Genomic DNA, 72089 nt, shown 5'->3' with positions numbered 1-72089 from the left:
GTGTTCAGAAGTGTGAAGCAGAGAGTTCTAAAGCCATTCAAGTCACCACCATAAATCTTGAGTGATTTTCGAAAGATATATAATATTCCTAAATGATGACATTTTTCCGGAAGATCGGTAAGACATTGCTTAGTGATACGTGGTCGGGCGGTTGTTTCTGTGCTGCAAACCTGAGGGACAATATCGAGCTAGCTCAGTATTTTAGGGCTGTTACTGGCCATATGTTTTGTTCATCTGCCAAAAATGCAGCTGAAGGGACTGGCCACACAGAAAATTGGTCTGCTTTATACCAGGTCTGGCTGGGAAAGGCTCCGGGATTTTTGTTTTGTTTTGTTTTGTTTTTGCAGTACGCGGGCCTCTCACTGCTGTAGCCTCTCCCGTTGTGGAGCACAGGCTCCGGACACGCAGGCTCAGCGGCCATGGCTCGCGGGCCCAGCCGCTCCACGGCATGTGGGATCCTCCCGGACCGGGGCACGAACCCGTGTCCCCCGCATCGGCAGGCAGACTCTCAACCACTGCGCCACCCGGGAAGCCCAGGCTCCAGGATTTTTGATTTGCCATCAGAGCAAAAGGCTGGTGTGGGACCTGGTGTGTGGGGTTGGTGGTGAGGGCAAGAAGCCCAGTGTCTGAGAACTGGGTGACAGCACCTGAGAATGGTTCCGAGCATTTAAAACAGTTACTTGGGGGGAGGAGTGGCTGGATTTATTCCCAAAGACGGTTTTGTACATTAACTAAACTTGTGATTTTATTTTTTTAAAGGGGAAGATTGATGGATTGCTTTTTTTTTTTTAACATTTTCTTTTATATTGGAGTAGAGTTGATTTACAATGTCTTCTTAGTTTCAGGTGTACAGCAAAGTGATTCAGTTATACATATACATGCACCTATTCTTCTTCGGGTTGTTTTCCCATATAGGTTATTACAGAATATTGAGTAGAGCTCCCTGTGCTGTACAGTAGGTCATTGTGGATTATCTATTTTATATATAGTAGTTTGTATATGTTAATCCCAAACTCTTACTTTATCCCCTCTCCTGCCCCAAGTTTCCCCTTTTGTAATTTTAATCACTGATAAAAAACAAAACAATGCAAAAACGTACACATACAAAGCTAGGACATACCCAGCCGGGCAGGCCTTTCCTCTGGATCCCCAGAGGCCTTCGCAGGTGAGCGCGGGTTTGGGCAGCAGGTGGACAGGCTCGCTGCAGCTTATAGGCCAACTCGGCAGCCACTGAAACTCCGGTGTGATAGGCGAGCTCGTTAAAATAATGCATGCGTCTGGCTTCCAGGGCTAAGTGTAAAAAGGCTAGGAGAGGGGGCTTCCCTGGTGGCGCAGCGGTTGAGAGTCCGCCTGCCGATGCAGGGGACGGGGGTTCGTGTCCCGGTCCGGGAAGATCCCACATGCCGCGGAGCGGCTGGGCCCGTGAGCCATGGCCGCTGAGCCTGCGCGTCTGGAGCCTGTGCTCCGCAGCGGGAGAGGCCACAACAGAGAGGCCCGCGTACGGCAAAAAAAAAAAAAAAAAAAAAAAAAAAAAAGGCTAGGAGAGGAGGGACAGTCTTCTGGCTGCACCGATGGAGATGAAAAGGAAAGAATGTTTCCTCCCATCCACAGAGCGCTGGCAGGGCGTGCGTTCCTCATCACAGCCTCCCAAGACTGCACCCGGCACAGCACATCTGGAAAAGCTGCTCTGGGGCAGGTTACACCACTCACGACCTCACATGGACCTTCGGATACAGCCTTCTGGAAACCAGGAGCCTTGGAGCTGACGTGCACGTTGTTGAAAGGTTCTGATCAGTGGCAGAGGCCTCCAGAATTAAGGATGGTGTTTATAAAACCACAGTTGTATGGAACGCCTCCAGGCTTTCTTGCGGTGAGTTATCTGCTTTTGCAATTTGGTAACCAGCTCTTCCACTGACGTGGTGGCCCCTGCGTAGACAGGACTCACCCTATGAAACCACTATCCAGAACAAATCCAGGAGGGAACTTGTCAGGAGTAAATGATGTCATACCCCCAAATGGAAAAAGTGATCTTCCGGGAAAGCCACGTAGCACAAGCTTCCCAAATCATCAAGGTATCCTGGTGTACGTCCTGAATTCAGATATCAGTGCAGTTAGAGTTGTTGTATGCAACTTTGTCCTCACTGATTAATTCTCTTCAACAGAGTGATTTGCCAAAGGGAAAAACTGGGTCATTGTAACGACCCACTTCCCCAGAGTATGAAATAACACAAAAGTGCATGTTCTTAAATTACGTGGAACTGCTTGGGGAGTCCAGCTAAGTCTCCAGAGCGGGACCAGAAATGGAGGGGTGGAGGGTGGTGAGGAGGGGTCTCTGAGGAGGTGCATGAAAATACCTCTTTTGTCAGAGATGATCGCCAACTTCTAAAACGTGCTTCTAACTGTGCAAACAAATACATCCACATTTACCTACCCCAAATTGGAATGAATTACGAAAAAAGAAAAAAAAGTTCTATCGTGAGTTTTTGCATGGTAGAAATATGGATGATCGTTTTCTTTTCTACTTTTCTGCTTTTTCCAAACTTTCCTTAATGAATACAGAGTCCTTTTACAGTTAAAAAAACACCTTATATTAAAAAATCAAATTATTCTAGAGCTCAAGACCTGGAAATACATTTCTTATCGTGACCTTGTGTCTTTTAAATATTGAATGAGTTAGCACATGTAAAATGCTTGCAATCGTGCTCAATGATGTTAGCAACTATTGTTACGGTGGTTATTACTATACATAAATGATATGTAACTCATATCCGTAACGGTTAACAAAATAACAGTGTCTCAGAAGTCCTGGCTTAATATTGTCCAATAACAAATGACTTATTAAAAATCTTACATGTAAATGTAGAAATATCAGCCATCAAGATTTTCCCACCAGCTCCCTCCAGCGATGGTTCTACCACACTTTCCAGTGCCAGGCTTGAATCTGCCCTGGGCCACCTCAAGACCCAGAGACTAGCACTGAACCTACGGTGTCTATGACCAGTTAGTCCATATTTTCCCCAAGTTAATTTGCTTTAACTAGACATTAATAATAATAATCGAAGGGGTTCATCCCTTCCATAGGAATCAAGGCAGTGAACTGAAGTGTGATATTGTCTAACTCTTTGAGGCAGAGGGTTGCTTTGTGGTGTCATGTAAATGGTGTATCTACTTTCTATTTCAAAGGTATGAGGAGAAAGAAGGGCATCCTACCTCTTACATCCTATAATCTGGTGAACACAGGTTTAGTTCTTACCATAGAAATTGATAATTGTAGAATTAAATACAGTTCCCAGGAAAATCAAACCCCTACACACATCAAAGGTTCACAGAAGTTTTCCTACAATTTAGCTGTATAGCACATGGGTTTTCTGAATCTCCTTTCAGCTGTTTCAAATGCTGGCTTTAAAGGGTCCCCTGAGTCCTATAGAACACCCGTGATTATAAAAATATTTAAAGCCACAGAAAGAATATATAGCTGTGCAGACACATGTGTTGATTTACTGTGTACCGTGGCTTGATGCACACTGGAAGGTGAGGTTTCAGGCTGACAAAACCTCAAAGTAGCAGGCTTCAATCCATATATTACGGTACCAGCCCCAGAAAGGGAGCAGGGCCTAGAACAAGACGATAATATAGGGTTTCTGAAAACTCCTCTACATAAGCAGGAGACAACATAAAAAGTTACATGACTATTTATGTGACATGAAGTCATATTCATAGTGATATGACCACATAAATAGTACTGTGAATTTTTGGAATATGGAAATTAAAGAAAAATATTTCAAACCTAAACCATATATTATGAAAAGTAACAAATCTTCCCAAATGTCATTATAAAAAAAGATGGCGTGGGAAAAGGGACAAGTTTCTAGAAATATCTATGAATTTTCTTTCTTGATGAAAATTTCATTTTCTTAAAATAGCTCAAGATTTTATATATAGTAAATGTATCAAGAAAAGAGATAGCTTAGGGTTTTGGGGGGATGTTTTCTATAATTTTAGTGCTCATGTTGAAATATTACAAAATACATGTGTTCGTTCACTTGCTGCTTTCTGTATGGAATCCTGGTCTAGAAAGCCCTCCTTGCGTCTCCTCCACCTGTGTCTCACCTTTGCTCACTGATCCCCAGCCACCCTGGGCTTCCTTCCGTTTCCCACGCTTGTCAGTCCTGTCCGGTTGGAACCTTTGCACTTCCTGTCTCTTTATCTGGAATGTTCTGAGCTCAGATCTCCCCAGATCAGACTCTTCTTCTCCTCAGAGCAGTCCAGTCTTTCCCTGTATCACCCTGGACTTTCCTCTTTAAGAGGCAACCAGCAGGAACCTCTTTCTACATGATTGCAAGGTAACCCCAGTGCCTCTTTCAAATCAGTTTTCTTCCAATAAGAAGACACTGAGGTCCATGAGGACAGAGATAAGGACGAAGAGAAAGACAGGAGAAGCTGTGTGATGTTTGAATTAATTTATAATAACCTAAGAACAGCGCTACAGACATAGACGGTACACGGTACGTGCGTGGGTCATGAGTCAACAAATTAATGAAGTTATAAAATAAATGAATGGACATGTTCAGCTGATATGAAATACAAGGATTGCATTGTGGGGAGTCCCTAATAGGTTTTTCTTATGAAAAATCAATCATGAATGGCCAAAACAGAATACGTACAGAATAGAAACTAAAGATCTATTTGATGAGATATAACTGTGTCTTTAACATTCCTATCACCATATTTAAAGCCTTCAGAAAGCTCGAATTTGTAAACACTGATTACAAATGGATATCATACGTATTTACTGGCAGTGTTCAAAAAGTGTAGCAGGTTAATTATCGATACATTACACAGAGTTCGATATTTTCATTACAAGTATCATACCTGGTTGGCTATAAGTGGGAGCAGTATAAAATCAATCCACTCTTAACTATTTGTGAACTAGTGCACTTAAAGATTTGAATATCTGGCTATGCTATACAAAGACTAAGTGATTTTGAAACATTAAAAAAAGTTTTCTTTCCCACAGCCATTGCTGGATTGTTAAAGTTTGTGGAGAAGAGGTTATGAATTGTCACATGTATTTAAACCAGTTTATACCATTTTTCCTTATTATTATAAGTAGATTATTTAATAAAATATCATGTGAATCAAAGTTACTCTTTCTATGAAAAATAAATTGAACTTTTAAAAAAGACAATAAAGTTGAGAAGAAATTGCTGATAACTGAAGTGTGGACAGGAAAGCTACTCATTTTTGGAAAAAGGATCTCAAAAGTACAAGATTCTGCACTTCAGTTGCTCCACAAATTTTCTCATTCTCTTTCCACTTGAAAGTAATGTTAGAAGAAAACAAGGGATGAACTGGGGTGTGGTTCATGCAAAACAAACAAAAACTGATGACGACTCTAACCTCAAAAAGGGTCTTGGCCTCATTGGTGAATAGTTTAGGCTTATAAGGTTTGGTTAAAATAAAGAAATTTAAGTTACATGATACTTTTAACGATTTGCCTTGTCAGTGTCTCTGATAAGAGGACTTCAACTGTACTTCAACGGAAATAGACAATCAAAAAATATTTGAGCATGTCTTCTCACGAATAAATACGCAAAGCTTTTTTGTTGTTAACTAGAGCAGGGAAGAACAATTTACCAGAGCTTTTATATTTTATGCTACTCAGTTATTAAGGCTAACCATTTGTTCAAGTTGTTTTACTTTAATAAAGCCTCCAATGATAAAGATGAAAAAAAAATGAATTGGAACAAGTTTCTTGAAAAAGAATCCAATTGACATCCAATTACCTTATTAGCTTGACAGGATACGAACTGGCAAGGAGAATACCTTCAAAATTCTAAGGAAAGAAAATTTGAACCTAAAATTCCAGCAAAAGCAGTGATTAAGCATGAGAATAAAAAAGAAAAGAAAACAAGCAAACAAAAAAAACTCCCCAGTTATAAAAGGCTTGGAATGTTTACTTTATCTAGAAAAGTCAGTCTGGGAAAACCCCTCCCAAAACTGGATGTGGAGGGGTAGAGGAGAGTTGGATAGTATAGGTGAGCACATCCATTTCCTCATCTTTCATTACAGGGGGAATCAGATAAAATCCACAGATCAGCACTTTATACACTTTTGGACTATTTGGTATTGTAATCATGTCTATGCATTATGTGTATAAAAATATTTAATTTTATTAAAAAAGCGCTTCATAGTATAGTAACATCTTCAAGTCATATGGTGCCTCATGGTTTACAAAGAAATTACACCTACACTGTAAAACTTTCCCATAGCTTTTCCTAATCCATCATTCCAAGAGCTGAATAAAGCAGAAAAAACAGTAAGATTGTTCATAAGAGAACTACAAGCTTTAGGGCCCTATTTTAAAATGTCTCTTTAAGGAAATACTGTTTTGAAAACGTATGTAAAGACATTTAAAATCCTTCAACTTTATATTTCAATTTACTAACAATTTTAAAGCCAACTTTAAGAAAAAGAACACTTTTAAAATTATGAAAGCTTAATTAGGCACCAAAGTCAATCTTTATTTAGGATTAGAAAAGAAATCACAAAACTTTACAGATTTAGGGACTTCCCTGGTGACGCCGTGGTTAAGAATCCGCCTGCCAATGCAGGGGACACGGGTTCCATCCCTGGTCTAAGAAGATCCCACATGCCTCGGAGCAACTAAGCCCGTGCACCACAACTACTGAGCCCGCACGCCACAACTACTGAAGCTCGTGCACCTAGAGCCTGTGCTCCGCAACAAGAGAAGCCACCGCAATGAGAAGCCCACGCACCGCGATGAAGAGTAACCCTCGTTCACTGCAACTAGAGAAAGCCTGCGTGCAGCAACGAAGACCCAACACAGCCAAAAATTAAAAAAAGGATAAGGCTTTTTGATGAAACAATTAAAAAAATTTACAGATTTATAAAAGCTTGCAAATAACACAGAATCCAAAATATGCACTAAAATTACATCGTATTTTACTAATCAGCTGCCTAATTCTTTTTTCCTACTTTTTTACCTACTTAACTCTGGTAGTCTCTTCACTGACAATAAATTTGTGATACCGTTTTCTATGAAAAGAATAGAAAGATATGTCTTTCCTCTATGTGATGGTTTAAAATTTGTTGTTATTGATAGTTTAGAGAAATTTCTTTCAGGTTCACAGCTTGTTATTGATATTTTAATACAAATTACTAGATTTGTTATCGAATTTGGGAAACCTCTATCAAGTTTGTGCTGTATATGAGCTGGAGGATTTGGAAGACTTTTTTGTTGATCAGCTTCTGGCTTCGCAAAGTTAAAAATTTGTTTCTTTTCCACTGTTGGACATGGATCCTCATTTCGCAGGGCTTGAAGACTATATAGCTTTGAGTTCCATCTTTAAGAATATACAATTATGAATACAAAATTAGGTACAGGGTCTGAGAAAGGGCTTATGCAAATGAAGAACTCAAAGATTAAGTTTTATTAACTTCATGGTAAATGCACCTTGCTGTCCTATCCAAATATCATTTGCTGGACCTGTATTAGCAACCAGAAGTAAGTGTATTTCTAGAAGCCCTCCTGACAGTGGGACAGTTCACAATAACTTAACTATTCTTGGAAGTGACTGTGAGCTACATAAACATATCCCACTAATCCCAAAATAAACATATCCTCAGTTCAAATTCCCTTTGTGCAAATCTCCAAAATGCCTATGGCTACTCCATCACCTGATAAGCCTGACATCTGATACGAGGATGTGTCAGAGAGAAAGTAGGAATGGAAAGAGAAAACAGTCTTAATTGGTGGTACACACGCTTTTTTTTGGTTGTTGCAAATTTTACAAATATGATCATATGAACCCAGGTCTTGGGCTCCTCCGAGAGTTTTAGAAGAGGCCCATGCAAGTGAGGGGCCCATTAACTTAACAGTAAATCTGCTTTTATTGAGGACATTAACAAGACATTTAAAAAGTTCTTAAACATAGCTCTATTATTAGAGGTTCTTACCATAGCTCTATTATTAGTGTCTATTTCTACATATATCTACTAAATTTTGATTGAATGTTAGACATTGTGTATAAAAATTGTTGAGATTGAATAAAATCATCTTCCCTTGGAGAGAGTTCACAGGATCCTCCTCTGGGTAGAAAGTCAGGGAAGGCTATTCTAATACAGTTAGGGGTTTCGGTGGAAACGTTGGGATTTTTACTAGGACTCTTCCTCTCTGGCAGGCTCTGAATAGCTATCTTTTCAGAATCTTGAAACTGCTTAAAATTCCCATTTGGTGTTAGCAGCTTTCTGCTTAGCTTCTTAGCTCTTTGCCTTGTGAAGGCTAAGAATTCAGCAACTGAATGGGGATGAAGAGGAAACGATTCTTCTCTGAGTTTACTTTTTTTGCATAGCTCTGACTCTTAGAATCACAATAATGTTTCACATACCACCTCCTCCCATTAAATAAATAAATAAACAAATACATATTATTAACCAGGATAAAGGAGAAACCACAAATGGGATACAAACAGTAACTTATGAACCCAATGGATTATAAATGAAAAAGTAAACCACAGTGAATGGGATGGAGAAGAAAAGAACTAATGTAAATAACTTTGCAATATAATATTTTGACTTTATAATGTTAGGCTAAAGATAAAAAGAACTTCACAGAAACACCCCAGTTAGTAAATTTGCTTCTCCCAGGGGTATTAGTTAGAAACTCTGTAATTACTCTGTGCATCCTAGGTTTGAGCAAATAAGCATATATATTGCAGGTGATGGGAACCAGGTTTTCAACATCCAGCTTTCATCACCTACAGAAAGAAAGAGAGAGGGAAGTGAGAGAAAAAGTTACAATTAAGGAAATAGGAAGACAAAAATGGAATGTCTGGTTTTTGATTTGGAATTCAAGGTATGAACTTGTGGTTTAAAATATATACAGCTAGATAACAGAGAGATCAACTCCATGCTTTGTGACAACCTAGAGGGGTGGGATGGGGACAGTGGGAGGGAGGCTCAAGAGGGAGGGGATATGGGGATGCATGTATACATACAGCTGATTCACTTTGTTGTACAGCAGAAACCAACACGACATTGTAAAGCAATTATACCCCAGTAAAGATGTGACAAAAAGATAATAGATGTTTAACTATAAAATATATACATATATAGCTAGATAGATATAGAAACAAATATAGATGTGTATATATATGTATATGTGTGTTAGTACATACACATATATTTCCTAGCTCTGTCTGCTGAGAGGGCTCAGGAGAAACTACAGCTCACAGCAATGAACTTACAAAGCCCAGATATTGTTTTCTAAATACCATTTGCAATAAAATGTACCATGGCTTGGAAAAGTGAAGGAATCCAGAGGTGGGGCAGGGAAATGCCACATGAGCCTGGGAAAGCTTGTGGATCTGGAAAATAATAAAGATCTTGAAAAATGGTGGCAACATGCCAGTAGGGCACAGTAACTAACATGCAAACACTCCCAATGGCTAAAGCTAGAATAATTTGAGCAACAAAATAAAAAAAATGATGTATTAGATTATAACCCATAGAATAAAATAAATATGGATTAGTCTATGCTGATATAAAAATGAATAAATGGGAGAGAAGTGACAAATCTTCCCTACAGAATAATTCAAATTAATAAATGTAGAAGAAATGAGGAAAATACAAAATCACTGATAGGCGAACCCCACGGTGTTAATTAATGTGGGGAGGACCCATTGATAGACACTGAACTCAGTGGGCAACAGTTGCAAAAAAAAAAACAGAATATTTGCAGATACTCCAAGGCTCTTCCCAAGGTATTGACCAACAACAAAGGAGAAATTGTCATTTTACAGTGGAGAAATATGGTAGACAGCACCCTATACAATGATAAAGGTTAACACCCCAGGTAATACGAGATTCTGGCATGGTATTCCCCCGAAAAGATGCACTGAGAAGGACACTACATCACTTCTGCGGTATTCTTGCCCCAAATCATAACCTCACTCTAATCATAAGCAAACATCAGACAAATGAAATCAAGAGACATTCTACAAATGAACTGACCAGGTCTCATCAAATGAATCAATGGTTTGAGAGACAAAGTCTTCGGAAGCATCACCAAGGGATGTTGTTTAGGGAGAAACAGCAAATAAACACATGTGGATTCCTGGACTGGAATCTGGAACAGAAAATGGACATCTGGGGAAATCTGTATGTATTTTAAATATTTTAAGTATGTATGTATTTTAAATATTTTAAATATTTTAAAATATGTATTTTAGTTAATAGGTATACACCACTGTTAGCTTCCTGGTTTTGACAACAGCAAAATGCTTAAATAAGTTGCTCATGTTGGAGCAGTCCTTTTCAACCAAGGACGATCTTTCCCCCAGGGGACATTTAGCAATGTCTGTGGACATTTTAATTCTCACGACTGGCATCTAGTGGGTAGAGGCCATGGATGCTACTGCAGAGGCTGGGGTCAGGGTATATGGGAACTCTCCACACTATTTTTTCAACTTTTCTGTGAGTCTAAATTATTTAAAAATTAAAAGTTAATGTTTTTAAAAAACAGAATTTAGTAAATGCCTTGAGGGGAAATCCTCCAGATGTTGGGCATTTTACTCTGAATCTTCCTTGGAAGTACCAGGGTCGAATTATTCTCTCTCCAGCATTGCGAGATGACCCAGTAAGACTGTGAGTTTTCTGCTGGATTCTCTGAATTTTAGCTGCAGCCTTCTGCTTGGATTCTCAGCCGCCTGCTTGACACCAATAATTGGTATATGCAGCTTTCACTTCTTTCACTGAGAATCTCTCCTCCCCAGGGTCTTGGCCCCTCAAGTCCTAGTAGCCTTGGTAAGTCCTATAAGCATTAAAAAAAAATTAATCCAGATTTCCTATTTGTTCCCAGTGGGATCATTGGTCTTCCACAAGCTACTCAATCACAGCTGAAGTAGACCTCCCACCACCATCTTATTTAACAACTTTTTTGAGGTATAACTTATGTACCATAAAATTCACTTTTTTAAGTATACAAATCAACAACTTTTGTATATTTACCTAATTATGAAACTATCGCCATGATCCAGTTTTAAAATATTTCTTCACCCCAGTAAATTTTTTCATGCCCTTTTACAGTTACTCTCCATTTCTGCTTCAGCCCCAGAACACCATTAACTTACTTTCAGTCTCTATAGACTTGCCTTTTCTAGACTTTTCACATAAATGCAATCATACGATAAGTGGTCTTTTGTGACTTGGTTCTTTCACTTAGCATGTTTTTGAGGTTCACCCATGTTGCCGCGTGGAACTATGCTGTTTCTTCCTATTTCCAAACAGTGTTTGTTGTATAGATGTATGACATTCTGTTTATCCGTTCATCAGTTGGTGGATGTTTGGATTGCTTCCACTGTTTGCTTATGAATAATAACGCTGTTTTGAACACTTGTGTACAAGTCTTTGCGTGAACATATGTTTTCATTTTCCTTGAGTAGATACCTGAGAATGGGATTATTGTGTCATATGATAAATTGACGTCAAACTTTTTTGGGGACTGCTGAACTGTCTTCCAAAATGGCTGTGCCATTTTGCATTTATACCAGCAATGCATAAATGTACTGATTTCTCCATATTCTCACCAAAATTTAGTGTTGTCTGACATTTTGATTATAGCAATCCTAGTGAGTGTGAAGTGGTAGCTTATTGTAGTTAGAATTTATATTTACCTAATGATTAATAGTATTAAACATCTTTTCATGAGTACTTATTGACCATTTTGTATATCTTCTTTGGGAAAAATTTTATTTGAATAATTTGCCTATTTTCAACTGGGCTATTTATCTTCATAGTATTGAGCTGTAAGAGTTCTTTATATACTCGGAATACAAATCTTTTTTAGGACGTATAATTTGTAAATATTTTCTCCCAATCTGTGTGTTGCCTTTCTACTTTATCAATGGTATATTTTGAAATGAAAAGGTTTTAATTTTGATTAAGATCAGTTTATCAGCTTTCTCTTTTATCATTTATGCTTTTGGTGTTTTATCTAAGAATTCTTAGCCTAACCCAGTGTCACAAAGATTTACTTATATTTTTCAAAAAAAATTTATATCCTCAGGTCTTACATTTAGGCCTTCATCCATTTTGAATTAATTTTTGTGTATGGTGTGAGGGAAGGGTATAGCTAAATCAGTTTTTTTCCCCACGTAGTTATTCAATAGTCCCAGTACCATTTATTGAAAGGTCCATCATTTCCTCCATTGAATTGCCTCCATTGACTTTTCAAGTTGGGTTTTCACTTTCATTTTATTTTCTAATTTGATGTCCCTTGCATAAAAAGGACATCTACTGATTTTTATTTTTAACTTGTATTCAGTCACTCCGCTGAGCCATTTAATTTGATTCCTTTTTTTAACATATAGTAAAAATCATCTGCAACAAATGATAATTTCACGTATTCCTTCCAAATGATTTTCTTCAGAATATGTTTCTATTGCATTGATTCCAAAGTGATATTAAAAAATGAATTTAGTTATTCTTATCATATTCTTACCTTCACCGGAAACCTTCAAGTGTTTCATCATTTAGTATAAAATGTTTGCTGTGAGTTTTGGAAGATATATTCCCCAGCCTGTTTGGGAACTTTCTGTCTTAATTTATGATACATTATTAAAAAACAGGAACAGCTGTTAAATTCTATTCAGTCTCTCTCTGTCTCTCTCTCTCGTTTTTTTTTTTTTTTTGTGCGTCTGATGAAATGCTTATGTGAAATTTCTTCTTTTTAATAATTAATGCACTAAGTCATGTTAACAGACTTCCTAGATTTGAACTGTAGTGTGGAATAAACCCACGTCTTCATAGTGTGTTATCCTCATTTATTTTGCTGGATTCACTATACTTAGAATTTCTTTAACCTACATCAATAAGTGAGGGGAAACTATATTTTTCAGTTTTTCCTATGTTTATCTGGTTTTGTTTTTAGATTTAGTTTCACAAATTTGTCTGGGAAGTTCTCCATAGTTTTCTATGGTATAAGATTAACTGATGGAAGGAATTATGTGTCTCCTGAAAGCCGATAAATAATTCTGTGCCTGAAAACTTTCTATGGTAGAAATGAGAAGCTTTTAAATTCCTTTAAAAATTGTTAGTATAATAGTTTTGTTTGTTTGTTTTGTTCTTTTGTTTTTTTACCATCTCTTCCCTTGGTGGATAATTTCGGTAACACGTTTCCTTAAAAATAATCTGTTTTCTTTGTTCTGTATGCTCAAATGATTGGCATGGTGTTGTGCCTACTTAATTTTCCTATGATTTAAAAAATTATCTTTATTTGTTAACTTTCCTCTTTTTCCATTTCTGTTGCTGGTAATGTATTTTTATATTCTCTATTTTATGGTCGATTTTATTAGTCCTTTCGAAAAACTTCTGTTCTGCTTTCCACTAATTTCTGGTACTAATTATCTCCACTGTCTAACGCATAGTACTTGCTCCAAAGAAGTTCGTTGAAAAGCATGTTTTCAAAATGCAGAAAATAGTAGAAGCAGAAAAGCAGAAAAAGAGACTCTATATTTCTCAGACATTAATCCCTAAGTCACTTTCATGTCTGATCTTTTAATAAACAGTCAATTGTTTCCATTTACTGAGTAGAATGTATTTTTACAATAAAACAAAATGTTGCATCCGTCTAGATGTTCAAATTGCCTTTGTTCTGAAAGATCCAGGGTCAGGTCATCATTTATAAGTAGAGTTACTTGAAAAGCGTTCAGACTTCTGGAGAAACTCGGGAGGACTTCAGAATTTAAAAGCACACGAAGTGTGCTGCCCTCTTGAAGGCCCATCTGAAATGGAGTCGAGCGTGCTAATGGTTGGGGCCGCGTAGAAGAAGCGCCTCGCTTATTTCTTCGCCAAGTGAAAACTTAATTGTTTATTATTTCGTAGTCTCGTCCCCTCTTCATACACTCTTAGAACCCTCCCTTGGCTGCTCTTGGCTTTTCCTGGAAGAATGGCCTTTGCAGCTGTCGCCTGGCTGGGGGGAGGGGCGAGGGGGACCTCACAGCCCCCCTGCCCAGGGACTGGGGACATCGCCGTGTCCTGCGCCCGTAGGACTGAGGTCAGGCCTCGCCTCAGATAGGTTTCGGCTAAATGTCTGCCAGCGAATCGTTTCCCCCGCTTTAGGAGATATTAAGCAGTATTCCTTTGCTTTGTCTGCATTTCCGGGGGGAGAGAAGGTGTATCTGCAAAGGACGGCGTTGTGAGCTGAAGTCTGAAGCTGCTGCTGTAGACTTGAAACCAGGACGGCTTGCCCGGAAGTTAGCAGGGTTCAGAGCCGCCCATCAACCAAACCCACCTCCGTGTTCATGCTCCAGCCACATTCTTTGCTTGGGAAAAAAAAAAAAAAAAAAAAAAGACACCCTGGATCCATCGCTTGAAGTAGCCACAATTAGGGGAATTTCGGGACTGCGTTATTCTGAATCCTTCGCTGTGATAGCGGAGGTGAGTATGGGGAGGGGCAGAGGTAGGGTTGAGTAGACCCTTCAGACGCCCTCTCGTCTCCAGGGCAGGGAGTTCTCTTTAAAACACGTGTGAGGCTCCCCTAGAGCAATTTTCAGGTCCTTCTTTTCAAGGTCACACACATGCAGAAGCGACCCTGGCTCGAAGAACCCAGGCTCTGTGCAACTGGAACTTTCTGAGTCACGGTTTTGTTTTGTTGTGTTTTGCTTTCCTCCTGGGATTAGACAGAAGTTGGACATAAAAGGACTTTTTAAGTCGGCCTGCCTTGGCCTCTCCCTGTGACATTTCTAGCTTAGTCATCGCCCTGCCCTTAGCAACACTTGGTGGTGCAGGCAGAAAGGTGCCTTTCGCTCCCACAAAAGCAAACAATCTTCTCCTAGGCAGGGATGCCATCGCTGGATCATTTTTCCTCCCACCTCGGCCAATACAGAAATAAGGAATGGCACCCAGCGTGCTGCTACCCGGCGGGCGCTGGGCCTGCTGGGTTCCCAGGCCCCGGGGGGTGCTGGCTGGCTGGGTGGTGGCTTCCGCCATGGGGCCTGGCCGCCCACAGCTGTGCGGCCCCGAGTGCAGGCCCAGTCCATCCATCACTGGGGCCCCTCAGCCAGGAGCTTCCTGGCAGACAGGACAACCTCCCAGCCCGGGGCCTGGTTCTAGACAACCCCTCCCGCGCACCCAACGCTATCAGTCAACTTCTGGGTGAACTCCGTTTCACCTCCTGACCTCCCATTCACCCCGGACAGACATGAAAGTGTGAACCGGGCCTCTGAGGGGCGAAGAGGCCTCTTAACCCACCCGGCTCCTCCCATCCACGCATCAAACACCCGGCCTCACCCCTCCTGCTGCCATGTGTCTCGACGCGTGTGCATGAGGCTAGCAGGCAGCTGCCCACCTGAATAAACGGGCCCTGGGCGGGCAGAGGGATGCAGGACAGCCTGAGGGATGCAGGGCGGCCAGTCGGATGCCGAGCAGCTGGCAGGATGCAGGGCAGCCCGGCAGAAGTGGCTCAGAACACATCAAACCAGAACACACAACAGAGCAGAACACGCTTGCCACCTGCCAAGTCTCACAGAGTTTTCGGGAAAGAAAACGGGCCCAAAGTGGCCAGAGCTTCTGGGGAGGAAGCCCATGGGTAGCTCCCCGCCAGGGCTTGGTGGGGCGGGGGGAGAGGCCGGAGGCCCCTTTGGAGGAGAGATCCGTTCTGCCCCAGCGGGTGGTGACCCGGCCTTTGGAGCTGTCCGGCTTGAGAGGTCTGAATGTCAGTGTGCTGAGAGATTAAATGACTTTTCCCTCTCTTCCAAAAGGCAGGTGTTAAAACGGAACAGTTCTTCCGAGACGGCCTCGGTGTCCCCTCCACGCGGAGGCCGTGGCTTCCCCTCCAGCTGGGAGCCCAGCTCGGCTCCGCTGCCTGGCTCTCCTTCCTCGCCCTCCAGAAAGCCAGTCGTTCCCGTGATATCTCTGCCTCAGTCCTGGACTCAGGCACAGGAGTGGCCAGGGGTGTCGTTAGTGGGCGTTGGGGGCCCCTAACCTCTAGTCACTAAAGACCTGCTCCAAAGCCTGGTTTTGCGTGGCCTCCCGGAGTCGGAAACACTAGAGGTGGGTAGTTAGAGCTCGTGCTAAGAAATGCTTTCCTTCAGCGGTAAAGAGAACAAAGGAGAGCTCTTTCAGGCTTCAAGCTCTGCCGGAGGGGAGGGCAAGAAAGGGGAGAGGCCGCAGCTCCAGTGAACCCGGGAGGCTGGGGTCAAGGCCTCGGCGGCTGGCGGGGCTGGTCGGGCCCTGTCTCCAGAGAACCTCCAGGTGGAGGTGGGAGAGGGGTCATGGGTGTGGAGGCCAGGCCGGGGCTACACCTGCAGCAGTTCCGTGGGTGGAGGAAGTGTCCTGAGAGCCCCAGGGCCCAGCCCGAGAGGCCTCAGCCCCGGAAGCACAGGGCCCGCAGGAGAACTCCGTGTCCAATTCCTTATGGCTTCTAGGAAATGACAGTTTTGAATAAAAAGAAAACCATCACTTCGAAGCTTCTTGTTGAGCATTATTCATACGTGCATTGATCATGTTGATCTCTGACAGGCATCTAACCGTGCCTGGATTCTGGACTCTAGAGCCGTTTCTCAATTTACTCACTTCGTACATATGAGTATATTTCCATCCTCTGAAGGTCTCAAGTTACGATCGTATTCCCTGTCACCTTATACTTGTTTGCTCTGTTATATTGGGTATATGGGGGACTCAATTTGTCCCGAGAATGGATAAAAGTGGTGGTATCATTGGACTCTATCTCGGGACTTAAAATAGATTATTTTGATATAGATATAAGATATGGTTTCATATTTCTAGATTCCTGTGTCACACACCAGTTCAAACGATTATAAACTTCATTAACTAGAATAGTGTTGTTTTCAAAATAGTCATTTGTTTGGGGTTGAATTCTGTCCCCCTAGAAAAGATGTGCCGAAATCCCAATCTCTGGCACCTGTGAATGTGACCTTCTTAGGAAACGGGTTATTGTAGGTGTTGTTAGTTAAGATGAGGCTGTACTGGAATAGGGTGGCCCTAATGCAATCTGACTGGTGTCCTTATAAGAAGAGGAGAGAGATACTGAGAGAGACACAGGAAGAGGAAGCCCACGTGATGATGGCGGTGGAGATGGGAGTGATGCAGCTACAAGCCAAAGACTGCAGGACAAACAGCAGATGCTAGAAGAGGCTAGAAGGATCCCCGTATAGATCTCAGAGGGAGCACGGCCGTGCTGACAACTTGATTTCAGCCTCTGGCCTCCAGAACTACGAGAGAAAAAAATTCCTCTTGCTTTAAGCTACCCGGCTTGTGGTACTTTCTGACAGAAGCCACAGGTGACCATACAAACCTCTAAGAAAGGGATAGGATTACCTCACTTTTCCCAGACTTACCTGATCAGAGAGCGTCTTTGTCTTAGATGGTGTATCTTGAGAGCACTTGGCCAGCCCATTGTGGCCATCCCTGCCTGCTGGGATGGCCTTTTTTCTTCGTCTGATTCCTGCATCCCTTAAGAGCAGGGTGGTACCCAGGGTAACGGCCCCCCAAGGATGTCCGTGCTTAATCCTGGAACCTGTGACTATGTAAGTTATGTAGCAAAGGGCACTTAAGGTGGCAGGTGGAACTAAGGCTGCTGATCTGCTGACTTTACAATAGGGAGATTGTCCAGGTGGGCCTAGGGTAGTCATGAGGGTTCTTAAAAGTGAGAGAAAGACTCAGAGAGAGACAGAAACATGGCAGCAGGGGACGGGCTCAGCCCACGATGCTGGCTTTGAGGGTGAAGGAAGGAGCCACAAGCCAAGGAACGTGGGTACCGTCTAGAAGTGTGAAAAGGCAAGGACATGAGTCGTTCCCAAGAGCCCCGGGAAAGGAATGCTGCCCTGCTGACACCTTGATCTTGGCCCAGTGAGGTAGGTTCATGCCGTGCTTCTGACGTGTAGTGCAGTAAGGCGACACGTTTGTGCTGTTTTGAACCACTGAGTTTGAGGCAATTTGTCATATCAGCAATAGAAAACGAACACGAGCTGCTAGTCAAAGAGTTCTTGTTCTTTAGAAAATGTGTCTTTTGATCTGGAAAATCAAATTTAAGATTTTTTAGCATCTGTTCCAGAATATTCTTTATATCTGCGTGAATTTATCTCATCTTAGACTCAAGAAAAGACCATCTACGTGAGTGTTTGTAACAAGACAAGCACAGTATGGTGTAAAACCATTTTTCCCCTGGTGGTTTTGCCCTTTTCCTGGAAAAGATTTTATAGACTAGCAAAGTGCCGCTGTGGTTCTGTTTCAGATGAACTTTCATGTTCATGTTGCTATTTTCAGGAGCTTGAGATCATTTAAATCATCTAATGTGATTGGAAGTGTAATGACGAAAACTTGGTGTAGCCTCCTTCTAATGTGTCATAAATTTGCTGCGTTATCAGGTTAGAACATCAGCTCTGTTTCTTCCCTGTTTCCCAGTTCCCTTGTCTCTGCTCCCAGTTCTGTTATTTGAGCTTCTGAGTTTCCAGGTGTCTGTGAACTTCAGCGTTTCTCTCTACCAATGATAGGACCCATGTGCTTCTTTTCAACAGTCACCGTGTATGGATGTGATACACGGTCAGGATCCCACCTTACCAGTAGGCCCGGATGCACCCTCAAGTCATTGAAATGTATCTCACAGAGCTGAGTTTGACAGGCCAAATAAAAATGTTAGATTTTTCAGGGAAGTGTTGGAAAACTGTAACAACCATCTCCCATCTTCCTGCATGCAGAAGTAGGTCCCCTTGCCCTAAATGCAAAAAGAATTTCTCAGAAAAGTGAAGGGAGTGAGAAAGATGCTTCTTAAGCTTTTTCTCTCCCGCCCTCCCTCCCTCCCTCCTTCCTTCCTTCCTTCCTTCGTTTCCTCCTTCCTTCCCTCCCTCCCTCCCTCCTTCCTTCTCTCCTTCCTTCCTTCCTTCCCTCCTTCCCTCCCTCCCTCCCTCCCTCCCTCCCTCCTTCCTTCCTTCCTTCCTTCCTTCCCTCCCTCCTTCCCTCCTTCCTTCCTTCCTTCCCTCCTTCCTTTCCTCCCTCCCTCCCTCCCTCCCTCCCTCCTTCCTTCCTTCCTCTCTCTTTCATTTTTATGCACTGAGGTACTCCTCATGGCACTAGAGAGGAGTAACTTCTTGGGGTCTGCAGGCCAAGTCCACAGCAGCCCAGCTCCCGAAAATGAGGATTTCCGTTCTCACAAAATTCACGAGACTTTGGCATCAGAGGTCCAATGTATTTTAACAGGAAAGTAAAGATTCAGAGACTCACCAGCGAAGTTGCTTGTCCCCTGGCCCATTGCCATGCTGCTCTTGGTCTTGGCTTTCCTGCCTGGTGTGAAGCTCCCCACAGGGCAGCGTGTTTCCAGATAGACTGTCAGCAAGGGGCCCAACAGGCATGCGGTCAAGGGCACTGAGAAAAGATCGGGGAAACAGACACATGCACGTACATGCACGCATAACATACAACACATGCATGCCCAATACACACAGACACACAACACACACGCATCCTTGTATAACTGCTTGCACACGTGTGCACATATACAGCACACACGATGCGTACACGCATACATACGCACAACACACACACGCTTGGCTCCGCTGGCTGGAGGGGTAGCTACACTGAGTAACTGAAAAGCTGAGGCATAACACTTATTCCACAGACGAGAAGCACAGTGGTTCCCCCCTTATGTGCAGGTTTGCTTTCTGCAGTTTCAGGTACCCGAGGTTAACCTTGGTCTGAACATTTTAAATGGAAATAAATAATTATCAGTTTTAAGTTGCAGAAATAAACAATTCATCAGTTTAGAATTGCAGGCCACTCTGAGGAGTGCGGTGAAGTCTCTCTTTGCCCCGCCCAGGATCCCCAAGCACTGCCCTGGTCTGCGCCTGACCTTCAACCATCAACATCATCACGGCTCAATGATCCAGGGTCACCCAAAGTAGAGCCTCCTGCTGAACTGCCATCAGAAGGTCAACGGCAGCTTAATGCTAGATCACAATGTCTACGTCATCCACCACACCTCATCACAGAAGCGCTATGTCATTTCACGCCAGCGCACGGAAGGTGAGTACAGCACAATCAGATATTCTGACACAGAGAGAGAGAGACAGACCACATAACTTTTATTACAGAATATCGTTATCGCTGTCTTATTATTAGTTATTGGTGTTCATCTCTTACTGCGCCTAATGTATAAATTAAACTTTGTCATAGGTCTGCATGTATAGGAAAAAACAGAGTATCTATAGGGTTTGGTACCCCCCCATGTTTCAGGCATCCATTGGGGGTATTGGAATGTTCCTCCGTGGATAAGGGGGTCGCTGTAGAGTGAATGCAGCTCTCTCCCCAGGGGAATCAGGCAGGTCAGGTGTATAAGACATGTTTACGTAGCAGCCTTGTCTGTGACCTTGGTCCTGGCTTCCCCACCCCCATGGTAGATGTGTGGAGACATCCCTCGGGGAAGCCTGATGTCTGAGGGCAGGGGACCATCTCTTCCCGGGCAGGAGGCTCCGTGGCTGCTGGATTAGCCAATGACTTTGGGGTCTACAGGGTGACAAATTAGGAGGGGTGTGCTCAAAGGTTCAAACATTTCAAATAAAGCATATTTGAGTATGGGAAGGCCAAGGAGTGTTAATCAAATGTCAGCACCAAGACACTGTGTGGGCTGTTTCTGGAGTGTTTGCAGAGTGGGCCTGGCTGGGGCTCTGCAGGACGCATGTGTCCCCGAGGGAGGACACAGGCAGAGCCCTGCGCCCACGGCCTGAGCACGCGGGGCCCCCGGATGTGGTGCAGGGACGGGATACTCTGAAACAGACACAGAGGACACTCTGAAACAGACACAGAGGACACGCACACAGGCCGGGGTCTGTTCCGGTCTGCCCTTCTTGGGAAGTTTGATTAGAAGGAAATATTCTGCATAAGAATGATGGGCACAGAGAAATGACTGACGTGATCACATGCCGGTGATGGGCACCAATCGTGGAAAAGAAACATCCTCCTACAGCCTTCAGGCCACAGACCTCGGCCCCAGAAGCGCCTTCCCTGCCACATCCGCCCTGCGTCCTTCCACATCTCCCTCCCAGCCTCCTTCCCAGGAATCCGAGCCCGGGATGCCACTCTCTCCCCAGCTCTGATCAAAACCGCAGCCCCAGTCACAAACTCAAGAGTCTTTTGACAGCAGCAATTAAGCAACTTAATTAATGAGTGACTAAAAATGATAATATTTACTGAATGGAGCATCTTGTTTTGCTTTTTTATTCAAACTCTGCACCTGAAGAATGCCACCCAGGAAGCTCCCGGCACCCCTGTTGCTGTGGAGGCTTACAGCTCTGTCTCCCTCTGTCTCTGTCTCTGTCTGTCTCTCCTCTCTCTCTCCCTCTTCTCTATCTCCTGCCTCCTTTTGTTTGAGCCCCATCCACACCCCAAGGGAACAGACCGAGTAGAAGATGATCATTCCTGTTTCCTGTTTCCAAGGGGAGTAAACTCCTATCTCGGTCAGAGTCTCTATTCACCCCTAAAAAACCTCATTCAAACGTGAAGGACAATTTCATGATACTTTTCTGAGGCTGAACTTTACATCAAAGTGGTGATTAATTACCGATAAGGGTGTAATAGAACACTAAAGCATTTTGTAATTAACCAGCTTAGGAAGACATCCTCCATCTCTCCATGAGTGACACGCGCACAAGCGCTCGCGCACGCACAGACACACACACACAGAGAACTTTTTGAAAAATTCTTTATTTGGCTATTAATCTCAGCAGTGCCCTCAATGTATTACATTCTTTAAAAGCCACACATATTTTCCTCAATGAAATATATAATCCATCTCGAATGTAAGAAAAGCCCCATACATAATTATTTCATCGTGACAGACAGTGAGCTTTTTAGCTATTATTTTTGACGGTGCTGTCATGGATGCCAGGTGTATACAGCGGTGGGAACCAGCCAGCGCTGGGAAACCCACCTGGAGAGCAGGTTCCTTTCTTCTCTCAGAAAAGGTTCCCCGAGTTTGACAGGTCCACCATTCTGGTTAAGCTTAATTAGTCAAGAGAGAAAAATAACTGACTTCAGAGCGTTAGGTTTGGGGCTCCCCCTCTTTTTCCCCTTTCCACTCAAAATGTGACATTCTTTGGAGAAGACGCAGCTCCAAGTGGGATGTGCGTTTCGCGTTTTTCGACCCTCTCGCCAATTCCCGCGCGGGACACGCTTTTCCTGAGACCCGTCTTGTGTCTCCCTGGCCGCCTAGAATGTTCCAGCTTGTCCGTGGAGCCTCTACATGAGCAGAACTGATGTGTTGGCTCTGAGAGAAAAACGGATTTATTTCAGGAGGAAACTGGCTAAAACGGCAGCCACCAGGATTTGAGTTGGCTGGAAGAGGACGCCATCCCAGTAGTGGGGTCACACGGCCCCCATCTCTCTGTCTCTCTGTGTCCACTCTGTTGCCTGTGCCCTTCCACACCAATGCTGACCGTGGCCATGGAACTTGTCCTGGCCGATGGGACAGAGTCCACACAAGCTGAGCTGAAAAACGTGCCTTCGTGTTTCCACTTTCTTTCTTGGACACTTGCTCCTCTCACGAGGACACCGGCTTGTTGGAGGGTGTGGGACGTACAAAGGGGCTAAGCTGCCCCAGCCAAGGCCATGCCCACCGGCCAGTCCCCAGCGAGCCATCCGCTGGGGGCAGGTGAGTGAGTCCAAGCAGGGTCAACAAAATGGCGCGGTTGAGTCATAAACTTGTGACAAATGATAGGTTAGAATTTAAACATGAAGCCTCTGAGTTTAGGGGTGTCTTCTGATGCCCTAGTAGCTTGCTGGTACCCAGGGCTCTTCAACACAAAGGTTTACACCTCCCATCAGATGGTAACCACTGCTAGGGCTCTCTCTCTCTCCCTGTGGCCCAGCAGATGGTTGACACCTACTCACCAGCAGGTGTTCGCTGTGTGAAGGACAATTATGGAAATTGCAGGATGGGGAGGTGAGGGGCCAGGCTCGCAGGGAGGGGTGAGGAGGGGCAGAGAGGTGCAGACTCTCCCTGGAGACCACTGCAGACGTTTCTCTGTGGCTATAAATTGTAGTCACTGTTCAACTAACCAAACCTCCTGCATTTGTTTCTACTCAACTAGTTAAACTTGACAAGAAGACAGGATGAATCCCGGTGGGGAATCCGTCGTGGTGAGCACTTAAAGAGAGCGGGGCGCCAGGTGAGACCCGGCGGGTGGAAGGCCGCTGGTCTCTCTGCAGAGTCTATGGGGGGCAAAAGACTGGAAGGGGCAGAGGGCTGTTTAGGGCCTGGTTCCCGCCCGTCCCCAACCCCAGGGAGATGGACCAGCATTGTGGCTAAGAGCTTCGGTTTAAAATCAGACCCACCTTAATTCACATTCTGCCTTTGTCAGCTCAGGGGCTGTCCAAGCTCTGCCCCCTTACCTGTCAGAGGGTCCCTGTAAGGATTAAATTGGGAAGCAGTGTGGCTGGTCACACACCACCCCTCGGCACAGCAGCCAAGCACCATTTTTATTATTGACATTGTGCCTGCGTCCAGATAAACTCCTGGGTTCTGGGGTGGGTTAGGGGTCCCAGCCAGGAAAGAAAGATGCATCTCAGGGGCACATTCGTGCTTACAGAAGAGCTCGAAAAGGGACGGTTTGAATTGTTGAGAGATCACCGCAGGGTCAAGACCCCCCGTGGGTTTCCTTGCTGCCATTACCTGGGCTGTCACCACTGAATCAGGCGATCCTAATAGGAAAGCCTTCAGCGCCTTCAGTTAGTGAGTTTATAAATCACGAGATTTTAAAAGGAAAAAGTGACAAGAAGCAGAGTGGGTGCTGACGATTCTGGAAGGGCAGCCTGGGGTATCGACAGAGCCCTGACAGTAGAGTTCCCGGGCCTTGGAGTCCCGGCCTGTTACCACTGGCTACTGTCCTCGGACAAAACACCCAGCTTCTGTGAGGTCACACTCCCTCACCTGAACCTGGGAATAATTACAATCGCTTCTCTCTCTGTCTGTCTCTGGAGTAAGGTGAGCAGCACATATGGCACTGCTCATAAAGATGGTTTGAAATCTGTTCGCTGCTGAGCAAATGTGCGGAACCAGTAATAATAAGGCTTTAGCGACTCCCACTTGCTGAGTGTTTACCACCTGGCGGTCACTGTCTCTCCGCGGTGTGTCATCTCCTCCCTCGGTCTTCACAACCATCCTGTACAATGTGTTCACTTATTATACCAATGTCTCAGTGACTTTTAATGTCGTGATGTTATCCATCATGTGTTGCATTCCATGCCACTGTGTTTGGCTGTCCACGCTCCCCAACACTGGGTCATAAAGACGTTAACCCTGTGACTTGGGCTCTCTCAACAGCTTGGGTTGCTACGTGTCGTGTCTGGGATCAGCTCAGGGCGATGGGCCTTTGCCGAGATTGAAGGGTGCCCACTGGCTGCAAAACTGGTGATGGGATGGTTGGGCATGACCCCCCCCCCCCAAAAAAAAAGCACACTGGCGTAATGAAATCCTCATAGACGGTTCCCTCCTGCAGGTGGAGCACGTGTTACAAGAAGGGCCCAATCCACACCAGCCACTTGGATTTGGCGAGGCCGTAGGCAGACGTCCAGAACTTTCCACCAACTCAGGGGCTGGGCCTCCTTGTCTCTGTGTAGAGTTAGCCTTGCTGGGTCGGGCAGACAGGACTCAAGACGATTTCCTTCTCTTCTGAATGTCCCTTTGATGGCTCTTTGTCATTGTTGCCACCTCAGTTGTCATTTGAGCTGAACGTCAACTAGAGAACTGTGTGATCCATGTCACATTCTTACCCCTGCTGTGATTACACGCAGGTCAGGATTTCCCCCTCTTGTTTCCCTGATACTATAAACCTCTTTTTCGGTCCATCCTAAATACCACAGCTGGACCTCTGACGCTGTTTCAGCTGTGGGACACACTGCTCGTACACCCTGAGCAGTACTGATTCTGTCACTGCTGGCAGCCCCACGTCCCAGGTCCAGACCCGTCCAGACAAGCTTGGATCTCCTCCATGACACCCCTGTCCCGATGTGGACACTGAGACACACGCACACGTGCCGCCCCAGGCGCTCAGCGTCAGGCTTCGAGAGGTCGCAGGCTGAGCCCCTGCTCGGCACCCTCACCTAGTCTGTGCTTCAAGTTGCACAGGAAATGGGAGAATTCAATACAGTTCTCAACTCTCAGCCACCTGCTAGCTAATGAGTGACATCATTTAACACTGTTTTGAAAAGAGAGATTTAAAGTTGTTTTGAAAACTGAAGGAAAAATACAAATGTTTGAGTGTTAAACATTTTGTCCAAACACTAAAATGTTAATGTCTGTTTATTATGACAGTCCTACAGGAACCGAGCTTCAGAATGCCTGGGGTTGTCAATGAAAATCTGAGCACTGAGTTTGGTAAACATTATGGCAGTAGAGACGCAGCTGAAAAATCAAATTTAAAGAAAAGAAATGAGAGGTGCTCGAGTTTCTTCAGATTTCCCCAAATTCACTCAATATTTCACTTTCTTTTTTAGTCTTTTAACTAAAAATTTTTTAAAGGCCTCAAATTCTCTCCATATCCTATAATTGTTATTTATTGTTTTCTCTGATTATAAAATATAGGCTTTCAGGAGGAAATTTGGAAAATACAGAGTTGTGAAGAGTAAAAGAAAAATCACCCCAAATACCAAACCTTAGGAACAATTGTATACATATCCACATTATTTTGAAGCATACATGTTATATTCCAAATGCTTAAAAACAAAATTTGGACAGCATTTTAAACAGAGAGTTGTATTCTGATTTTGTCTCTTAATATTATAGTTTTCAAAATAGGGGTTTTATTACATTTATTTTTCTTTATTACACAAGCTTACAGACTCTTTATAAGAAAAACAAAAATACAGAAAATAAAGGTAAGGAAATAAAAATCAGTAAAACTTCCTTCACTTAGAAATGACTGCTGTTATCTATTTGGTTTTTTTGTTTCTATTTTTATGCACTTTGAGTAAAAATAGTATTATATATGTGTGTAAGTATACGTATATAAATATCATTATATATTTATATAAATTATATATGATAATATATCTTATACAAGATTATTTAGTTTATATATTATAATTATATATAAATATATATTTATGTAAGTTTATGTGATTATATATAATGCATATAAATATATACACATATACACTATATACGTAATTTACATAATGATTTAATTTTACAATAAATAATATTATATAACTATAGTGAATAATATTCCATATGATCATTTTTATTAGCTGCATGGTGTTCTGTTAAGTAACCTAACAAACGATCTATTATCAGACAGTTAGATTGTCGTTAGTCTTCTATGATTTTTAATGAAGCTACAAACATAACTTGTGGCTAAATATCCATGGAGACTCCCTAATAATTCATTTCTGAAATAATACATAGAAGTCGAATTTTAGGATCCAAGAATGAAAACATGATTTTGCTATGTTCAGCTGATATTCCGTTATATGGCTCTACCATAATTTACTTAATAGTTTTCCCATCTTTTGACATTTCATACATGACAATGAACATCCTTGAAATTTTTGTTCTGATTATAGGTTGTTAGGATAGCTTTCCTGAAGAGGATATAGGGTCAAAGGACATGAAGTAATTAAAGGTTAAAATGGAAATCGCCAGAATGCTTATCTCTAGAATCGGGGTCTGAAGAAATAGAAATACACTATTTTGGTATTTTTCCTTTTTTTTTTTTTCCGTCTTAGTGAGACATACTAGCTACCAAAGTAACCTAATACGAATCCTAATAATTGTATGGGATGGAATGAATGGTTTGGAAAGTACACGATAAAACAGTGTGCGTGTGCGCTGGTGATACGAAGCCTTGCTAGAAGGGAGAAGAGAAATAAACATGCGAGTACAATGGAAGAGGGTGAGGTGATAAAAGTAGCATTGCACACAGACACTCCAGTCGGTTATAATGGGGATCGACCTGTATTTGGACTGCAGACCACCGGGATTAGCATCTTTAGATGATACTCCCTGGGAACCACACACAAACTGACGTGAGCAATTTCACGTGAAAATTTGGGTGCAAAAGAAGCAGAAGCAGAATGAAAGTTTCTCTCTTGGCACAGAGTATCTGAACTGTTAGTAACGGAGCTTAGGAATCTTGTTTACTTCCGGACTTTAGATCATCCACGTACGTAGCTTACTTGCATTGAGAGTGTGAACAGTCAGAGGAATGATCTAGAGATTCTGCATGATAGTCAAGTTATCAGTAGTAAAAGTTTAGAATTTTAATGAAAGAAAAGGTCTCACAGAGGTAACAGGCTAATGAAAACCAAACTGATAATCCCGTAATGCAGAAATTTCTTCTTCTCGTCCCAGAGGTAGCTTCCTCAACACCGGTCAGCCAATTGCAGGAACAATGCACGTGGCGGCCACTGTTCTAGGACGTGGGCTAGATTTTGGAAATACTGAGAATGGAAGGCGAGGTGCTTGCCCTCATGCTCACGGTTTAGTAGGCAGATGGACGTGTACATTGATGATTGCGTTACCATATAGCAGGTGTAGTGGAGGCTATACATAGGCTTTCAGTTCCTTTTTTTTTTTTTTTTTTTTGCGGTACGCAGGCCTCTCACTGTTGTGGCCTCTCCCGTTGCGGAGCACAGGCTCCAGACGCGCAGGCTCAGCGGCCATGGCTCACGGGCCCAGCCGCTCCGCGGCACGTGGGATCTTCCCGGACCGGGGCACGAACCCGTGTCCTCTGCATCGGCAGGCGGACTCTCAACCACTGCGCCACCAGGGAAGCCCTAGTTCCTTTTTTTATGCCATTCCCTCACAGTAACTTTGACACCTGGAAAAATCTTATGCAAACAATGCAGCTCGTTGAAGGCATTTGGAATTTGCCAAGGTTCCTTCTGTGGGCTGTGACTGAGGAGACATTACAGTCCTGCAACCCCAGCAAGGACCTATACCATGGCTTTCAGAAGAAAGTGCTTAGGGAAAATGAGAGAACTCAGGAGCTTGGCATAGCCTTTCAGACTCTCAAGGGAAAGGACAGACACTGTCCTTGCCTCTCTCTACGGCATGGGCTGGGTGGGGCTGGCAGTCACGGTACAAGGCAAAGGAGCTCCGTCCTTCGCCCAGGTGGCCTCACCATGGCAGAAACGTCACATCCTGCCCTTGTCATCACACCTCGCCGTCCACAATTGCTCATCATCTCTACACAGACAGCCCTGGAGGAGATCATCAATTGTTATTGCAATTCAGCAGATACACTTCATCAATTTTAATTACATCCCCCTGAAAATGAATGGTCAGAAAACATAAAACATCTGCCGTCCGGATCAGTTACATTTTTCATACAATAAATCAACAGCAGCATCCAAAACCATGGCTTAAATCACGGGAGCACGTTAGGTCGTGAAGAAGGAACGCCATCCATCGTGAAATAGCTGCTTGGATCCCAGCCCTTCTTCAGGGTGTGGGAAGCAGGGCAAAAGGACTGGGGTGCACCCAACAACTTATAGGTGCGGTGGAGAGCATTTTGGCCTAAGTCCCCTTAGCTGTGAGTTCCCAGGTCTTATCTAGAAACTGCTAATTGATCTCTTTACTATATTGTGTCCATAGTTATACAGGAGCTCGTTTAAGTGAAAGAATATTTGGCCAATTATGACTAGGAAAACCAGGCATTTATCACTCAAGTGGCTTGTTTATTTGCCTGCAGGTAGTATAAAGAGGCAGCTTCATTTTCAAAGATCAATTTTTATTAACATTATATTCATAAAACTCCCATTTGCCTCTAAGCATTTTCCACGTTGTAAAGCATGAGGTGGGAGCATTCCATAGAGATGGGCCTCCTTGGCAAAGCTTGGCAGGCACAGGCCCTACTGCTAAGGAGAAATAGCGGCTCGGCTAAGGTGTCCTGAATTACCCAGGCCACAGCCACAAAGCAACCTGTAATGGACCCCCAGGAAGCAGATGAAATGTCCTAAGGGAAGGTCTATACAGCTGCTTGATATGTCACCAAACGCTTTTTTTTTTCCAATTCATTTGTGAGGTTTTCTTTCTCTGTCTCTTTTCCAAACATCTGCACCTCTATAGAATGAGAACAGCGATTGGGAGTAATCCCACTTCTTTTAGTAGAGAAGCCTCTTTTCCTGGATTTGGTGGAACTGCTCCCTGATATGCAACGTCAGTGACATTGCGTTCAATAAAGAAAATGCCCACCAAGCAAGGGGCTCAGAGGTAGATTCAGAGGTGCGCGTGGTGGGAAGCCACTGGTTCTGTGATTCCTGTCATTACATACGACAGGAGAAACGAATGACTGTTACCTTTTTAAAAGTCAGAGAGACATTGGGGTATTAATTCTAGGTCTTTATGGTGCAGGACACTGGGGCCCACAGAGGCCAAATGACCCGCTCAGTCACCAGTGCTCTGTCTTCACAAGCTGGGTCTCCTGAGAGCTGGTCGAGCACTTATCTGCTCATATTCTCTTCTGGGTTTATCGAGCATGGCTGTAGACTCTTCTGACCCAAATGTGTGCCTTTAAGACAAAGTATTCACTTGTGTGGTACAGAGTTGAACTGGGAAATATAAAAAGGGTGGTGTAAGACATGGTCCACCTCTCAATAAGACAAGCCCCCAAACCGAGTGTCTGTGGAACAGTATGTGAGCGTGTGATGGGAAGAGTGAAATGGAAAGTGAGATAAGATCAGTAAGTGTTATTTTGAGCTTCGAGGCTCCTTCTCTCCCTGCCTAAGGTGCCCCTTTGGCCTCGATTCAACACGAGGATGTCACAAGCATCCTTCACTGTCTCTTTGACCACTTTGGACCACACATTCCAAAAGTTAACAGACAATTCTCTTCCTGTCTCCCCAAATTCTGACTCTGCTTAAAGATTCTGGTTGGTGTTTCTTCCTCTCCAGGGCATGTCTCCTTTGACGTGGTCTCAGGACACCCACAGGTGTACAGGTCTTTCTCAGGCTCTGACAAGGTGTGCCTGGGACCCACTTATAAACATACTGGACCCAGCCCCTTCCCACAGGGTGTACTTGGAACTCACAGCTGATTTTGACATGATCTTTTACAAGTTGCTTTTGTATCTCCCCCTAGAGGGAACTGAGATGCCTAGTAATTTCAAACAATACAAATGACTTAATATACCTGTAAACTTGATAAAATCATTAGAAGACATCATTCAAAGTTAATGGACATTTAAGAGAATCTCTAGTAGAGGTCATTCTTTTTGTAGGCATTTTTCAAAAATAAAATCTTAAAGTTTACTGAACAATTTTTTTTTTTTTTTGCTCTATTCTATTTTGAGTGAGGATGTCCTGACGGCCTAACATTCTCTTCACAGATTCAATTGGATATGGTTCTCCAGTGTGTCTTGGCTCTAATTATAGTAGAATGTGCCTGTGAGGTGTCCAACAGCTGCCACGTTGTCGTGAAAGGTAGCTGCTTTTGAAAGTTAGTCTGGGGCTAGATCTCCTCAGCAAAAGTGAACTAGAAGTTGCCATATTTGTCTAGATAATTAAGAATACGATGTGGTAAAAGTGGGTCTGAATTTCAGATGGGCACTTTCTTTCCTGCTTGGATGTAATTGGGAAAAAATGCAATTGGTTTGACATTAGCATATTTCCACCTCCCAGAAAAAAAAATGTTTTTCATTGTAACCATATCTGACAGGTCTAGAATTCTCTAGAAGACTGAGGGTCCTATTTGCCTAACAGGGAAATATTCAACACACCTGTAGAATTTAATATTGAAGGTGGATAATATTTTTCTTCCCATTGAGTTTGGTAGATGTTTCTGACAGTGTGGGATTATGAATCTTGATTTTTCTCATAATTTTCTAAAATCATAAGAAAAGAAAAAAACTAAAGAAATTTTTTCGGATAAATTTTTCCGTATTTTTCATCTTCTCCCAAGGCATCGTTTTCGGGAAATCCTAAAGAAAATTTATTTAACTTTAATAGTATGAGAAGCTAAACTGTTAAAACTCTCTAAGCAAATTAGATATATTTTGGCTAAATGAAAAACATTAATATTTCGACTTTTTCTGGTCTCGACTTTAATGAAAAGAGGTCTTCTCAGAAATTTGAAGGAAAAAATAATAAAGAAGATGAATGACAGGTGCACAGTGAGACTGGTCTCGCCATGGGGACTAGTGACCCTTCTTTTCCTCTCCCGTAAACACAGAGCATCCAGTTGGATAGGTAGTTCTGAGATTGTTGCTTTGTTTATAGTTTATAAAAACAAACAAAGCCACCAAAACACATTCACTCATGAGCACTCAGCCAGTGCCACATCACCTTCACGTCAAAAAAGAATGTTCCCCAAGTGCCTCTGAGAAACTCTTCCGTAGTGGGAAGTGGTCTGGGAGCCCTGTCGCCCTATAAGTAAGCTCATCTGAGGACCGAGAGCTGGATCAGAAAAGAGTAAGACAAACATTTAGGTGGTTCTTTTAACACATTTTAAAAACCCATTATGAGATTGTTGACAAATGCCCATAGTAAAATGGAAAAAGAAGAAAAATGAATGAATCAGGTGCGATTTACTTATATTTTAATATCAGTAATGATTTGCATTACTTTTGATGAGTAAAATTATCAATACAGATGCTCCTAATTCCATAGCCCACCGAGCCTTCGTAAAGGACAGGTAAGAACAACAGGGGCCCCATAGGTTCATGGAGTACTCCCTGTGTCAGGCTCAGCTGTGCTAACGCTTCAATGTTGTTCCATTTAACCTCCTCTGAAGCTTGGCTTGACTATCAGATCAGGAAACAAGTGTCAAAGGCTTAAAGAACCTACGAATGGGGTCATCGGGGCACATCACTCTTCTGTTTACAACCTACGTTGGAGTTCTAATGGCTTCAAGTAAAACATAACTATGTGAACATGTTATAAGCAATTTATACCTATGATGATGTCCTCTTCCGTGTGTCCATGATAATGAAAAATCAAGCTTACTCGTTTGTCTTCCTACCAGGTACCTCTGTGTTTATTACTTCCCCAATTCCTTGATGATTACTTTTCTTAAAACTATGAAACTGATCAAATTGGTGACCGCTGTGTTATCCTTTGGTTAGCCTACTTTATCATGATGATAAGGATTTGGTCTGATTTTGCAAAAACCCGTGCTGCCACAAACAGAGCCACTGATGTTTTGGTTCGATGACTCAGCTCCTTTCACTTTCAGAATCTTTCTCAGTCACTGTCCTAAAACTATCTTCCCACCGTGAGAGTCAGCCAGCCTTGTTACACCGTCTTACAGATCCAGTTCAACTTTTATTGGTCATAATTTGTTTCACTGAATTTATATGGCTTTCAAGCCTTCAAAGTTAGCGACGCTTTCAGCCAGGAGGCATCTGTTTACAGAGCAGAGTGGGTGGTTTTCGGAAGCCTTGCCATGTTAGAACCAGGCTGGGGAGACACAGGCAAATGCTCATTGAATCCGCATTTCCTACTGAGAATGCAGTCCTTAAGACTTTGAGCCCTTTGCCAATAGGAAAAATTAACACCCCTTAATGTTGAACCTGCCCCAGTAGTGTGATCTCTGTCCTGATGGCTTCCAATTATTGTCAGTTTGTTTTTTCCTGACGTCATGAGCTATGTGCTTCTGACACATTCCTGCCTTGGCCAGAAAATACACTGCCCTTTCTGGTTGTTGCTTTAAGCCATAATGAAGACAATAGTTGTGTATTAACGCTCAGCCACGATGTGGTGAGCTGAATTCATCCTCTGAGCCCAACGACGTGGGGAAAAATGTTTCTCGCGTTCAGGAAACAAGTTTTGTGTGTCCCCTTGGTCTCATCTCTAAATGCCCTTGAACATACCATTTTGGACAAATAAGTCAGAAATAGACATCTTCCCTCTCCCTACCTCTGCCCCTACTTTGTCCACCTTCATGGTGCTTCCAAATCTAGATTACACAAGCAAACGTCACAAACCCAAAAAACCAAAGACAAAAAAAAAGAACAGAAAACAAACCACTGCTACCCACAAAAATTAATTGTGTTTTCCATGAATGATGCCTTTAGAATTGATTAATTTTATATTCTCCAACAAATTTGTGAAGGTAATACACAAATATACAAACACACTGATATTCCTGAGTTTGAGGAAGTATCATAGCTAGCTAAAGTACTGATTTAAAGCTCTAAAATAATCCTGGTACCCCAAGCTGCAGGATACCTCAGTCAATGATTTGCTACATCCCTTGAAATTTTGACGAGATGTGTGCATGAGTACGTGATGTCTGTGTTTGGAGCACTTCTCACCTACCTTTTCTCCCTCTTGGTTCCCCTGAATCCCGAGTACAGAGAAGTAGCTGGCTGTGCGCATCCATGGTTCATCTTGTTTGGAGGCCGTGCTCGCTAAAGCAAGATGAGCCAGTGTTGGTCAACCTCAGCATCTTTTGGGTCTGATGAAACAGGCTAATCATGGATCCACAGAGGAAATGTTAATTTCGACTGGGAGCCCTGCCATTCTGTGACTTTATTAGAAATAAAGAGACGTACGGTTAGCCTGAGGATGTCTCTTTTCTTTAAGAAAACAAAAATGCCATTGATAGGACGTCTCTAAGAGGTTACTTCTTATTCACTTCATGTCCTTCCAATGTTCCTCCACTATTCCATGTCAGGGGGAACGAATTGGGATATGTTGCTACAGGGCCGTGGGTAGGGATGATCCAGGATTTTAGAACACTTTTCGCACTGCATTTATTACCAGTTATGTAAAGCATTGATACTACAGAAGTCAAGCATTGATGCAAAAGATTGCACCTAGAGTCCTGCTGCCCCTGCCTGCACAGGTGCCCCTGCCTGTCTTCCCTGGACCAAGGAATCCTGTCTTCTCTAGCTGCCCCCTTCTCTACTATTCTTCTTCTCCTTCAAGCTTATCAAAAGCATTTCTACCAAGCTTTTTTCTTCTAATTTTGATTTGATAAAGTCAAATACTTGTTATCATTTTGCTTGCAACATTCTTTTTCTTAGACTCTTTGCCTTTTGTATTCCTGTCGTTTTGTTGTCTGGATTGACACTTCTTATACCAGGACCCTGTTCTCATTCTACACTGGACTGGCCCTTTCAGGGGTCAAGGCTCAGTCAAACACAGCTATCTCACATGGTCGGGGTTCATTACAAGGACTCAAAGGGATAGAGTGACTGCATAATACACTGTCCGAATCGGAGCTCTTTGAGAATGAAGAAAGGCACTCTTAACTAGCTGTCATGAAGCAGATGTACTGAGACCGTCCTGGCCACACCGACACAGGTCCTTCCTCTTTCTTCCTTCCCCTCTTCAGCCTCTTTTGGGTCTGCCTCCATCTCCTTTTTTTTCCTGCCCTGCTACCTCCTACTCATAGGGGAAGTATATATACCACCTCTCTGTCTTTTGTCTATCATCTATCAATCAATCTATCTACCTGTCTATCTATCTATCTATCTATCCATCCATCTATCTATCTAATCATTTATCTATCCATCCATCCATCTATCGATCTTATCATCTATCTATCCATCTTCTAAATCACCAGTCAATAAGTTTCTTTATAAATTTTGGGTACTAGACCAATCCAATTTTGGGCTCACTTGCTAAACTTTTAGATAATTTCACAATGGAGAGGAATAGGTTCTAGGTTGTTTAGGCTATGGATTAAACTGTGGAGACAGAAACACAAAATAAGGGTGGCCTAAACAACTTAGAGACGTGTTCCTCCTTTCCATAAAGGTATAAGCTCGTTCTGGTTCACAAAGTTGTAAGGAGGTCAAGCTTCTCCTATGTCACTGCTTCCCTCTCTGGGATGTTGTTCTCTGCACATGGCTCGGGGGTGCAGGGAGAGCAGGGGTCTGAGGGTGTTCTCTTCTCTGATGCGGTCTACTACCATTCACATCCCTTCCGTACAATCGCTTCACTTCCATTCATATCCCACTGGCCAGTACATGGCCATCTAACTTCCACTAGCTGCAAGGAAGTCTGGGGACTGTAGTTTTTCCTCTGCAAAGCCATATGTATAACTAAAAATTGGTCATTCTATTAATAAGAGAGAGCAGGAGGAAACAAGTACTTGGGGTGATCCACGGTTTCTGCCACACTTAGCAATATGACACTGGAGGATTTACGCACATTGAAACATAAAATTCTTGCCGCGGTTGTCTTTTAGTAATGACACAGTGCATTTTGTAGTCTTCAATTTACTGTATCACGATATATGTTATAGCATCTATAAAAGCATTGTTACTTTAACTCAAAAGGCCCAATTAAGAATTATGACAATCTCCATCTAATTGTGGAAGTATTATTTTAGTAGATTACATGAAAAGCTTACCAGATATACGATTCATTTCCTTACCTTTTTATTTAACTTAACTACAGAATCTCAAGTTTTTCAAGTCTAATACTTTTTGAAGCTCTTTTCATTTTGTACCTCCTGCATTATAATTTATAGTATGAAGCCACCTTTCTCAAAGTCTACAATTTCCTTAGTCTGAATTTTTCTTCTTTCTAATCTTTCTAAACCTTCCTTCATATCAAGGAGATGACAAAGCTCATTATGACCATTAAGATTCAGATGCAGTTAAGTTTTATTCTGCTTTATGTGATAGGTGCATGGTTCCTTCTTGGAATGGGATCATTTTCTACAGGCCCACAACTTGTATACCCTCATTGATTTGCAAGGCTGTTTTAGAAAAAATATGTTCTCGACTCTGAATGAGGCAACTCTCCAACTTTGGCCAAATCATTGCATTAATGTTCTTCAGATTATAACATCCCTTTAAAAACATCCCTTGCCATTGTCCCCAGAGGAGCCCATAAAAATGCTTGCGTGCTTTGTTTGTGGCCACTTAAGTAATAGGAGAGCTCCCCCTACTGATTGGCATCGGGGAATTAAGGAGGAGGGGCCCCTCCCAGGGTCTGGGCTCCAGGTAACTTCGCGAAAGCTCACGCGCAGACCAAGAAGACATGGCTTGTTTGACACTGGCTTTTGAAATCCTTAAAAACATCAGCATTTGTCAGGTAGAAAGATTTTCATTTCCAAGTTCTAACAGGTTATTATTATTCCAAGCAATGGAGAGTTAAAAAAGGTTGGACAACTGTAGTAATGGTGGTGTCTGGATGTGGGCAGTGATTAGGTTCTACTGATTGTATAAAACTCTCTCACCTAACTTTGTTTTGGATTTGTTTAAGAGATGTGTGCTAATTAGACCACGCAAATCACTTTGTTTTCTGAAAATGAATTAAGCTTTCGGGCCTTCCCATGTTACAGGGGCAGGTCACCACCCACACGGTTCCTCTGGGTTACCTGGGAGGCGAGCCTGTCTCACACTGAACTGTCAGAAGATTCCATCATGGGAAGCGTGGAGTTTAGTAATGTGGCGTTTGAAAGTTTGTTCAAGTTGTAAAATGTTGGATTCTATTTTTATGAAAAATCACTTAAACTTTCAACATTGTGAAAAAGATTTATTTAACATACAATTCACAAGCCCTTTTGAATGCATATTGTAGGGGAAGAATACAGCAGACGATGTTTCTAAAACTTAAGTTATTGTCCTGAAGGGACGAAACAGATGAGTTAACTGTTGAAATCCTATTGTTTCATTAGACGGTCCGTAAGAACATTTAACATTTTATATTTGTAGTGTTATGAGGAAGCTATATATCCATCTCCTTCAAATATACAGATATAAATACCTTTATTATTTGGGAAAATTGTATAGAATCTACATAAAGCTGTAGAGGCGGCCGAGAAACGTTTTATTGGAAGAACCCCCAAGTAGAGAAGCTAAACTCAGCAGCTGGAGAAGCATACTGTGCAGTAAGCTTGATAAAAACACCACATCTGTGGGGGGAGGGCCATTTTTTAGACAATCTTTTTTTGTATCTGAATGGGTTTTTTTAAAAACTGCTTCACTGAGATATAATTTACGTACAATAAAATTCTCCCACTTAAAATGTACAGCTCAGTGTGTTTAGCTTATTTACAGGGCTGTGTAGCAATCACCACAACCTAATTTTTAAAAATTATGTAATAATTAATTTATTTTTGGCTGCGTTGGGTCTTCGTTGCTGAGCGCGGGCTTTCTCTATTTGTGGCGAGCAGGGGCTACTCTTTGTTGCGGTGCGCGGACTTCTCATTGCGGTGGCTTCTCTTGTTGCCGAGCAAGGGCTCTAGGCGTGCGGGCTTCAGTAGTTGTGGCTCGTGGGCTCTAGAATGCAGACTCAGTAGTTGTGGCGCACGGGCTTAGTTGCTCCGCGGCATGTGGGATCTTCGCAGACCAGGGCTCGAACCCGTGTGCCCTGCATTGGCATGCGGATTCTTAACCACTGCGCCACCAGGGAAGCCCACTACAACCTAATTTTTAGAACATTTTCCATCATCTCCAGAGGAAACCCTGTATCCATTAGGGGTCACTCCCTGTTACCTTCCAATCCTCTCAAACCCCGACCCAGCCCCAGACAGACACTGATCTACTTCTGTCTCTATGGATTTGCCTATCCTGGATATTTCATATAAGTGGAGTCATATAATATTTGATCTTTTGTGACTGGCTTCTTTCATAGTGTAATGTTTGAGGTTTATTCTTGTGGTAGTATATATAGGTACTCCATTCCTTTTTTTTTTTTTTTTTTGTATTGCCATTACATGGGCATACCGCAGTTTGTTTATGCCTTTAACAGTTGATGGACATTTGGGTTGCTTCCATCATTTGGCCATGATGAATAACAGCTGTTATAAACATTCGTGTATGAGTCTTTGTATGGACACACATTCTCATTTTACAGGTAGTTACTAGGTATAGAATTTCTGGGATACATGGTATCTTTATATTTCACAATTTGAGGTACTGCCAAACTGTTTTCCAACGTGAATATACCATTTTACATTCCCATCAGCAAAGTGCGTTTCAATTTCTCCACATCCTTGCCAACAGTTGTTATTGGCTGTTGTTTTGACTTTAACCATTCTAATGGATGTGTAAGGGTCTCTTATTGTGGTTTTGACTTGTGTTTCCCTAATAAGTAATGACAGTGAATATGTTTTTCATGTGCCTTTTCCATCATTTGTATATCTTCTTTGGAGAAATGTCTGTGCAAATCCTTTGCTCATTTTATAGTTGGGTTATTATTGTTATTATTATGTTGTACGGGTTTTTTGTTTTTGCTTTTTAGTATGGTCTGGATGCAATGAAATTGAAAAGAGGAAATCAACAGAGGAAATTTTAATGAAAACCTCAAACCTGGTTTTTTGAAAAGATCAATGAAATTGCTAAACCTTTAGCTAGGCTTACTAAGAAAAAAAGAGAGAGGACAAAAGTTACTAATAACAGAAATGAAAGAAGATACATCACTTCATATCCCACAGGCATTAGAAAGACAAAGAATACTAAGAGCAACCCTATGCTTACAAGTTGATAACCTGGATGAAACGGACCAATTCCTTGAGAGGCAAATACTGCCAAAACTTGCAGAAGGAGAGATAGACTATCTGAACAGGCCTATATCTATTAAAGTCATTAATTCAATAATTAATAACCTTCCAAAAGAAAAATTGCCAAGCCTAGATGGGTTCACTGGTAATTTCTACCAATTCTCTGCAGTCTCTTTCAGAAGATGCCAGCAGAGGAAATACTTCCTAACTCATCTGATAAGGCCAATTGAGGCCAACATTACCCTAATACCGAAACCAGACAAAGACATTACAAGAAAACAACAGACCTGTATCTCTCATGAACATAGATGCAGACACCCTGTAAAAGTTATTAGCAAATTGGACGCAACAGCGTATAAAAAGATTTATACACAATGACCAAGTGGGATTATTTTAGGATTGAATTATTCAACATTTAAAAATCAATTAATGCAATCAATCTCATCGATAGGCTAAAGAAGAAATATTGCATGATCATATCCATTAGGGACAGAGAAGAATTTGACAAAGTCTAGCGCTCATTCGTGATAAAAAACTCTGCAAACTAGAAATACAAGGGAACTTCCTTAACTTGGTAAAGAACATCCACAGAAAACTTGCAGCTAACTTCATATATAATAATTAACTAGAAGCTTTCCTGCTAAGACCGGGGATAAGGCTTAACATTGTACTGGAAGTCCTAGCTGAAGCAATATATATATGTGAGAATAAAACTATCTTTGTTTATAGATGACATGATCATCTACGTAGTAAATTTGAAGGAATCAACAAGAAAACTCCAGGAACGAATAAATCATTATAGCATGGTTGCATAGTACCATGTTAATATACAAAAGTCAGTTGCTTTCCTATTTCCAGCAATGAACAAGTGAAATTTGACATTTAAAACACGATGTCATTTACATCAGCAACCCCCAACATGATATTTAGGTGCAAATCTAATCCAATACATACAAGATCTACGTGAGGAAAACTACAAAACTCTGGTGAAAAAAGTAAAAAAGAACAAAATAAATGGAGAAATATTCTATGTTCATGGATAGGAAAGTTCAATATTGTCAAGTTGTCAGTTCTTCCCAAATTGATCTATAGAGTCAATGCAATCACAATCAAAATCCCAGCAAGTTATTTTGTGAATATTGACAAACTGATTCTAAAGTTTGTATGGAGAGGCAAAAGACACAGAATAACCAGCTCAGTATTGAAGGAGAAGAACAAAGTTGGAAGACTAATGCTACCTGACTTTAATATTTACTATGAAGCTACAGTAATCAAAACAGTGTGGTACTCGTGAAAGAGTAGACAATAGGTCAATAGAATAGAATAGCGAGCCCAGAAATATACCCACTTAAATATAGTCAACTGATATTTGACAGAGCAACAAAGATAACCCAATGAATACAGGATAGTTGTTTCAACACATGGTGCTAGACAATTGGATATCAACATGCAAACCAATAAATCGAGACCCAGACCTTGCATCCTTCAGAAAAAATAACTCAAAATTGATCATAGACTTAACTGTACAATGAAAAGCTATCAAACTCCTAAAAGATAACACAGGAGAAAACCTAGATGAGCTTGGGTGCGGTCATGATTTTTTAGATACAGTACCAAAGGCACAATCTGTGAAAGAAAGAGTTGATAAACTGGGGTTCACTGAAATTAAAAACTTGGAGAAAAAGTTTGTAAATGATAATCTAAGTTCCTGTTATTCAAAATATACCAAGAACTCTTAAAACTCTACAGTATGAAGATGAACACCTCAATTAAAAATGGGCAAAAGATCTAAACAGTCACCTCACCAAAGATATATACATGGCCAACAAGCATATGAAAAGATGTTCTACATCATATGTCATTAGGGAATCGCAAATTAAAACAATAATAAGATGCCACTACACATCTCCTAAAATGGCCAAAATCCAAGATACTAACACCACCAAATGCTGGGAAGGATGTAGGCACCTGGAACTCTCATTCCTTGCTGGAAAGAATACAGAATGTTACAGCCACCTTGTACCGCAGTTCAGCAGTTTCTTACAAAACTAAACATACTCTTGCCATACGACCCAGCAATCATGCTCGTTGGTATTTACTTAAAGGCGTTGAAAACTTATGCTCACACAAAAACCTTCACAGAGATATTTATAGCAGTTTCATTCCTAATTGCCAAAACTTGGAAGCAACCAAGATGTCCTTCAGTAGGTGAATGAATAGATATACTGTGGTCCATCCAGACAGTGGAATATTATTCACCATTAAAAAGAAGTGAGCTAGGAAGCCATGAAAAGACATGGAGGAACCTTAAATACATAGTACGAAGATGAAAAGATCCAATGTGAAGAGGCTACATATGATATAATTTCAATACATGACATTCTGGAAAAGACAAAACTACAGAGACAGTAAAAGGATCAATGGTGCCAGGGGTCAGCAGGCACTGAGAGGTGAATGGGTGGAGCCCAGAGGATTTTCAGGGCAGTGAAGCTTCTCTGTCTGATGCTGCAATGATGGATACGTGCCATTTTACCTTTGTCCAAACCCATAGAAGGTACAACACCAAGAGTGAATCCCAACATGAACTCTGAACTTTGGGTGAGTTTGATAGGTCAGTGTAGGTTCATTGACGGTAATGAGTGTCCCACTGTGGCGGGCGGTGCTGATAATGGGGGCAGGGTGCGTGTGTGGGGATGGGGGATCTATAGACATCTCTGTTCCTTCCTCTCAATTCTGTTGTGAACCTAACACTGCTCTAAAAAAACTCTATTAAAAGGAATTAAAGCCAATATATGATAGTTGAAAAAATGTGATTTTGTATGTAAAGTACTTAGAACAGCGACAAGCACCCAATAAACGCTAGCTATTCTTGTTACATCAGTCTCCCCTCAGAGTTCTAACGAACCTGGGAGTTGAGTCCATCTTCTCCCCAACCCTGGGCAGAGAGAATTTGAACAAAGAATTAAGGCGAAAACTCAGATTTTGTAGCGATAAACCTATTCTTTCGTCCTACATCTCCCCTCCACATCCTTTTCCACAATATGTCAACTTAGACATATTGTTTCTTCTGTTATCTCTCCTACTTAATCAACCATTTCCCTGGATTCAGCCCACTGGAAATCATTCCCATCAAAATTAGTGACAATATGTTTTAGCCATTTGAATGAGCTCACATTTTCGTGAGTTTTTTTCCTTTTGTCTGAGGACGTTAAAATCTTACTAGCTCTTTAACAGTGGACTAACTTATCAGAAGTGAATCTGCATTCATAAGGGCCCAGTGACAGAGTTTAAGTAGGGGTTGTTGACATTCACAAAACCCACAGGAACTTCTGTTCCTGTCATTACGAACAGCAATAGTACAGACATCTTGGTGAACATTCCCAGGATTCAGCTTCTACAACCGATAATAACCTCCAAGTAGTTAATAAGACTATCTAAAGGGCCCACTGGCATTGATAGTTCCAGCCTTGGGATTCCAAACTCATCCTGTCCTGAGATGCGATAGGTACAGAATAGGCAAAGAGACCGAATTTTATCATTTATAAGGAATATTTGGTTTACATGTAGTTGAAATGTAGAATCTGGTTAAAATGACAATACACAACAACTAGAACAATAATGAATATTAACTTAAAAAGGGGGACGATGCCAGCCAGATGTTCCTTTTTGTGCTGCATGTTATGTAATTCCAACAACCTTTTAAAAAGAAACAACCTTACCCTCATTTTACTGATAAATAAACGGAAGCAAAGGAAGTGACAGCTTGACCAGGTCGTCCTGCTGCTGTTTAAGTGGGTTGGGTCCAGACGCCAACCCGGGACTTCTTGAGTCCGCAGCATCGTGGCATGGCTGGGCTGCAGAAAGACAGATGTTCAGGGACTGCGGTCATGGGGATGCCAAAATTTCCTTGGATGGAGATCCGGAGGAATGTGGGATCCTAGCCCTTACCTGAGAGTGAGGTAGGGGAGAGCCCACAGCAAGGGCAGAGAGCTGAGAGGTGCTGGCTGCACACAGGGAGGACCCAGGGCTGCCAGCCCTTCTCTTCCAAGGTTAGGATGCTGACCTGCACATCCCACTCTCCAAGGTCCACATCCAGGCAGGAACAAACATGGCAGGTCTCCCTTCACGCCCGGGGACCAGGAACCCCTGCCGGCAGCAGCATCTTGCACAGCGATAGACCTTTGGGGGAGGCGGACTGATCCATCATTTTGGTATAGTCTAAATTATCGATCCTCCTCGATCTTTATCTCAGCTTTTATTTTATGTCACTATTGGTTTCCATCACTACCCTGTTGATGGTTTCACACTTGGAGTCTTCATGGAGTTTACATTCTTGTGGGGCAAGAAAGACAAATATGTGAACAAATCCACGAGATGCTTTCAGTTAATGACAAGAATGACATTTCAGTCCTACGTACGTCCACACCACCTGTTCCGTGTTCTCACTTCTACTTCTGTGTTGGAGTTAGCTGGGCAAAAGAGGGTCCCCCTTTTCGGAAGATTTTCCTTCAATGTTATATGGGTTGTAATTTCCTTTGCTCCCCCAGCCTTTCTGTTGCTGTCGTTGTTGTTGGTTATGTGACAAATTATTTTTGCGTAAGAGTTTGACGAGTCTCTGGGAAATGTGTCACAATTCCTAGTTTGCTATTCCTAGTAATATGCCCTTTCTAAAATCCCAACCTCGGCTATAGGTAAGGAGGTTTTAATTGCTGGTTACTTCATTATTGTCATAATGACCCAGAAGATAGTCTCAATAAGCATAAGGATTTAGTGCTGTCACCTTTTGCACGTGGTACCTTGCTTTCTTGGCCAGGTAAAAATGTATTTGAAATGCTTTTGTATAAACCATTGGTTAAAATAAAACACTTTAATAATTTGTTAAGATAAATTCAACATTATATTTCTTAAACTTTCTAAGGAAGTTTTTTTTGAATCAACATCAAGTTCGATGTACCTGAAACCAAACGGATCCCTTTCTATAATGTATCGATAGGTTATAAATTCTTCGAGGACAAAGGTCACATCTGAATCATGTCTTTGTCCCTAATATTTAGCATAATGCTAAATGTTTAATAGCATTTGCTTAGTAATTTCTGAGTGGCTGAATTATTTTAGCTGTAAACATGCTGGTATGAATTGTATAATGCTGGTGTATGCCTTAGTTTCCCTATTAATCAAGGTAGCAAGGATATAAACTGGTTTAAGAAAAGTCAATTTGGAATCTAATCATTAAAAAATACATATTTATCTAAAATTAAATTGACAAATTCTTTAACAAAACGGTCCTTAGATCTCTTTAGAATAAATGGTCTTTAACTTGACATGGAGTGGATCTCACTGTCGTCTAGCATATCAAATTTACTTTCCCGACTTTAAATGACTCATTGTCTATCATGTTGCTTATCATTCTCTCTCTCTCTGTCTCTATTGTCTACATCTATCATTTATCTATCTATCTATCTATCTAACTGTCTATCTATCCATCATCTATCTAATCAAACTATGACTTCAATATTATTTTGGTAGAGAAATCTTCCAGAATACTATCTTGGAAGATTTTAGAATCATGAAATTTTGAAATGAGCATTCTATAATCTCATTTTAAACAAAAGCAATATGATGAAGCATATATTCCAAATAAAAACAGACTGGAATTTCCAAACCAGATATTAAAATATTTTTTAACATGCACTCTGTGTCTGCCTACATGTCGAGAGGAATTATGTTATCATTAGACTCTGCTCTTAGTTCTTTGCTCAATTCTTTTTGACGTGGGTCCAAAGGGGTTCACGCAGTCATCACTGGGGAAAATGGACCGAGAGAGAGGAAGAAGATTTCATTATTTGGAGATTTTGTGGATCTAAATAGTGAGGGATAGTTCTAGTGGGGAGAGAAGCAGTAAATGGAGTGAAATTTACAATGGCTTAATTTCTTTACTCCCTTATTTATTTATGCCAAATAAATAACTATTTATGTGGAAAAATGGGGACAGGGTCAAGACTATGCTCTATTAGCTCCTTTTTTAATTATTATGTTAAGCACAAGGGTCATTATAGAGACTAGCATTTACCGGAGTATTGTTTTGGAACATTGGTCCTGCAAGTACCACATCACATTAATAATAAACTTGTCTAAGTTTGTTCAAGTCAGCACTTCTCAAACCTGTTTGACCAGAGGCCACATTTTTTTCACCGCACCCCTGACATCCTACAGATCTAGTGTTCCAGGAACACACTGTGAAAAGCAGGGATGCAGCTGTTGTGTGCCAGGCTCAGATTCTCTTCCTCGACAATGCACAGTTTCCCTTGTGTGTGTACAACACACGCAGATGTACACACGTCCATCATACGAGGATAGATTTGAGTCATATTTTAAATATTACTTGCTCAACAATTTTCTCTAGCTCTTATTTCTGAAGCCCTCCTACAAATGTCCTCAATTTTGCACAGTTGTACCCTACTGACACCTTTGCCCCCGTCTGCTTAACTCCTATTTACCCCATTAGGGAAGAAGGGATCTGCCACCTTAAAGAGAAAGATGGCCAAATACATAACACCCGAGACAGAACAGATGAAATAAAGCAGACGTTTATTCAGTAAACATACATGCAGCCCCAGAAGAGGACATTGCATGGCATGCAGGCCTACAAGGGTGGTGCACTAGGGAGCAAAGAGAACCAGCGGGGGCAGTAAGAAGCAGGTCTGTGGTAACCAAAGGGAGAGGTGGCCCTGGCCCCTGTGGGAGGACGTGATTGGCTTGTTTGAATAGTTCTGTGGACTGGCAGGGAAGGGAAGCCTGTTAGCTGAGGAGCAGTAGGGGCACAGCTGGTTCATCTGATAGGGGGACCGGCTGGTGGAAGGCCTTTCCTGCTGTGGGAGGTGCTTCATCTCTGGTAAGGGAGGCTCCTGGTTGAGTTGTGGGGCCCTATGAGATGCAAAGATGTCAAGGCAGCACCTGAGATGTCAGGCCTTACATACAGCCTCCCCCATGTGGCTCCAGGGATGTGCTCGGTGTGCTCCGGCTGTGGTACAAGCAACTCGCCTCTCCTTCCTGCTCCAGGGCAGAATGGCCTCAGGCTGTGTCAGCTTTCTGGGTCCCAGATCACAGCGTTGATTCACTTGGTGTTCAGAGGCAGCCACACTTCTACCCAGCACCGTGTTCTTGTGATCCCCCTGGTGCTGTGCCCCGCTACCCCAATTGATGGAGGCTATTATGCTTGATTCATTACATGCCATTGATCTTTGAAATTTTGATTAATGACAGGGAAACCGGAAAAGTTCAGAGTTTGGCTTTGGTTCAAATGAGCACCCAGAAGTTCAGATGCATAATTCAAACTGTCTAAACCTCTTGGATAAGCAAACGTGGTTATGCAAAATGAGTCTGAAAAATCTCCTGGAAACACCCCTCTGTTGGAAATGTGTGGTATTTCCTGCCTCTACTTAGACCACAGACTCTAAACCCTATGAAGACATTACTTCTTTCTTTCATTTGTTCTGCTCATTTACTTCTGGCCAGAGCCCAGGTTTCTAGGTTTTTGGGGGACAGGTAGCAAATCATGGTGGGAAAGTTCAGGATGGCATCGTTTGACTGTCGTAGTTCCACCAGGCGTAGGTACATTTTTCATGTACCTGGGCACACAGAGAGAGGCAAACACATCCACTCCCAGGGTCACAGTAGAGAGTTATCTATTTATCCCTGGCAAACTGACTGTTTTTTTTTTTTTTTCAGAGTCACGAGAATGTGCTAGTACAGTGTGAATATGCAGGTGTCATCAAGACAAAGCAAGAGGTTGATAAATGACAGTGGGAGAAATTCCCTCCAAAATGCGCAGTTAACTCTTCTCAGGTCTCCTTTGCTTAATTCAGGCAGGCAAGCCTGAGAAACAGATTGTGGCTGTGCTCTAAAGGTCAAAAAGGATGCACTCTCTCAGGTTCAGAGGAAAAATCATTAGAAAAAAAAGGCTCCTGAATGAGAACACTCCAGAACCTTCTCTACCCCTAAACACTCCCTGCGGCCCTGACGTTCAAACCAAGGGGTCATTAGCCAGAGTTCACTAGTTTATCCAGGTTTTTGAGTTTCGCATGTTGACCGTTTTAGAGTAGATGTGGCAAAGTATCCTTCCACAGGTTTGTTTGCACTAAGTGACCTATTTCAATTCCTTTGAGACCAAACAATAGTAATAATGTCTGCATTATAATGAGAGATTCTAATAAGATTCAGAATATCCTGAATTATTTAGAAAATAAATAAAAATTTCTGACCTTGGATATTTGCATGTGTTTCAGGTATGTTGCAAATCCCGGGAGGCATTAGAACAAGCATTGACCGTGAGCCTGCAACTCAGAATTCTGGGTGAGTATTCACCCTGCTCTTCACTCTTTGCCATAGACTGTTCGCCCAGACGTAAATAATGCCTTCTTTATACCCGGAGGAGGATAGGAGAACTGGTAATAATTCATACTTTCCCAAATTGCAAAACTGTCAATTTTGAGTGAAACAAAACCCAAAGTCTCCAGCTTCTGCTGGGTAAAAAAGGAGAACCCACTTGAACACCAAATATTATCACAGTATTTATAATATTGCTACATTGTGCCCATGTCGTGCTTCTAATTTGTTATCTGAGCAATAAAACATATAGTAGCTTTGGACTTAAGCTACATGTTCCCTTAGAAGGGAATACACAGACTGATTACTGGACAACCAATTAGCAAATTCTCAATGATTCTAGAGAGTTACGGACAATCAACAGAAGATTTTATTAAGTGGTTTTATGTGATAATTTAATTTTGAAATTAAAGTTAATGCTTAAGGGCTATATATTTCCATTTTATTATTTTTATAAACACAAAAATTTGAAATTTTATTTTCCTATTTTATATTAAAGTATAATAATAATTTTTTAGTTATAAATGCTTAGAAGGCTAATACACTAGCAAACATGTAGAGACATTTCTGTGCCACATGTTCAGTGGGTACTGTTCTATTACACTGATATTGTATTTGATTTATTTATTAGACTTTTACAATTTCTTTTTTTCCCAGGGTCTTTCTAAGGAGAAATTTATGAAAGTAAATGGACTCTTACTGGATTGGCACATGGCCATCTTCTCGACAAAATCCTACCCTATTAGGGTACGATTATAGCCTATGAATGGTAAACATTGATATTCTCTAAAACTCTTAACTTTCTCTTTCTGGACTTGAGTCCTTAAGATCAATTGGTGGCACTTGAGGAATTGTGACCTTTCTCCCCTTCTCTTAGAACCATTGTTTCCTTACATAACATGACCTGAAGGTGACCTCCTGGCCGCCCTTGTAGGTCTGGCCACATGAGTTCAGGAGGTCCCCAGGTGGCCACAAAAATCTTGTTTTGTCTTGTACAAACGCAGGAATCTTTGTTCAGTCAGTTGCCCTTTGGCATGCACTCGCCTGCTTACCGTTCTGGGTACTGACCCTGCAAGCGGCAGATACTGAGGCAGGAAAAGGGGAGACTAGAGAAGCACATGGGAGAATGACTTTCTGGTTTAAGGAAATGTTACCAAATGCCGACAGCTTTTTTTAATTGACCGCGGTTCTCTTCAACCATGACTGCAGGAGGGAGTTTGGCAGAAAAGGCTTCCGGAGCAGAAAGATGGTACAAATGAGCTGTTCCTCCAACCCCCGTCTTGCTCTTCTTTCCTCCTCCACCTTCCACCTCCCACTTCCCATCCTACCTCCCACCATTTAAATTTGTCTTTTTTTTTTTTTTAACACTTCCAGAGTCTTTGCTAAAACTTTAATCCTGACTGTAATCCCAAGGCTCAGACAGTGTGTTTAATCAATCACTGGTTCTATGATTGAGACTGAGTGTGGATTAAGAGCAGTAGGAGATGACTGAGCAGCTCTATAAGCCTCATGGCACTTGGAGACCCGCCAAGTACGCATTCCTCTGATTATGTAGGTCTATGTCTGTTCCTCAACTTACCTGTACTGCTTCCCAAAAGGCGTGCTAGGAATGAAAACAAGGGAGCTCTTCCTGGTGGACGGCTGGCCCCGGGTGGGGCAGCCACTGGATAGCTTTGTGTCCCCGCGTGGTGGATCCCCATGAGCTGTCATCTGTGAATCCAATGAAGAATGTGGTCTATGCTGTGCATTTCTTACCTGACATTCGTCACACCTACCTTCCACAATGAGTCCGTTCCACATAATTTAATATTAGAAGATTTGGGGCAGTGGAAGAAGGCCTTGTCTTGATGTGCTCCCCTAATCTTCATACATCCTCCCAGAATTTGCCCTTTCTTTGAACAAATCTATGGAAGTTCCTTTCTCCAGCATCAGTGTGACAGTGAACTCTGCCACAGAATGATTTGCATAGGAATTAATACACTCAAACCTTAAACAAAGCTGAGGGAGCTTAAAATATCACCTCCAGTACCTGCTGAATATCACATGTATATAATTAAAAACCAAACATTTCTTTTTTCATATCACTGATAGAACAAAACAGCACCGTGTAGATTTAGTTTGTTAGAAACCAAAAAAAAAAAAAAAAAAGGTCATACACCATCACCATGTTCCATGTGTTCTATTCTGCTATGAAAACTTTATATATAGTAAATATAGAATACAACCTGGTTAAAAATAGAAGCTATTCCCCAAAACCATCTGGGCCACATCCCAGCAACCAGGAATGTTTCCCTCCCAAGCTGATGACTCTCCACCTTCAAGGAAGAAACGTCATTAACATATTTGAGAGTATATTTTAATGTACGATGATCTCGACCAGGCAGCTCTTGGATAAAGGATAATAAGATTGCTTTGGAGGATCAGATTCAGAAAAATGAACTCATGTAATTTTAAATAAGAAATAAAGTAGAGGGGGTGAAGAAAAGGGAACCCTCCTGCAGTGTTGGTGGGAATGTAAATTGATACAGCCACTATGGAGAACAGTATGGAGGTTCCTTAAAAAACTACAAATAGAACTACCATATGACCCAGCAATCCCACTACTGGGCATATACCCGGAGAAAACCATAATTCAAAAAGAGTCATGTAGCACAATGTTCATGGCAGCTCTATTTACAATAGCCAGGACATGGAAGCAACCTAAGTGTCCATCGACAGATGAATGGATAAAGACAATGTGGCACATATATACAATGGAATATTACTCAGCCATAAAAAGAAACGAAATTGAGTTATTTGTAGTGAGGTGGATGGACCTAGAGTCTGTCGTACAGAGTGAAGTAAGTCAGAAAGAGAAAAACAAATACCATATGCTAACATATATATATATATATATATATATATATATATATATATATATATGGAATCTAAAAAAAAAAAAGATCATGAAGAACCTAGGGGCAAGACGGGAATAAAGACGCTGACTTACTAGAGAATGGACTCGAGGATACAGGGAGGGGGAATGGTAAGCTGGGACAAAGTGAGAGAGTGGCATGGACATATATACACTACCAAGTGTAAAATAGATAGCTAGTGGGAAGCAGCCGCATAGCACAGGGAGATCAGCTCGGTGCTTTGTGACTGCCTGGAGGGGTGGGATAGGGAGGGTGGGAGGGAGGGAGACGCAAAGAGAAGAGATATGGAGATATACGTATATGTATAACTGACTCACTTTGTTATAAAGCAGAAACTAACACACCATTGTAAAGTAATTATACTCCAATAAAGAAGTTTAAAAAAAAGTGACTGTAGGTTGTGTTTTATCATACAAATGCAATAAAAATATATCATAAAAATTGTGCAATTTTCTGGTTTCTCTGAGTGTAAGGTTTTCTCTTGGTATGAAGGCCGTTTCAGATACTGCATTTGACCCTTTCAGGCTGCCAGCAGGCCCTTCTGTATGCACTTGGAGCATCTTCTTAACGAATCAGAGCGTCTCAGGGCTGAAAGGGATTGTAAAAGCCGTCAGTCCACCCAGTTCAGTGTCCAAACCCACAGAGTGATTTGCCAAGTTTAGATAATGTAGCTGAGATTGTTTATATGTTACAAGTTGTCTGAATTAATAGCTTATAAAAAGAATTAATAAGACATAAATACTTCACTCAGATCCTCCCTTACCTAATAAATAGTGAAGCTTGAATAGTTGTAAATTCTCTCAAAAATAAATTACATTACAAATGTGAATTTGAATGGCATGACTGATTTATGGGTACTGCTGATTTAGAGTTTTTTCTCTATTGCTTTGTTGGTCCATCTAGCTATTTTTCAGATTCAAAGTTTTATCTTACTTTGGTCTGTGTGAGCTACTTTATTCCTGGAAAATCAAATATAACATTTTAATCAAAAAGAAAGGAAAACTGTATCATGTGACTTCTATACAAATAAAGGAGAAAAGCATATTCATCAACATAAAAGTCAATACTGAGATAAAATTGGAACTTCCTGGCATTCATGCATTTTAAAATGAAAAGAGAAGCCTTTTAGAAAAAAAAAAGCTTTACGAAATAAATACGTTTGTGGATATTAAAGAAATAATGAAACTTTACCAGTGAGTTGGGGAAAATTTAGGATTACAAATAAAAATATTTTTTTGTTAAACTAAGATTAAGAAAGAAGAGTGTGACATTATTTACCTTTCCAGGTCTTTCAAACAGTAACCAAATTTTATATCAATACTCATTTGCATAAGTTCAATATTATGTTATATCCTATTTTAACTTAATTTGCGCGTGTGTGTTTTGTGAGTAAAATGTGGATACTGCCAAAATTGAACTAACATTGATTCATCTAGTGGCTTTGGAAGTTTGAGGTTTACAAAGCTGTTTGCTACTTTAAAATCAAATGTAAATCTGCCCTTGTTGGGTGCAGCCTGTTCCTTTGGAGATGGTTCTCCAAGTAAGGTTGTAGTCATTCAGAAAAGGAGGTATGAAATGTCAGAGCTGAGCGTTTGCAGCTACAGAATTTCATAAAATGTTGGTCTGAAGTTTTGAATTGATAAGATCAGTGAACACATTTTTAACCAAATGATTTGTCTGCTCTTGGATAACCGATTCCTAAACACTTGGCCTTGATGTTAAGTTGCTTTATAGTCAGGGGAATAGAAGAAAAAGGTTACCATTTATAATTCTCTATGAAAATTCAATGCAAGTCATTTTGAAACAAAAATGTGGAGGAAAGAGTTAAGATGAAATGAGAAGATGTTGTATAACAGTTCATAAACGTCCCAGGTGTTTACTCTCACAAGTGGCTTTCTAGTAAATGGATTTACAGTCTGACCGATTTATAGATTTCAGATGTCTCTTTTGGGAGCTTCGTGAAGCGATGCTGCTGTCCGTTCTTTAAGAGAAGGTCACAGTGCCTGAGGGGGACTCCGTTTGCATCTACACGCAGGGCTGTGGGCTGCTGCTCTGCTTACGTGCTCAGGACAGCGCAGTACCCTGCCAATTATATGGAGTAATTTACATGCTGACACCTCTTGAAAACGTACTGTCAGGGGTTTTCAATTAAAACCTACTTCCTCCCTGAAAAAGGCATAAGAAGAAGGAGGAGGAAGAGAAAGGAGAGGAGGGGGAGAAGCAGAAGCATTTTTGCTGGGAGCATAAAAATAGCTTTGATTCCGAGTCTTTTCATGCAGATCTAGAATGCCAACTCTCTGGAAGGTGAAGGGGTGCCTAAGAAACCTCATGGAATTGAGGTCCCCGGAATTGAGCAAACATCGCAAAACCACGTGATTACAAAATGTGCTTATCTTGCTTTCTTGAAGCCGTGCTTCCTTGAATATACTCCGCAGATCTCTTTGGATATCATATTCTTTATGCAGTTATAGTAGCTCTCTCTTGTCTTGTATTTGAATCACTCCATCAAGGATTTAGTTGGGGATAAGACCTTCAGGAGCATCGAGAAGTCCAATGTTCTGTGACTCAGAATGTGGTCCATGAACTACAGCACCAGCATCTCCTGGGAGCCTGTTAACCACCGAGATTGGCAGTCCCGCTTCAGCCCTACAGAATCAGAACGTGTATTTTAATAGGATTCCTGGGTGATTCACGAGCACAGTAATGTTTGGGAAGCACCGATCTCTCTTCCCGTCTCTTCCCAATCAGATTGGCTCATAGATTGGCATTAATGGGCGAGTTTAATAGAGAAACCAAGTTGTCTGACTGGAGCATTTAAGACGCGCAAGTCCGATTTCCAAGCCATGAGGTTGTTTTGTTATTTATGTGGAGCCATAAAACACAATCGGATTTTTAAAGTCTATTTATATGCATAAAGCTGGCATACATATTCACAAATCAAGGCATTTGTTTTCATTATCCTTGCATGATAGCCAGTAACCCATAAATTTTCAATCCTGTCATTGTAACCTCTGAAAATCCTAAAATTGGGCATAATGAAGTTTTTGGGTGATTGAAATGATTACCCTAATAACTTATAATAATTACTTTTATCTCTGGCTCTTGGATTATAACTGATCGGCTTGTACCCATAATTGGTAAGAACATCATGTCTGTACCTCTACACCTCAGGATCAAATCAGAGCCTGTACCATCCGCTGGATTATTTCAACTCTCTTGACAATAAATCCCAGTTTCTGTGTCTGTGTCACGTAGCAATTTGTATGATTCATAAAGGTGATTTGACTGAGACCTAGCCAAGAAGATGAGCAATTCACTGGTGGGAATGTAGACGCTTTGTTATTGAAAAGGTTACGTTTGGCAATTTAAATCTTATTTAAGGAAAGAGAGAAGATATTTACTGAATTGCAAGACCAACCAAGGTTCCTACTGATGGATGACTTGAAAGAAAGGATGAACTGAGTTGCGGGATTAGGAATTCAAAGCTGTGAGCACCTGCTTACGTTAAATAAAATGTCTACATGTTCCCAGAAATTACGTACCTCCCCTCGGATGTAGACGCTAGCGGGAGCTCCGTGGTTTCTGCGACGGCCATTTGTCTTTCCACTTGCCAAGTTTTTGTTCTCTGAGGTAGTTTAGACCGAAGTCTAAATACAATTTTAAAAAGGCTATCTAATTAAAAATGTAAACTATTTCTATACTTTTCTTTCTCTTTGCTAAATTTCATCAATAGGGTACCAAAATAATTGGATGATAATTTCTTGCAGAGTGGAGAAAGAGTAACTGGGCCTGACTGTTTTCTTTCCTGCTGTTAGCCGAGCGACCCTTTTAGGAAGCGAAGGTTGTAGGTTCAGAGGGCAAAAGATGAACTAGGTTTGTCTTCGTATTGCTTTTTCAGTGTTGACCACATAGCTGGCATTCAATAATTACTTGTTAACTGGATTACGCCTCTTAGCCTAATTCCTGCTGTTGATAAACAGCCACGAGCGTCCCCTGGAGGGAGAAGGGGATGCTACGCAACGCCTGATTGTGTACAATGTTCCCCTACCTGAGTCCAAATGCTGACATTGTTGTGGGAAAAGGGAGCAGGTTTTTATAACCTATAGGTTTTTATAACCTATTAATTCAGACAACTTGTAATATAATAACTAATTATAAGTTATTAGGGTAATAATTTCCATCACCCAAAAAGTTCATTATGCCCAATTTTAGGATTTTCCAAAGTTGCAGTGACAGGATTGATCATTTATGGGTTACTGGCTATCGTGCAAGTGTTGTGGGAACAGGGGCGGCTCCTTACATTCTCTAAAATACATTTTCCCTCATCTATTAAAGGGAGTTACCCCTATATCACAGGGTGATTCTAAGCCTTCAAAATTATATCTCAAAGTGCTTAATACTTTGCCCAGGCTGCAGCAAGACTCAATATGCAGCCGTCACTTCATCATTTCAGAGCTTTGCAAAGGGAAAGTACCGTCTTTGTCTTTCCCTTTTCAGCCCTTGACGTGGTGGGAAGGGAGAGGAGGGGCAGGGTTGAGAAAACCCGAGGGGGAGTGTGTCAGCACCATTGCTCTGAGGGTGGACCCCCGCCTTGACCTCTTGTGTGTTCCTGGTAAGCGTGGACCAGCAAGGGAACCTGTTTGTGAACATGTGACTCTCCTTTTTCAACCCCAGGAGCCACCTTCCAACAAGGCTGACTTTCCATAGTCAAATCCTGGCATCCTATTGATGCAATGAAGAGTAAAGTGTGTCTTCACAAGGTTGCTGGGTATTCAAAAATCTCAGGAATGCTCACTTTGCTGTACAGCAGAGATTGGGACAACGTTGTCAATCAACTATACTTTGATAAAAAGCTAAAATAAAATTTAAAACATCTCAGGAATGGACCAGTAATGCTGCTCCACAATTCAATCTCATCTTTTGGCATAGTAAAGAAAACTGGTACATTCTCAAGTCCTTCAATTTTCTCAGTTGGCTAAAATGAAGACATTCATTTCAAAGGAAATAATTAGATGGATTTTTTTTTTTTAAAGCAAGCTTTGAGGAAAGAGAGGGAAAGGAAAGGGAACATGTTTACTGTAGTTGGAAGAGCATATGACTTTTGTTTCATCACCCTGAAAGGCAGAAGTCATCTATCAACTATTGGAAATGTCATTTGGTGTGCAGTCCTGTTCTCTCGCTTATTTTAGGAGTTGGCCCTGTGAGGCACAATTACGTGTACCTTGAACTTCAGGGATTAGATGTGCGATTCTTAGAATGGCCTATGGTATATCAGGAAACGTTTATGTATCACCCATCATCAAACTTTTTCGAATTGTTAGATAATTTCAGCCCCATGTTTGTTAGCTGCACTTGGGAAACCATGCCTGTATTCTCGCGGACCTTGAGGAATGGAAACAAAGCTGCTTGAGATGATTATGTTGACGTATGTCTGTTAGCGTGTGGCTCCATTGACATATGACTCTTTTAAAGCCACCTGGTAATATTCCAGCAAAATCATTACAATTCATCCTAGGTTGTCTTATTTCTCTTACTATTTCAAGATGAAAGTTTTCAATACTAATGCTGCAAAGTGGGTATTATGTTGACTTATGCTAATCTGTTTCATGGATGCTGTCATATTACATTGTTCAGCAAAGACACTGGTGAGGTTGTCTTGTGTCTACCGTTATCTCGCAAACAGCCCAGTGGTGTCAGAACACAACATCCAGGGACCCTCTGCCTTGTTGTGCGATAGCTTCTGTCCAGAGAGGTTTGCTAGGAATAGTGGGGAAGGAAGCAGAGAGGGCTGTGTCTGTGCTGGTATATGTCCTCTTAAAGAGAAAACAGTGTAAAAAAGGGCCGATGTATTGTGTGCGGGATCATGTGTGGATTTATAGTGGCTTCATTGCCACGTATTATTTTCATGGCAGCACTTCTGTAAACGGTGTGTCAGTCCCTCCTTGAGGAGCTTCTGGCTTTAGGATTTTACCACCAGCCCATAAACCAGGGAAACTCCACTGTTAAAGCTAAGGGTTCCAGAGGCAGTTTTCAAAGGTAAGTTTATTTGAAAAGTCTGCAAGGGAGATTGATTTGGCGATTTTCAATGCTGCTTCTGCAAACCTTCTGGGCGGTGTTCCCACCGTTCCCACCCCTGCCCTGAACAACTGAAGCCACTTTATAGGGAGCTCAAGAATTGTTGGACAGAGGTGGTCTTCCCTGTAATAAAGGCGCTGCCAATGGGATCGGTGCACAGGAACGGGGTGGGCAGGCAAGGTGGGTCTTTACGGCCCTCCTGCTGGTGGGCAAACCGACTTCATGGTCAGCATCTCCATGAAGGGCTCAGTGTCCCAGGGTCCCTGGGTGCTCCTTGCTCTTCTGGGACACCCCCCTCCCCGGGGCAATGCACTCTGTTCCTACTCGCTCTGCCTGTGTGCCCCGAGCTGGGATCTCTTTGGGTCTTTGGCTGTCTAATCTAATACGGTCATGCAAAAGAAGACTGATGATGGCTGAGAACTTGACATGTTGTCACTCCGAGATTTCAGGGGTCTCTCGAGTGCTTGCAGATGCCCTTAGAGCTGTGGTGAGATCTAGGAGACAGGAGCTATGGCACAGCTCTTTGTGAAGCCGCAGTACCCTTCCCCTGGATCATGTGGGTGGCTGACGACCGAATCCTCCCTGCCTGTCACAGTGAACTTGAAACTTGATCACCTCAACAGCCACGGAAGAGCCATACTATGCACGGCCTTGTAGCAGGAACTGAGAACCCAGGGAGAAAGAGGAACAGCCCTTGTCTCCCAGGAGCTAAGATCCAGAAGCTCACTACATTTGATTGTAATTTTACTGGTTAACGTGTGTGCGTGTGTGTTGTGTGAAGGCTCGAGTTGGCTTGTATGTATCTCCGTGTCACAGAAACCTCTATCCAGAGCTTTCGGAAAAGTAGATACTCCGTATGAGTTTAAAAAAAACCAATAATCGTGTAAAGAAGACTGTGGTAAGTGTGAAGCTTAAGTCATAAGTTTCTTGCATCTGCAAAACATGCAACAGTATCTAAGAGGAGGGACTTTTGTAATAATGGCTGAATAGATATCAAAGGGCAAAATGATGTTATTTCATGGGAAACTCAGGTCCATGATAATTAAGAACCAATCACCAAGAAGGAGCTCTTCTTGGGACCCTGTTTTCCATGTTAATACTTAAAAATCATTTTCACACAAGATCTGTTAAAGTAGACGAGTAATGCTTTGGTCTGCCCATGTGTTGTGAAGTGTCCCCTCCGAGTCGAGATTTCAGCTCTGTCACTTCTCACCTGAAGGAACCGGAGATTAATCATCTGCTCCTCACTTGCTCCTGGGGCTCTCTTTCTGGTCACCCCATTAATTCAACAGGAGAGTTTCTACCCAAAGCCAAAGGGACCCTGGTTCCCTGGGTGTGGAGAATGCACAGACGCCAAGATCCATGACCGCCGAGATGGTATAGACCCAGGGATCTCCACCTTCTGCCCATGGAAGGGAGAGCAGCGCTTGGCCATTCCTCTGACTCCTGTTTGTTGAAAAGGTGAACTGAGTTTAATCAAAAAATGCATTGGGGCTTCCCTGGTGGCGCAGGGGTTGAGAGTCCGCCTGCCGATGCAGGGGACACGGGTTCGTGCCCCGGTTCGGGAAGATCCCACGTGCCGCAGAGCGGCTGGGCCCGTCAGTCATGGCTGCTGAGCCTGCGCTTCCGGAACCTGTGCTCCACGACAGAAGAGGCCACAACAGTGAGAGGCCCGCGTACCGCAAAAAAAAAAAAAAAAAGAATGCATTGGCCATTTACTAGCTTTGCCAAAAAAAAAAGTAACTGCCATGTCACTGCTGGTGATCCATGAGACAAAAACAAAGGATGGATAGTGAGGGGCCCTCCCCCCGACCCCTGCATCCCCCCCTCCCCTCCATTGTGTTGGCCCCTCCCGTGTTTGGACTCTAAGCTAGAATAATCACCATGTGAGGTACCAACTGAAAATTAAACACACACCTTTTCTTTTGACATCCATGATTTATTTTCCTAAAGAGCTTATATATGTAGGGATTCAGGAGGGGAAGATGGAGGGGGAGGTCTGGTATTTACTTCACGAATAGTGTTATTCAAAGACCAGGAAAGAAATCCAATGTTTGCTGCGGCTTAAATGACAGTATTTATTATGTACTCACAAAAGGGTAGAAAAAGCGACTGTTGATTATTTTGACATTAAATTGCTTGCAATACATGAGGGATTAATTATGACATGGCACACTTCATCCTGCCACCTGAATTAGCTGGAGTTTTAGAGAAGGGTCTGTATTTACATCGTTTGTCACATGGGGAGAATACGGATGTCTCTGTGCTCTTTTCTTTATCAGGTTTGATCAGGAATCCAGTGGCCTCACTGAACGCAGGCACTTCTCAATCAGATCAAACAAAAATCTATCGCTGGTCTTTATGGAGAATCCTATCGTATGGAACCAGCGTTTCCAAACTCTGACCAAGCTTTCCCTGTTAACTGACAGTCCCATGGAGAGAAGTTTCCATCACTTGGGAGCAAGGCGATGAAGGTTCCTTCTCAGGAACCCGTCTCCCCAAACACATGTTGGGGTATAGAATGCGATGCACCGTTGGTCCCCAAGTAGATGACTGATGAATTTTGTTGGTAGAGGGGCTGACGTTTAGGTAAAAGCACCTTTGGGAGAGGAATGGAGGAGAGGGCACTGGGTCTTAGTAGCGGGAGGTCAAAGCCAACGCCCAGGGTGCCCGCGTGCTGTTGGCGACCAGAACAACTCTCGCTTTCACCTTGTTGCTTTAACAGACTAGCGCTGTTCTAGCCCACAGGCAATGAATGCAGCTCTTAGCCTCAAATCCCTGGACTTATTACCCACAGTTCTCAAGCTTGAAAGAAGAGCAACCTCAAAGACCTGGCACATCCTTTTAAGCGTAGAGAGCCAGAACACCCAAATCATACCAGAAAGAGGAAAGAACCGCCATGAGTAATGGAGCAAACATGTTGGTGTTCCCTTTTCCATCCTTGAATCTACATCTCCCGCAGGAATGAAAATACCCAGAAAGCTAAGGGCACGGGCACCACAGCCCCAAGAGTGGTCGAGAGAGGAGAAGGGGGATGGTCTCGGGACTTGCTTTGTTATGGTCAGGACCCGATGCTTTCCGATCACAGGGCTCTGTGGGTTATTCTAACTGGAGTCCTGGTGGCTACCCCCTTAGTTATCTGAAAGGGCATCGTTATCTAAAAAGAAAACCCCAAACCGTCAAATTCCTACACTGCTGACTATAAAGAATCAATGTGATGAGGGGCTCAGTTTGTAGCTGTGGTTTGAAATATGTCTTTACAGCTGTGTGAGCACTTTATGTTTGAAAAATGCTTTCCCGGGCTTCCCTGGTGGCGCAGTGGTTGAGAGTCCGCCTGCCGATGCAGGGGACACGGGTTCATGCCCCGGTCCGGGAGGATCCCACATGCCGTGGAGCGGCTGGGCCCGTAGGCCATGGCCACTGGGCCTGCGCGTCCGGAGCCTGTGCTCCGCAATGGGAGAGGCTACAACAGTGAGAGGCCCGCGTACCGCAAAAAAAAAAAAAGAAAAATGCTTTCCCATCACTCTGAGTAGGTTTTCTTTGTGACAGTTCAGCAAGGTCACCTGGGATGGCCTCTGACGGATAGATGACGACACCTGGGTGAAGGTCACGTGATGGGCACACAGCGAGACCTGGGGACGGTTCTACAGTGTCTGTGACCCCAAGTGTGTGGGGCGCCATCGAGCCCAGGTCACCTCTGACAGGGCTCGGGACGAGGTGCTTGGAAAGGCTGAGTGTGCTTCCCATTGACTCCGTGTTCATTTCTATAACAGAGCGCACAGCATCTCTAAGAGTCAGGTTACGGCGTGTTCTGCTCTCAGAAGTCAAGGTGTGAGGGAGGAGAAGGCTGGAGGCACCCGTGTGGAGAAATCCGGCTCAGAGAAGGAATTACAGCTCGAGGATCAGACAAGTCACAGGATCCTGCCCAGGGCAAACGTCCTTTGTAACAGAGGAGCTGAGGCTCAAAGTAACACCGGGGGGATCCAATGTGATTTGTCCGCTTCACCCGCGGGAACGTTACATTTTGTGAAAAACGTACTTACTGCGAATGTGTGATGTCATTTACTGAACAAGAAAGAAAGTTCATCTTTTGTTGATGAACTCTTACTGCTTGGAGGGAAACACTAGAATATCTTACCCTGGGCTCCAAAATAGCTGTGATCCTTGAAAGAATTTCCCTCCCCTGTTTCTGTTCCTCTGTGATATTTCCACATCTAGCATAAAAGAAAAATCCAATAGCATTGAAGTTAAATAACACATTTTTCCCTCCCAGAACCAATAAATCTGTTTAAAGATGCATTGCTACTTTTCTTGAGGGATAATTTAGACTATGTATCAAAAAAGGAAAATCAATAGTTTTTTTTCTATTACAAATAATTGCATGTTTGACTCTTCTCCACTTTTTCTTTTTTATTTATTTTGGTTTCAAAATATTTCTACTGAGCCTGCCTCACGTTTTAAGTCTAGACCAGCATGAGTTTCTATGAGACAATGTCTGCCAGCAGATCAGACCCTGCTCTCTCCTGGGCTTGGTGAGGTTCCCACACATAGTGTCAGGGGAAAGGCGAGCAGACCCAGGGGCTCGTGGGAAGAGCTTTGAGTTTAGTTGTAAAGGAACAGAGCGTGCTCTTGGGGGCGCACACACCCCCATGGGCACGCAGCACAGAGCCCCACCCACCTGGCTGATTACCTGTGGCCCCATGGGCATATGAGCAGTGTTTATCCTTTGGACCCAGGTTTGAAATTGTCAACTGGAAAATTGCTCCCTGTGTAAACTTTGGCCTGGCCGGCACAATCCAGGGTCCGTCTTTAAGTAACTAGACATGACAAGATGTTACCTGAGAATATCCAGTGCGCGATCCCAGTACCCAGAAGAATATCTGGTTTGCAGTACCTCCTGGTGTTCTTCATTTTCAGACATTTTTATTAGAGAAAAGGGATGACTTGCCAGGAGCCCACAACACACGGGTTGAATGAGAGAGGGGTTTATTAGACTGACTTCAGCTATTCACCATTGAGCCACAGCAATAATGTCTAAGGATCTGATGTCAGGCACAGAAGGGAGGAGACAAACCTCGACCACAAATCTGTGATGCTCAGGTGAATAGGAGAGTTCAGAGGAGACCGAGGCCAGATCTACGGGGGCAGATGGAAAGGCTTTCTTGAGGAGGTGACAGCTGAGCTGAGCCCTACAAGGCTGATGCACGTTGGTTAAGTGGAAGAAAGTTGAGGGGGGCATGGTGAGGCCACCTCACAAAAGAGCTGAATGGCAAAGGCAAGGAGCGTAAAGCAGCAGGGCTCCTGGGGAGGTGGGGGGCAGCAACCCAATGCTGCAGGCTGGGTTACTGTTGGCAACCATCCCCCCCTTCCCTCCCCCATTGCGGGCACAGTGTACTTCCCCACATCATGGACGCTGGGTTTGGTCCTGTGACTTGCTCTGGTCGGTAAGTATCAGCCATGAAAGGGGCAGGCACCGAGTGGCGACTGTGCCTTCAGTCTGGGCCCCAGAACACACACAAATGGAGCAGACTTAAACTCATGCTACGGTCTGCAGCCCACATGCCGGCTAAGCCCATCTTAACCCACTGGAGCCAAATCAGACTCATCCTGCAGACCCAGGCACATGGGGACGGTTGTTACGTGACATTATTAAGGCAATAGCTGACCCTTACATTCAGCAAGGCTGAAACATGGGGTGAAGATCAGGAGACACAGGGCCAGAGGCGTAAGCAGGGCTCCTCGTGGACAGTCTTGTGTTATGTTAAGGTGTTTAGCCTTTACCACTGACGTATTCAGGGAGACAGGGATCTGGTTTGCATTTTAGGAAGAGAATTATGGCAGCAATGTGGCAATCGGCCTTGTGGATGTGTGACTCAGAAGCTGTGTGATAATTAATTATAAGAGCTGACATCTACTGGACCCTTCCTATCTACCAGGAACCACGCTAAGTACTTTACCTCTTTCATCTTATTTAATCCTCAAAGCAACATACAAGCGCTCAGATCACTTCTGTTCTACAAATGACGTATCTGTTTGCTAGACACCCTGAACTCTTAACTGTGAAATCGATCTGTTTATTGCAAAGTTAAGGTAAAAACAGGTCTTGTTTTTACCTTAACTTTGTGTGTGAATTATGTGTGAATTATGCCAGTGTGGTGGGAGGGGAGGGGAGTATGATCTAAGAAATTACAAGAAGAATCAGCAAGATATGCTCAGGGATTACATGTGGGATGTGAAGGAAGACTCTAGCATTTCCAGTTTAGGGAATGGAGCAGAAGACGAGGATTTGTCCCAAAGAAGAGAATGAGGAAGAGAAATAGGGTGTGTGAGGATGGCTTTGGGACATCTTCCTGAAGGGACACAGTGAGCAGCTGACAGTACAGGTGTGGAGGCCAAGAGAGGGGCTGAACTGAAGGTGTGGTGCTGAAAGCACCAGCGCGTCACTCCTGGGAGGGGCACGTGCCCTGAGAGAGGCGGCAGGATGGGGAGAGAAGACAACCAAAACCAGACCCCAGGGACACCGGTGTGAGAGGCAAGGGCAGACACAGAGAAGGCAGACAAAGACGATCTGACCATGACGCCTCAGTGCGGCTCCCTCGACATTGATAATGACATTGATAGTGAAGGTTGTGCCTGCGTGGGGGGCAGGGAGGCATGGGAAATCTCTGCGCCTTTCTCGTAATTTTGCCGAGAACCTAAAACCTCTGTTACCTATTAAAAACAAAGAAACACATATGTAAATAAACTTTTAAAAATACGATCTGAGATGCAGGGGGAAACCCAAGAAAACACAGTTCCTCAGTCAGACAACAGGCAAAGAGCAGCAAAGATGCTTTTTAGGGGGCACAGCTGGGGTTGCCGGCTGCTGTTGGCTTGGAGAAGAGTCTAGCAACGTGTAGGGAGAGAAGATTGAGTGCAGGCGGTAGGGGAACGACTGGGGGAAGGGGAAGGCCAAAAGAAGCAGAAAAAATATTGATAGGTTTGATTCTATCCATATATTTTTTTTTTTTTTTTGCGGTACGCGGGCCTCTCACTATTGTGGCCTCTCCCGTTGCAGAGCACAGGCTTTGGACGCACAGGCTCAGCGGCCATGGCTCACGGGCCCAGCCGCTCCGGGGCATGTGGGATCTTCCCGGACCGGGGCACGAACCTGTGTCCCCTGCATCAGCAGGTGGGCTCCCAACCACTGCACCACCAGCGAAGCCCTCCATCCATATTTTTAAAAATCACTTCCACAAACAAGAAATGCAAAGACAAATGAGAAGCTGGCAAAGGTATTCCTGACGAACTAGAATTAATAGCAATGATGCATAAAGAGTTTTTTCTTTTAATGAGCAAATAAGGACACTAGAAACAGGTTAGACGGAAAGTGAGAAAACACAACAGGACAGACTGTCTTCGTAAAGGGAGATGCAGCAATGGCAAAGGCAAATGCAGTAACATAGTTGACCTCAAACTAAAATGCAAACATTTTCGCTCATTGGGTTGGCTATGAATTAGCAAGAATAGGGGCACACGGATCCTCTCCCACACTGCTCTTTGTAGTACATGTTGATTCAACCATCTTTTGAAAACAATTCAGCAGTTATGCTTCAAGAGCCTCCAAATATGTGCGCGTCACTTGGTGCAGTATTTTGAATCTGTGTTAGTTCCACATCAGTAAAGAACGTACATGAGAGCTGGTGGTCCAAGAAGCTCTCACAGAACAAGAAAATCTAAACCCCTGGACTAAGCACCAGTGAGGATATGACCACGTACCTTTTGGCATGTCCAGAAAGTGGGATACCAAAAGGCCATTTAAAAATCATGTTTTTGACATGGGAAGAGGTTCATGATTTACCGTTAAGGAGAAACAACAGAATAGAAAAATGTGATCGTAGTTTTACTTTTTAAAGTGCACATATGAAAAAAATGCACATATGAATGATGAGTTCTTGCCAAGTTGTAGGATTACATGCGATTTTTATTTCCTCTGTAAGCTCGCCTAGATCTTCCAAATATTCTGCAGTGAATGTGTATTATTTTTGTATTTAGAAAAAGGAAAACAATAAATTATTTTCCAAAAGAAATAAAAATGAACAGTTGATGGGGAAGGATTCCAAGTCGCTTGGTTTTGTGAAGGGAAGGGTTAAGATGAATCCGAGCAAAGATGACAAGGCAGAGGGAGGGTTTTAAAGAATGGCTGAATGTCCCATGTTCAAAGACTTTAAGAAAACAGGCAGTAGGGAGGAAAAAATGAAGAGTCCAGGAAATAATTCATGGCACAACATCTAAGATGGATAAAGAGAGTATAGAATCAGGAGCACAGCAAACGGTTAGCCTGAACAGGAGAAAGGGTGGCTCCTCCTCTGAGAGGACAAAGGTGTGGGAAGTGCAAACAGACATTTGTTCGATTGTTCGTTTGTAGACAAGTGGCAACTGGGGTGTGTTCTGGGTGGTGGCAGAAGTGACTACCGGATGAGGGTGGTCCAGTTTGACCCACTGTTGTCATCACAGAACCGGAAGCCCAGGGGTTCATACTACATCTGCCTACGTTGAGGTGGCCACGGCCGGCTGCAAGGCAGGTTGGGAGATGTAATCGTCACGTGCCCAGAAATGTTCCCTGTTCCATGACCGAGGGAAGTGCAGAGAATGGAGGCTGAGGGCCAATGAGCAGATTTGAAAAATGTTTCAGCTGGGAAGCCCACAGGATTTGCTGGTGGGTTTGATACTGGAGTTTGAATGACAAAGAGGATGAAGAACAAAGTAGGTGTTTTAGGGGATGTGGAAAGAAATACGGTCAGGGATCCAGAAAGAGATCTGAGTATATATTTTCCCAGCAGAGAATCAACTCTTTAGAAGGAATGACATTGATGTGCTCATGACTGTCGCCATAACAGGGTAGCAACACTAGATCCCTAGGGTCACAACCCGTGACACACCTGTTGCTTTCAGTCCAGCCTACAACCAGGGCTGTGCCCACAGGCATGGGTCTGGGGGACCCTGCTGACAGGTCAGCCACAAAGCCACAATCATGACCTCCACTGTTGTTCTAATGAATCCCCGAATTGGTCCAATTTCTCGAAACAAAGGTCACATCACTTCACAGGTGTGGACACAGTTCATACCTGAGTTCTAAAAACTCCTTGTCTGATGGTTCTTTTTTTAAAATTTAGTTTAACTCAATTTAATTTTATTCTATTCTATTTTATTTTTATTGAAATATAGTTGATTTACAATGTTTAAGGTGTACAGCAAAGTGATTCTATATATACTTATTCTTTTTCAGATTCTTTTCCATTATAGGTTATTACAAGATATTGAATATAGTGCTGTGGGGTAGGACTTTGCTGTTTATCTATTTTGTATGTAGTAGTGTGTATCTGTCAATCCCAAACTCCTAACTTATTCCTCCCCACACTTACCCCTTTGGTAACCACAAGTTTGTTTTCTTTTTCTTTTCTTTTTTTTTTTGGCCACGCTGCACAGCATGTGGGATCCCAGGTCCCCGACCAGGGATTGAACCCAGCCCATGGCAGTTAAAGCACGGAATCCTAACAACTAGACCAGCAGGGAACTCCCGTAAGTTTGTTTTCTATGTCTGCGAATCTGTTTCTTTTTATAAGTAAGTTCATTTGTATCATATTTTAAATTCCACATGTAAGTGACATCATATGCTATTTGTCTTTCTCTGTCTGGCTTACTTCACTTAGTATGATAATCTCTAGGTCCATCCATGTTGCTGCAGATGGCATCATTTCAATTTTTTTATGGCTGAGTAATATTCCATTGTATATATGGACCACATCTTCTTTATCCATTCATCTGCAGATGGACATTTAAGTTGCTTCCTGGTTACTGTACTGAGGGTTCTTTTCTACTGGAAGACTTAGAGGGAGGAGCTACAGGAGTGCTATCGTTTGCCCACAGCCCTTTCCGCTCTGGTTAAAAATGAGTCACACACTCACATGTCCTTGGGTGCTTTCCTTTCTCAGAATTACCTGGTGATGGATGGGGGCTCAGGTTTGGTTTTGGCAGCTCCGGGGCAAAGACTGTGCACCCAGGTGCCATGACTACAGAGGAAGGAGCTCCCCCAAGGCCGTGCCAACACATTCAGGATGAAACTGGGGCCACTTAGGGGGGTGACGGGCTGTGTGTGTCCCTCCCCTCACAACGCAGAGGGTTGCCCCAATTCCATCCCTGTCCTCTCTTTCAGGACCACAGTGACCTGCTAACAGGATGAGTGACATGAGGGACATTCATTCTGAGATGCGCTGAGACATAAAGGCAAATCCTGGACCCTCCTCGGAAACATGACCACCATCTCATTTTCCCCAAACGTTCACTTTTAAAAAGTGACATCTCATGACTAACTTTAGCATTTGGGAATGAACGCTGAGATTTTAAAAGTTTTCCTAGAAAAGCAATGGATTTGTATGGTAGCACAAGCTCCATCCATATGAGAAATCAGGTTTAGATATCTCAGTAGGCAAGTGGGAGGACTTGTAAACATTCCTTGTTTTGGGGGGAGGTGAAACTGAATACCTAATTCTGTGCTGTGGGACATTCCAAGAAGGAGCCCAATGACGTGGAGACGTGTCCTTGCCCCAGTCACGGAACGAGGGTGATAATCCCCAGAATTATCACGTGAGCAGGTCACAAACACTAAAGGACACAGATACTCATTTTCAGGGGTCTGCACAAAAGTCCTGATGAGAAAAGCCTCCTGGAAATGGAATACACTTTATTCTGGCCGAAACACCTAATACTTTCCATCTACCTCATGGGAATATATGTTTTACAAGAGAGATGAATATTATCTCATAATCTGCCACAATACCTAATATCTATCACATTTCAAAATGAATACGATTAGCGCCTAAATCTCAGCCTTGGCAATTTTCCTCTCTCTCTGGAAAAGTTTTTTAATTGAAAGCATTTGAAGGGTTGAGAGAAAACGCACCATTTATTTCTGTTAGACACTTTAAGTGTATCTGGTTACTTGGGAATAAAGTAGTTCCCCCTTCAAAGGAAAAAAAAAATCCTTTAGGCTTATGTGACAATTGTATTTGGTAGAACGATGAACTGGAGTTTCAGTGGCTAGAATTTACAGAATGAATGATAGCACCATCTATAAAAGAAGATACAGAATCAAATTCTCCAGTGACAGGAATTTCTTTTACAATTTTGAGAACAAAAGCATGCATGTAGAAGAAAATCTACATGGATGTGCTTTGCTATTCATATTGTTATAGCCTTTCGGTGCTAGAAATCTTGAAATACTAATAAGATAAATTTCACCGTTAGCCATTAACTTCCTATATGAGAGCAACATTTCTGTTAAAGATTTAACTCCTGTTTTCTTTGATAAGGTTGGGCTGTTAGTACAGAATTACCCTAGATGCAAGTGACAAATGACGACAAGATCTGCAACAAACGTGAAACTAACGTCCTGAGCACGTGGACGCTCGGACGCCCCGTGACTGCCAGCCTTTTGCCCCGCTCGCTTGGCGCCGCCCGTGGGCCCCGCGGCCAACGAAGGACCCCGCTGTACGGTTGCCGCGGCTGCACGCCGGGACCTGCGCTCCGGGACCGCCGCGGCCCGCGCACGCAGCCAGCCCAGTCTGAACTTCCGCTGCCTCAACCAGACCCTGAATGTCAAAAAGCAGAGTGTCTGCTGGATGAACTTGAGGATAACGGGAGCTTTGGGTGACGCTGGCCCTCAGGACAATACCACCTATGAAAGACTGGCCGAGGAGACGCTGGACTCCTTAGCAGAGTTTTTTGAAGACCTTGCAGACAAACCTTACACATTTGAAGGCGATGATGTCTCCTTTGGGAGTGGTGTTTTAGCAATTAAACTGCGTGGAGATCTAGGAACCTAAGTGATCAACAAGCAAACCCCAAACAAGCAAATCTGGTTATCTTCACCATCCGGTGGCCCCAAGTGTTACAACTGGCCTGGGAGAAACTGGGTGTCCTCCCACAATGGTGTGTCCCTCCACGAGCCGCTGGCCACAGAGCTGACTCAAGCCTTAAAACCCGAACTGGGGACTTCCCTGGTGGCGCAGTAGTTAAGAATCCACCTGCCAATGCAGGGCACACGGGTTCGAGCCCTGGTCCGGGAAGATCCCACATGCCGCGGAGCAGCTAAGCCCATGTGCATAACTACTGAACCTGCGCTCTAGAGCCCATGAGCCACAACTACTGAAGCCCGTGAGCCACAACTACTGAAGCATCTAGAACCCATGTTCCACAACAAGGGAAGCCACCGCAATGAGAAGTCAGCGCACCACAATGAAGAGTAGCCCCTGCTTGATGCAACTAGAGAAAGCCCACGCACAGCAAGGAAGACCCAACACAGTCAAAAATAAATAAAATTAAATCTTAAAAAAAAAAAAACAACCCACAGAAATCCCAAACTGGACTTATCTTCTCTGGCCTACCCTGGAAAAGGCACTTGCTGCCCAGCCTCATGCTAAAGACATTAAACAAAGACCCCAGCTTTGTTCTGCAGCTGAATGGCTAGCTTTTTCCATTCATGCTTTTGAGGACAGTTGCGTGGTGTGTAACGGCTCTGTGAAAAGACCGTGTCACCTCCCGCCCTGCCGCTGGGTTCAGATTTTTAATTTCCATAGCTTTCTTTGGATTTATTGTCTGATTTCCTCCCTCACGTGATAGCCCTTATCTTTCGTAATGTCTGTACGCCCATACCTTTATATATAACCTCACGACAAAGAAAAAGAAGAAGGACAAATTCCAGGAGGAGAAATGAATTGGCTTCACTCTTCATTCTTTGAAAGACTTACTACAAAAACTGCATGAAGAGCGTCTGGCCAACCTTGCCATCCTGTCTCAAAATGAGACTCATTAAAGGGAAACCTAAAACGTTCCTACTCCCCTTGAAAGTGTAAACACTTCTAAGCGCTTTGGTATTGAAGCATCAGGGGCAACTCGGGAATTCTCAAACCGAAGACCATTTTCTCTTTGTGCTTTGTGACTGCCAGGGTGTGGCCCACATGGGGTGACACAGGGAGATGTGGTGCCGTGTCTTCCATATGTGCATATAGATGTACACACAGAGTTACACGTGTGTGTATATATATATTTTTAAAATTTAAGAATAAGCTATTACAACACTGGTCTGAGGATGCAAAAAATCCCCCAAAAGCCACCTCTGTAAGCTCATGGATATAGTACAATAAATGAGGTCACGGAGCTCAGGAGGTGCTTGGCAAACTGTGAAAGGCCACATAAATGAAAAGATGTTGGTGTTAATGAAAGGAACCCCGCTCTTACACTTGGCCCAGCCCAAAAGTAGTTGTCTGTCTCTGGGCAAGTTTCTCCAACTCCCTAGACCTCTGTTTTCCCCTGTTAACAGAGAGGGTTAACCTAGATAGAATATAGTCGATTCCCAATTTAGACATTTAGTGTTCCTGCCAGGCAACTTAACAGGCCCACTTTAATTCCCTCCAGTAGAGGAGATGACAGTGAACAGTTTTTTTTAAGCTATAGAGTAAGTATATGGTTTTGGGGTTTGCTTTACTTGAATTTCAGATGAATTCATGTTCAAATAATCATCCTTTATTGTGCCACTACCGTGCTAAGCTGGGGCTGTAGGCTGAACGTTAAGGTATTAATCCTAACCCCGAATCACAGCCCTCATAAATGAGATTAGTGCCCTTAGAAGAGAGACCCCAGAGAGCTCGCTCATCCCTTTCACCATGTGAGGACACAGCTAGGAGACGGCTGTCTATGAACGAGGGAGCAGGCCTTCACCAGACAGCCAGTCTGCTGGGGCCTCGATCTTAGACTTCCCAGTCTCCAGAACGATGAGCAATAAATTTCTGTTTATAAGTCAAAAAAAAAGAAAGAGTTAACATCCTAACTCTGTAGATAGCAGTCCGCAGAGAAAACATTTTTATTCCTTTTTTTTAAAAAGAGACATAAACAGATATTTAACTGAGGAAGAAAATAGAAATTTATCAATATGTAAAAAAATCCACTTTTTTGGTATACAAAAATGAAAATTAATAGGACATGCTGTTTAAACTCATCAAATTAGCAAAGATAAGTTCTCAGCGTGCTTGCAGGGGGGATGGGCACTGTCCCACTTTGCTGCGAGGGGCAGGTAGCTGCTGCCCACCTGGAGATCTCGCTTGCTTGTGTGGTCAGAGCCCTGATAACTGCACACCTGTGGATCCAGTAATCCCCCTTCTCAGGTTCCCACTTCCTTTAGGTCTCCTGGCCACCCCATCAGGAGGAACTCTGCTCCATCTGCTGACATACAGCTTCCAGCCCTGTGGAAAGCACCTTCCACCAGCAACTATTCCTTAAAGACCCCGGAAAACCTGCACAAAAGCAAGTAAGAGCCACAGTTACAGTTACCATGGAGACCATAAAGCCTTCACCGTCTCCTGTGCTCAAGGGGCGTCTGGAGCTCTGCTCGCCACTCTTGGGCCTCACCTGCCGATGCGTCATCCACACCAGGCTTACGGTCTCCATGGGCTTCCAGCTCTGACCCTGAGGGGCACAGTGGCATCTGCCTCTGGTGGCCCCTCTGTGTCTGGCATCTCCTGGAAGCACTCCTGGAAACACTTTTCTCTTTTGACCACTGCCTTTCTCTTCTTGGAGGTCAGGGTCAAGTTCATGGGGTCAGGCAGTTGGGCATCCTTCCCAGCCCCGTGGACTCCATTCCCAGAAATGTAACAGGGAAAACTTCTTCCTCCCTCTCATCCTCCACCCTGATCTCCTCCAGAAAACTGCTCTGGGGCCCTTGCCCACCTGGTCAGCAGGCTTGCCCACCTGAATCTGAATCTCAGTCCAGGCTCAGGCTCTGACGCCTACCACGCAGGGCCCTGATGGTTGGTTACAATGTCAGAAACAACAGATAAACCAAACGGCTGCCGCCATGGCACACATGTATCTGTGTTTCTAATGCTGCATTTCCTTCTCTCTCCATCCTTCTGCATCTCTTTGCTCCCAGCTGTAGCTCTAGGGCTGAGCTGAGGACCTGGCACATAATGAATGATTACTAACCATCTGTTGACTAACCAGTGCATCCATGAGAAGGAGTGTTACACAGGATTTAGGAGAGGGTTTTCAAATGATGTTTAATGATGCTCAAAATGAAATAAGTTTTAAAAGCAGAATAAATGGAAGCCACCTAAGTGTCCATCGACAGAGGAACAGATAGATAAGATGCGGCACATGTATACAATGGAATATTACTCAGCCGTAAAAAGAAACGAAATTGAGCTATTTGTAATGAAGTGAATGGACATACAGTCTGTCACACAGAGTGAAGTAAGTCAGAAAGAGAAAAACAAATACCATATGCTAACACATATATATGGAATCTAAAAAAAAAAAAAGGCTCTGAAGAACCTAAGGACAGGACAAGAATAAAGGTGCAGATGTAGAGAATGGACTTGAGGACGTGGGGAGGGGGAAGGGTAAGCTGTGATGAAGTAAGAGAATGGCATGGACATATATACACTACCAAATGTAAAATAGATAACTAGTGGGAAGCAGCCGCATAGCACAGGGAGATCAGCTTGGTGCTTTGTGACCATCTAGAGGGGTGGGATAGGGAGCGTGGGTGGGAGGGAGACGCAAGAGGGAGGGGTTATGGGGATATATGTGTATGTATAGCTGATTCACTTTGTTATAAAGCAGAAACTAATACACCATTGTAAAGCAATTATACCCCAATAAAGATGTTAAAAAATTATTAGTAAAAGCAGAATAAAAACTATGTCCGGTGTCATACTAATTTCACGAAGAAAACCAAAAGTTGGTACGTGGAATAAGGACTAGAAGAAAACACACCGAAACGTTAAAAGTAATTATCTGGGGCTTCCCTGGTGGCGCAGTGGTTGAGAGTCTGCCTGCTGATGCAGGGGACACGGGTTCGTGCCCTGGTCCGGGAAGATCCCACATGCCACAGAGCGGCTGGGCCCGTGAGCCATGGCCGCTGAGCCTGCGCGTCCGGAGCCTGTGCTCCGCAACGGGAGAGGCCACAGCAGTGAGAGGCCCATGTACCGCAAAAACAAAAACAACAACAAAAAAAGTAATTATGTGCAGTCAATGAAATTACAGGTTTTTAAATTGTATTGTTTGTAATTTTCTGGATTTCTTATTTAACAAGATGTATTACATTTACAGTTAGAGGGAATTCCATAGGTATCTATATAAAGCATATCTATTTGTCAATAGAGTTTAAGGCCTGTAGCTATGGTCACAGGTAAGTGGCAGACAAAGATCAGGTTATTCTTAGAGAGTTTTCTTTCTTCTACAAA

The 72089-nt window shown here is 42.8% G+C and overlaps 1 pseudogene; it reads left to right on the top strand.

Annotated features, from left to right (window-relative positions):
* The first annotated feature begins 19982 nt into the window (after positions 1-19982).
* Positions 19983-68270, top strand: LOC116739029 (annotated as a pseudogene).
* Positions 68271-72089: the final 3819 nt, after the last annotated feature.

The sequence above is a fragment of the Phocoena sinus genome, chromosome 14, assembly GCF_008692025.1.
Source record: "Phocoena sinus isolate mPhoSin1 chromosome 14, mPhoSin1.pri, whole genome shotgun sequence".
Lineage (NCBI taxonomy): Eukaryota > Metazoa > Chordata > Mammalia > Artiodactyla > Phocoenidae > Phocoena > Phocoena sinus.
This window is presented reverse-complemented; position numbering and strand designations above follow the sequence as displayed.